At 38.0% G+C, this 72089-nt stretch overlaps 1 long non-coding RNA gene across 1 annotated transcript; it reads right to left on the minus strand.

The window, feature by feature from the left end:
* Window positions 1-25635: 25635 nt before the first annotated feature.
* Window positions 25636-47714, minus strand: LOC143661747 (uncharacterized). The gene is made up of 3 exons (XR_013164798.1): window positions 47618-47714; window positions 33726-33907; window positions 25636-25731 (listed from the first exon to the last, which is right to left on the minus strand). It is a non-coding gene; the product is annotated as an uncharacterized LOC143661747 (long non-coding RNA).
* Window positions 47715-72089: the final 24375 nt, after the last annotated feature.

Genomic DNA, 72089 nt, shown 5'->3' on the forward strand with positions numbered 1-72089 from the left:
TAACTAGCATGTAGCATTATCATGAGATTTAAATGAGATGATGAGCTAAAATATCTGGCCCATAGTAAGTTCTCAATGAATATTAGCTATTGTTATTATTATCATTTTGTCTGTACCACACTTCTTGGTGTGATTGTGTCTAGAAAAATACTTGGGAAATTAATAAATAAATGTACCCTTTTGGTCTTGAAAAATTCTTCAATACATTTTCTCCTCCTATGCATAGGAAATGCATTGTTTATGGAGGCATGGTATTAATGGTTTTAATGGTTAGACAGTGAGTGGACTGTTAACTCAGACAAACTGGTTTCATGTTTGGTTCTATCATTTTTTTTTATCTATGGGGCTTAGGCAAGTCATTTAGCCTCTTGGTGTCTCAGTTTCCTCAGCTGTCCCTGATGACAATGAAAGTACTTAGCTTTTAGGGTTGTTGAGAATTTTAAATAAGATGATTCAATAAATTAATTGCATAAGACAATAAACCTCTCCCTTCTCCTCTCTGTTGTGGCTTGCCTACCACACTGCTTGGCATAGGAATCATTGAGTAAATGGTGATAGTAATATATTTTTTTAATTTGTGTTATTCTTTAGCCCTTAAAAATAACAGGCAAAAAAATGCAAATGAAATAAAATCACTAACACAAGCTCCGTTTGTCTATGTGTAGATGCCTGATGCCTAAACTGTTTTTCTTGGTTTACATAAAATGGAACACAGAGTAACAGAACTGCCTTGAACGGTCACTGAAAAGATCAGGTAGCTTTCAGAGATGTTAAAAGTCACTGACTATCAGCTTCTCACTGAAAGGCTTTCAGAGAAGCTACATTAACTCTACTTTGCTGCTTTTCGGCAACACGGATCACAGCAGAGCATTTCAAATCTCTGACAATTCCCTCCTCCACCCCTGCAAGTGCTTCACCTGTATTTAGTTATGCAACAATCACCTACATTCAGTAGTCCTGTTTCACCAGTAGCATCAGAAGGTTAGGCTGAATGAAGCCTATCCATTCTAATGTGCAGGCAGAATCATCTGAATTTATCTGTCGAGGAAGGACAAATACTCAATATAGTCCATAGTTAATTAAGCATATAGCTTCTGTGGAAACCCATTGCAGGTGTTAGGGCTGAGAAATGCTGGAGAAAAACAACTCCATACCTTTATTACAAGGTTTGCACCACGTGCATAGTTTTCAAAGGAATTGCAACTGAATAACCAAGATGATCGTACCTCATGAGATATGACTGGTCCCTAGCAACTTCTATTTGTATGACACAACACTTTTTGTATTTTCAAACCTGAAGGGACATTGAAAGCGGATGAACTCCATAAGCAAATAATCCGTGAAATCTTTGTGACCAATGCCTAGCGCAACTTTCAGCTCAATGAATATTCATCAGCGGTGGTGACGATGTCAAGGGGTGTATTAATTCGTTTTCCTCAAGAAGCGCAGGGTTCTCAAGGATATTGGATGAGGACAGTTCAGTTTTCATGTCTAACCCAATATAGCCAAATTAAACAACAAACACACCCTGGAGATTTAGTAAATCAAAATACAATTGTGGGAAATAAAAATAAAGCACATTTCACTTTTTTTTAAGTTTAAATTTATTCATAGAAGTTTGCAAAGTTGTCATGGTGGGAAATTTAATGGAGTGATGTCTTTTGAAGTCAAATTGCTTGGATTTGAAATTCAACTTCACCTCTTTCTAGCTGTATGGTTTACTTATTGTACCCTAGCTCAGTTTCTTATTCTGTAAAATGTGGATATTAATATCTCTTACATAACAATGTTGTGAATATTAAACTTATTTAAGGCACCACGTAAAATACCTGACACATAGTAAGAGTTCAATAAATGTTAGCCATTGTCATTTTGAAATAAAGATTCTATAATATTGCCCGATAATTATGGAAAACCAGGTTATTCTACATATATTCTTGAGGTGAGGAACCTCTCATGGAGAATCAGGTAAGGATGTCACACACTGCCCATGTGATGTGAACACGAGATTGTAGACTTCATAGGTCCACCTCACAGAATTCCTTTATAAGGAATTAACAAATACATGGGGACATTATGTACGCTCCATTTATGAAATCATTACACATGTCAATCAAGAGAAAACTCCATTCCCCTTATGGCTTCCCATTAGCCAATATTTCTTTATCCTCAGTGAAAGTAGTGAGAAAAGAGAATTGCTGGCAACTTTTCAAACATATCTTTTATTTAGTAAAATACATTGAATTCAGAACATTCTGGAAAAAAATCCCATGCATTCAATTCTGTTTGGGTTCCGTATAAAAGCTCATAACAGCTTTTCTCTGTGTCTGCCTACTTTATGCATCTTTCCATTGTCATCCTGTCTTGCCTGTTGGCATCAACACAAAATGATGGGTCTCTCTCAACTCACTACACTAAACTTCAAAGCTCATTACTATGTATGAGGTCTGATTTCACTCCATTTTAACATTAATAGTCTAATTTGTAGACTCCCTAACTGAATAGCAACATGTTGAATGGCCATTTTGTTTGCTTATGTGCCATTCCTTCCATTTTGAAGTTTAGGCCGACATCAGCTACCAGCTGGTAACAAAGAGACCGGTGGCTTTATTTGCATCACGAAAGAAGTCCTAATAGCCTTTCTCTGCCATGGCCAAGGCTGGAGCAATACACCCTTAGAAATCCATGTTAAATCATATTTTACTGCCCTCTGAGCCCAGAGTTCTTTAGGCTACTAGGAAACAGTAGATAATAGGGTTGTGAGTAACCTCAAAAGTTACCAGATTCTGTTAAATTGTTGCCAATATCTTCTTTTACTTTTGAGAAAGGAGTCCTGTTATCTAGTTGGAAAACACAAGAGATGAGGTGCAGCTTAATCATTGTATAAAAGCTTGTCAATGGGAATGCACAATTTCTGTCTTCAGATATGTTTTTACAGCCAGTTAGGGATTTGCGGAAAGAATAAAGGGGATTTCATGTAGTATGGCTTTCAGCATTACTTTATTTTTGCCATTCAGGGTAGAAGAGCTTCCAGACTCAATGTCTGCCATCATTCATTTTTTTGTGTGTGTTAGTAAGGAAATGTCCCATAGAAGAAAAGAAAAAAAAATTTTTAATCAAAATTAAGGAGATAAAAGCAACTAAACGCTATTAGGAGGCAAAGTGATTTCAGAAGAATTCCAGTTTGCAGGTTTAAAGTTGAGAATAGTTGTCACAGTAGATGGGACAGATATACAGATTCTTTTTATTGTGTATTTTAATTGAACAGTTAAAAACAACTAAATGTCAAAAAATAAATATAAAAGTAAAAGCAAAACCAAATTGAAGTGCCTTGAAGTTCCTTGACAAAGTTTCTGGTTCTGAGGTTAGAGTAACTTTTAGAGTTACCCTTCTCTGAAGACCTTTCCTTTCATCAAAAGAGAAAAGAAAAAAAAACTGAGAAATAGAGGAGAGAGAGATGAATAAAGAGCATCTAGGGTCCCAAAGCAAACTTCTCTGCCATTAAATCTACTTCGCCAACTCTCTGGCTTGCTGAATCTCCTTCTTTGGAGTCAGCAGCATTATCCATTGACTCCTTTCTATTGCATGAACAAGGGACTTTATCCACATTCTCATCTATCATTGAAACAAAGACTTTAATTCCCATTTTCTCAACAACAGCAAATCTGCTTTCAGGTTAGCTGAAGACAAAAAAAGATGACATCTACTTTTGGAATTTCATACATGGTGAAAGAGAGTTTATCTAAGCTTCTGAATGAGATTTCAGAAGAAAGAAGAGCTTTTTTCTTGTCAGAAGAAAGGCAAAAAAAGGAGATGCAAAGTTTGAGGTGGGGTCAAAAGTTGTCCTTGGGCTACAGCTGCTTCCCACAGCACAGTAACATACAGGCATGGCTGGTAACCTGTGCTGAACAGTTGCTCTTAGAGGCCTGTGGAAAAGAAGCATTTCACATGATCTTTACATGACAAGCAACGTGGAGTAGCAAAAACAAATAGGAAATAGACTTTATTGCAGGCATTTGTAATATTATTAATCTTCGGCATCAGAGACGGATTAGGAACCTGCTGTAGTCTGATAAGATTCTGGCACAGTTAATGCCTCCTGATTAGGTGAGGCTTTCATTGACTAAAATGCTACCTAAAAGAAAGAAGCAGGAGACCAATTCTAGGCAGCTTGAAGCACTCCTCAAGGAATGATTTGACTAGTCAGGACATGACCCAGCTTGTTACAAAATGAAATTGGAGGAGAAGGGAAATGCCAAGGAGAAAACAAAAACAACGAATCCCCAGATGCCCACCTGGCCATCACCTCTTCCTGCACCAAGTTCACAGCCACTTAGCCTGCACTAGGGGGCAAAAGTCACTGTCCCATTGGAGGAGCCTTGGAGTCCTTTCTTTTCTTGATATTTCAGAAAGATATGTTTTTAACAAAAGGCCTATACTTTTCCCTCTTGTCTTCTCATTTCTAGTTCAATTTTCCTATTAAGCAGCCTTTCAAAACTGGAGATTGGCAATAATTCTGGGCACTTTTAGATATACTAAAAGTGTATCCAGGGATGTGAGGGTAGTTCATGGTAGAATTCTCATCTTTCATGCAGGAGACCCGGGTTCAATTCCCAGCCCATATACTTCCAAAAACAAAGAAACCAACAAAGACAAACAAAATTCAACAAATGGTGCTGCAATAATACTATACTCACACGGAAAAAGAATGAAATGTGACCCCGTCATACAGCATACAAAAAAAAAAAGTGTATCTGGCTTAACATGGTAGTTGCTAAAGTGTTTAACTACTTTTTGTTTCCTTTTTTTGGAAAAATCTCATCTTGACTCAGTGACAGTGGTTTTTCCATGCAGGAAAGAGAGTGAGGTTTTTAAAGATTTGGTCATTTTCCTTGGCAAGACACTGTTCTGCATCGAGGAATTTAAAGCCACCATATCCACAGGGTTTATTGCTATTCTCTAAAAACCAAAAAAGCTAATAGAAAAAATTTTCACCGCAGCATAACAGGCTCTTTCAGTCATCCTATATTACAGCCTCTTGTGCCAATCTGCTTGCAAGCAGAACTGTGTGGATGGCATAGAAAAAGAGATTTCCACTAGCAAAATGTTGGCGTTTCCAAGTTAATATCAAGATTTCAGGAGATTTTATTAACTCTAGAAAGCCAGAGTGACCTCTGACTCACAGGCAAGAAAGCTTTCTCTTCTCACTATTTTCTCTCTTCTCCCACTCTCTTTTTTTTTCTCCCTAATCTCTCTTCCTCTCTCACTCAGTGGAGTAAGGACAGGTGGGGGCCTAGTCTAAAAGCTATCTTCAAATTGCAAAGTCTGTGGGAGCTTAATTATCTTACCTGCAGTGACTTTAAAAAAATCACAAAACAGCTTTAAATTAACAAAACTTAGAGAAGGAAGAGTAAATCTTTATTTGTCCTCTAGACTGGGCTAAAAGTAGGCTGGTGTAGCCCACCTCCTGTGCCTCATCTCTTGTCCTACCTCTACAGTGATCAGGTTTAAGCTTCCTGTCCTCTGAGCATCAGTAGAAACCTCCTGCAGACTGCAGCTTGCATTGTAACTGAGTGTTGTTGACTTACCACATCACATGGTGGTTTTTACAATTTTTTTTGTTTTTATCATTCAGAGGGTAAGAGATAACTTCAACACTTGACACATGGTTTGGCTGCTTTAGACACAGTTTTGTAGGATAGAGTGGTTTTCTTGCACTTCCAAGTTAGGCAGCCATCATCACTCAAAGAGTGTGGCAGGAGGAGGGTTCAACCACAAAGGTCCACTTGTGATGGACCAAATATTTTGCTCCAAATGCATAGGAAATTCAGGTTTAGTTGTTAAAATACGCCATCCCTTGCACATCAAGTTTGGGTGTAGACAAGGCAGTACTGATATAGCATCGATAAGGCATTCTCCTTGAGTTGTATTTCTGGTGATGGAAATGAGTTCATACTTCACTGCCCATCTTTTCTTCTTCTTTCAAATTATGGGTTGTTGAGAAGCTCTTGTTACTGCTCCACAGTTCACATCTGATATAGGTATGTGTTATGTTTGCCTTCCCCTCTCAGAGCAAAACATATGGGTCTTCCTTATCCTAAGCACCCACTCTTGACAACCAGGCAAGGGATTGAGTGGTGCTACGTCTTGACTGGAAGGTTCTCATTGGGTAAAAGACTGCTGCTTCAAGAAGTCAAAGTTGGGAGAGTGAAGAATAAAATAGAAGCGGTAAGATGACAGGCAAGTTTGTTTACCAATCAGAGCCTTTTACCATCTGTTAGAGTTAGCTCACTCAAGTCTAGCCGTAGCCAGAAGCACTGTGGACCATTCTCAGCGTAACCTGGAATAGAGGTAGAGCCCTAGACAAGAACCTAGGAATGGTGGAGAGCTCAGGAGAGGCAGGAGATGGAGACTCAGCAAGGAGACAAGGAGTGAGCAGTTCTTACTATTCTCTAATTTAGCCCAGAATTCTGCATTTTCATAGAGTGGTTGTGAGCTCCAAAATCCGCCATTAAAACAAACACAGATCAGGAAATCGGTTTCCTGGGCTATATTGCACACTTCTTATCAGATCAGTTATTTGCTATTCCTGATGTCCCTTGTCCCTCCCTTCCCCCACCCTCTGCATTAAAATGTGCTCTGTTATCCACTTTTGTGCCTACCAACTATAGATCTAATATCTAGGTTATAAGGCTAATGTAGGTCCTTTGCACCCAAGACTGCAGTGGTGAACCAGAGATTTAGATTCTATGAGGCTAGCAGTATGAGCATATATGAATAACAGCATTTTTGCAGTTTTGTCAACTGCTGAGTCCGATGGTGGTGGTGATGGTGAAGAAATACGCGTGCGTGCATGTGTGTAGATGAATGGAGGGTAAATTGTAGGTGTATGGATTGCCTTCCACTTCAGTTCTCTATATTTTTTTCAAAATAGGGCTTTAAAGAGCTTTTGGAGTGGCTTACATCAAAAAGCATACCAACAATAAGCTCTTGAACCCATAGATTAAAGTAACAAGGCAGTTAAAGCTTTAGCTACTGATGGTCATTGGAGTCCTTGACTGTCAATGTTTTCTTTTTCAACCTTAAACAAGATTGGGGTATAATGAAGTTGTCTATGATCACCCCAAGTCCCTCTTTGCCCTTTGGGTGTGAGAGCTCCCAGTCCTCAATGGTCACCAATAAGCTCATGTTTCTCCTGAACCTTCTCCAGTAAAAGCTCCTCTCATGAAAGTTAACTTCCTTTAGTGTAAGTTACAAATGACTGATATGATTCAAGTATCTCCCTTTCAAAAGCTTAATGATTTCATCCCACAGAATGAACTGCTAATGTAAAATCATATTCCATGATGTAAAAATATATACCATTTCAGGGTTATTATTATTTAGTGATTATTTTGGGGTGAAAGGGATATCATACAGTTAATCACCTCAAAGAAGTGGACATCCTCTGTCCACTCAACCACAAGGTGGACCTTGCTATTTAAGTATTGGTACCAGAATTAAATGACTCCAGCATGTTATCCTTTGACAGGATGCAGACTATTGTTCTCTAATGAATGGATCAAATTCAGTTTAATTTTAGGAGAAAGTAAGGTATATGGAGTAACCCTGAGGCAGAGTCCATACCCATTCAGAAATGATTGTCTTATTCAGGACATCTTTGCAGTGACTATTGGGGAAATATAAAATCCTTTTTATCATTTTGAGAGAAGACATCCAAACAATTATTTCAGGTTTTTCAATGCATGAACTTTGTAGCAATAATTACAAACAGCTCTTTAAAAAAAGAAGCATGTCAGATTCATTAAAGTTAAATCTGGATAAAGGTACAAACATCAGGTAAGATGCACTATTTGCAGAATATGTAATGATCATATTACTCAACAAAATAAACAATTCAACAATATGGGAACACTGATGGCAACACAATGCAAAAAATAATCATGTAATGATTTAATACCATTGTACTAATATCATTTGGAAGCGTATATGGCTATTTAGATTTCATGGTAAGTTGGGTCTCAAGATGAAAGGTGATCCTGAAACACCAACTTGCATTATTACAAGCATTCATTATCATTAAGAGCTAGTGTTGGAGAAAATTTCATTGTGCGCATCTGTGTACATGGTTATTAACAAGAAACTGTAAGGCTGCATGCCATTTGTCACATTTAAACCTAATCCTAGCTGCTCAGTCCACTACATTTGGTAATATCAAGAGGGTAATAATTGCCTTTTGCTTTATGCTATATAGAAATAAGAAACCTAATCTTCGATTGAGTGCAAAACTTCACATCAAAATCTGTCACAGCAGATTAAATATGTAGGAATTAAAAATTTCATGTATAATAATACACCTAAAGAAATGGATTATTTTCTATTGGTTTATTTTATTCATATATGGAAGGAAGAAAACGCTATAGAGCTATTTCTGTCACCAGAAAATTGATATAGGTTAGAAATTCCTTTTAAGAGCCCCCTGTTCCTACTTTCTTTTTCTTCTTCTTAAAAGTCTGAGGAATAACTACCACTCAAGGAGCATCAGCAGATTCCTTGATATCACTGGTCAATAGCCACTACTCAGCACTTCATTTTTTCCCAAGTGCTTATTGAGATCCTATGTTCCTCCTATCAGGTAGAGAGAGCAAGCCGATAAGCCCAGGTGCCTGTGGGCTAATAAGCAACTAGAAATCACAGGGAGGGCTCCGACCTGACAGTGAGTTAGAATGGGGGCCTCCCTTTCTCTTTTATGGGTGGGCGTAGTGCAACTTCAGGCTCACCCTACCTCGTAGCCTCATGGTTTTCTTGGACATTCATGGGAGATTTAATTTCAATCCCTTCCAAGGACATTCATCCAAACACTGGTTTACTTCATTCCCTGTGGCTCAATAAGGCAGCTTCCAACTTGGCCATTTAGGGGTTATTATAAAGCCGATGGTTCAGTCATCCCAATCCACGGAAGTCTATTGCTGTTATTGGGACAACAGTAATCATTTCCCATATACGTTCATGGTTCTCTGCGTTTCCCAGAATATTTTCTGAGGACTGTATGATGGTTTATGAGAAAAAGAAGTGTGCCATTATCAGATGAGTTTGGGAAGCAGGGCCGATTCTACCTCACCCTTTCAGCCATATCATGCAGGTAGGATGTTAAAGACTCTGAGAACTGCAGAAAATAAATGAGTTTAACTCAGCATTTCCCAAATACAGATGACAACATAAAACCTTTCTTCATGTAACACTAGCCACACCACCTTAGACTGCGGAACTCTGGGGGGGGAAATGTATGTCATAGCTGCAAAGTTTGCACTAAATGTTCAGGAGTCCTCAACTTACCAACCCCCTAACTCCCAATTTCCTAAATTTGCTGCTAAGCCAAGTAAAGGAGAGCTTTAACACCTGTGTTGAAGTGGTAGGTGGGCACATTTGCTGGGTATTCATCTTTATTTTGAAAAATTCTGGCTAAAAGCACACAAAACAGTGTTCTGGGATTAGAAATGTCATATCCAGGGTGTGTGGCCCCTCAGCCATGGAATTCTAATGCTCTCATATGAAACTGATGTCCTTGCAATATCCCATCCTCTTCTTGGACACCCACGTGGAAAGATAGATGCTATGACCCCAGGGTTACACTGAAGACCAGGGCCTGGTCCCTGGAAGCCTCACCCCACGCAAGGTTCAACGCTGACTGCTGCTACCTCTTCCAAATTATACCTAAGCCATAGAAAGCAATGAGAGTTGGGGGGCTTTATCGCAATTTCCCAAAGTCAAAGAAGTGGGGAAATGTCTTTCAGGTGTTTTCAAAAACAGTGTTTTAAGGCTATATAGTTTGGTTACACTCTGTAAAAGAAAAGAGGCAACTGTGAACTGAGCCTCACTCGTTTGTATTGCAAGGTCGGTTCAGACCGGTGCTGATTTCACACCTCCTAAAGAGTGACTCTTGACCCAAACACAGTCTAATTGCAGCCACTGGCTTCCTGTGGAGCAGAGTTCCCAGGGGGTGCCCCATTCATCATGGCCAGGGACAAAGACAGGGTTTCTTTTGAGGTAACGAAAGTCACCTACCGGATATTAAATATTTTCTATTTGACGAAGCCTGTTCAGTTGCTCCAGCTGAGTGAGGAGATTTTGCATAAGTCTGAAGACTTTTGGCAGCCAGTTTTGTATGAAGTGCAGAGAGCTTTAGTAATTGTAAGAGGTTCCATTCCCCGTGCCAAGCCACCTGATCATTTCGCCTGAGAAGCAGAGTTAAGGGGCCAACTTCTTTGAAATCGGATGTTTGTGTATGGTGCGGAGGGGTGCTTGTGCAAGATTTCAGCTCAAGCAACTTGCTTTTTAAATGAAGTGTGATTTGAGACTTCAGCCTCAGAAATGACACAGGCAATCTGATATGGAAAAACAGAAAGTCACCTGGCTCCTTGGGTTCTCCTTTGAGAAAACTTAACTTTCTGAAATGGAGGCGAACAGCTAAACTCTAAATTTGATCTACTTCCCTTTTCTTGTGCAGGTTTGGTTTCATGCATAACAAGCCTCAATTTGGATTGGCATCCACACAAAAGAGTAAATGGCCTGGCAAAATTAATAATTCATTTCTATACTTTCTCTTTATATTTCTGAAGAATTTGGCAGTCAGCTTTTTTAGTTGGTCCTAAAGGAAGCTCTCTGAGGCAGTGGAGATAGTATTTATAGCCAATATGTATAAAGCATGTATGCTTTTTCAAGTGTTCCAATCCCTTTGGATGGTTTACCTCATTTACTATTTTCCTCAGCCCTATGGAGTAGATACCACAGAGAAATTCAAGTTGAGAGAGGTTCTGTGAGTTACCAAAGATGAACATGTATCCATTAGCTATAGCTGTCTCATAAGTGATCAGCTTGGAGGTTGTACTTGTCTTGGCTGGGCTCACTCATGAGTCTGTGGTCAGCTGTGGGTCAGGTAGGCAGCTTTGCTGAACTTGGCTAGGTTCTCTCACATGTTTGAGAATTGGTTGACTCTTGAATGGCCTGGATTGCAATGATTGGATTTTCCTCCACGTGTACAGTTATTCTCAAGCCAGTTGGCCTTGTGTTATTCAGATGAAGAATGCAAGTGAAGAGCAAACCATCATTTGAGGTTAGGTTTGAAATTAGAAAACCTTTGTTTTTGCCATATTCTTTTGGCTAAGGAATATTATAAAGCCAGGATAGATTTAAGGGTGTGGAAATAGAATGTACTTCTTGATAGGAGGATATGATAAGTTATAGCAGATTATTATGAAAATTTTAAGGATATAGATATGTTGATATAATATTGCAGTGAATATCCATACACACATCATGTAGTTTCTACAATTAATGTATTTTACTGTATTTGCTTTACCCCATATCTGTCCACCTACTTCCATATAGCTCTCCCTCTTTTTTTGTGTGTAAATATATATATATATATATGTTTATATATTTTTTGGCATGGGCAGGCACTGGGAATCGAACCTGGGTCTTTGGCATGGCAGGCAAGAACTCTGCCTACTGAGCCACTGTGGCCCGCCCTGTAAATATATTTTTGAAGTAAGTTGTAAACATAAATACGTCTCCCTGCAAATATTTCTCTGACTAGAGTTCAATATTTTATTTTGGTCCTTTATATTCTGTTGAGGTAAGATCTATAATGGAATGCACAAATCATAAGTGTGCTAAATAATGAGTTTTAACAAACACACGCACCATGTAACCCAAACTCTTTCCAGATACCAGAAATGCCCTCACGCCTCTCCCATTAATATCCTTCTCTTTCAATAAAAAAGACAACCACTGTCCTGATTTTTTAACCATAGATTAGTTTTGCCTGTTTTAATGAATGAAATCATATGGTATAATCATACAGTACTGTTTCAGTTTGCTAAAGCTGCTGGAATGCAATATAACAGAAATGGATTGGCCTTTACCAAGGTGATTTATTAGATTGCAAATTTATAGTTCTAAGGGCATAAAAATGTCCAAACTGAGGCAACAGCAAGGGGATACCTTCATTGAAGAAAGGATGATAGCATCCAAGGTTCCTCTGTCACATGAAAAGGCACATAGTGACATGTGCTGGCCCTTTACTTCTGGGTTGGTTTCAAAATGGCTCTCCCAGCTACTGTGGGTCCTTCTGGCTTCTCCTGGGGTGTTTTCATTCGGAGCATTCTGTCTCCATGGGCTCTCTTAAAGGACTCCAGCAAAGGACTAAGACTCACATCTCCATGGAAACACCCTAATCAGAAAGTTTCCACCCACAATGGCTCTGCACCCACAAGAATGGATTAAAAGGCGATGGCTTGTCTGGGATGCATAACATTTTCAATCCAGCACAAGTATGAAAACTCTTTTGTAAAAAGCTTCTGCCCCTCAACATAATGTTTTTGAGATCCACTTACATTGTTTTGCGTGTCATCAGTTTGCTCATTTTTATTATTGAGTAGTATTCCGTTGCACGTATACTCCCAACGTTATACAGTCTCTTGTTGACAGAAACATGAACTGCTTGTAAGCTTGGCCTATTAAAAATAAAGCTACTATGCAATTCTAATAAATACCTAGACACTGGTATTCTGCAGTTGTTGGGTATTATGTTACATAAATATCAATTAGATAAAAGTATTGATGCTGGCATTTAGATCATCTAAGGTTTTGCTGACAGTTTTAATATAGTTTTCTATGAATTTCAGAGCGTTGCAAAAATCTCCAACAGTTATTATATAGTTACCTATATCTTTATATAAATTTGTCCATTGTTATTTTGAAAGAATATCAGATGCATACACTACTTTTAAATATTGTTTTGATATATTCACCCGTTCATCATTATGAAACGCCCCTTTTTCTGGTAGTACTTTCTATCTTTATGCTTACTTTATATGACATTTATACAGCTACTCAAGCCACATTCTACAAATTGTTTGCATAGTATGTCTTTTTCCATTCATTTACTTTCAATATGCATTTCCTTTTATTTATATGAGTTTTTTATAGAAAGCATATAACTAGGTTTTTCAATTAGACTGTTTAGTCTATTACTATTTAATGTAATTACTGAAATGGCTGGATTTATATTTACATTTGAATTCTTTATTTTCCGGTTGCCATCTTTTTTTATGTTACTCTTACATCTTTTTTATCTTTTATACCAACTGAATAATTTTTAATTACATTTTAATATAGCTATTGGATTTCTAGACATACCATTTTGCATTTTATATTAGTGGTTACTCTAACGATTGTCACATTCATTCTTAACGTTTTGTAGTGTACTTAGAAGTAACATTGTACCACTTTATATAAAATGTAAAATCTTGCAATTATCAAGGTCCATTTAGCCAGATTGTGTCCTCTATGCAATTACTATAATTTCTATTACATCTACATAAATTATATATCATATAATACAATGTAATAATTTCATTTTAAACATTCATATAATTTGTAATAAAGGGGTTAAGAGAAAAATAGCATTTCATCTTTGTCATGTTTAATTATCTTATTTATTCTTCAAGATCCAAGTTTCCATATGGTTTCTATTCTCTTTACCTTGATAACACTTTTCATTAATTGAAACGCAAATTCTCCCACCGTAAATTTTCAGTTTTCTTTGTCTAAAAATATATTGATTTCACTTTCATTATTGTAGAAGATTTTTGCAGTATATAAAATTTTGGATTGACAGTCTTTGTTCTTTTCCTCTCATTATTTTAAAGTACCCTTCTGCTGTCTCTTGGTTTGTGCAGCCCAGTTAAACATGTATGCATTAATATCATCTGTTTCCTGGGGCTTCTTTCAGTTCTTTCCCCTTATCTTTGTTTAGCAGCAGTTTGACTACAATGTGCCTTAGTGTGGTTTTCTTTGTATTTGGTTTGTGTGGCATTTGAAACAGCATTTTGAATGTGTAAATTTATGTCATTCTCTAAATTTGTGACATTTTCAGCCAGATGACCCTCTGGATCTTCCCAGAATTGTTCTCCATTGATTGTGTTTCCTCTTGGGCGTGGGTCTTAGTTTCCTGCCTCTTCTGATACAGAGTTATTTTGAATTGTATCCTTGACATCATGACCTATATGTAGTAAAATCTCTAGATTCTGTATTTTTTCTTCTGAAACATACATATATATTCATATATATACATATATTCATAGACATGTATCATATATATATATATATATATATGCTTATAGACATATATATATATATATTTTTTTTTTTTGGCATGGGCAGGCACCAGGAATCAAACCCAGGTCTCCAGCATGGCAGGTAAGAACTCTGCCTGCTGAACCACCATGGCTCATCCCTGAAACATATTTTTTAATTTATGTTTTAGGCAAGAAAGTAGCTTGTTGGAGCTCAAACTGAAAACTTCAACAGCACTCTGGTAGAGGGCAGTTCCACTCTCCTCAATTGTTTCAGAATTATATCCATTGTTTTGAATATTCACTGTGTATAAGTATTTCACAGGACAATTAGAAAAATTCTGCAGAGTTTATTTGAATTGGGTTCTCCCTCTTTGGTTCTCTCCTCCTTTTTGTTGTTTTCTTTTTCTTTGACTTTCTAGCAATTGCATTTGCAATAATCCTATCGATTCCTCAAGCCAGGAATTTTTCTGTGTGAGTTTTAGTCCCTCATTCTGGCAGCTGGGATTGCCCTCAGTCTAAAATTCCTAAAAACTGGAAACGCATTTAGTGTCATTAGTGTCTTCCAAGTGTTAACTCCTCTCCTGTGTCTCGCCTGCCTGTATTCTTTTTCATTCTCCAGTGCCCTCCAGTTTTTATTTTAATATTTTTCCAGATCTCATACTTGACTGTCTGTTTGCTAATATTACTTGCCATCCCAGCATGGAATTTTGCCTGCTATTTTTTCAAATTGAACATTGAATGCTGTGCATGAAAAATGGTATGGACATTAGAGGATGTCATCTTCCTCCAGAGAGAATGCAACCTCTTTTCTGCTGGGCAGATGTCATAGGTGAATTTCATTTTAATCAAGGACTGAACTGAGTTGAGCTCTGGGGTGCAATTTTGGCAAAGCTCTGTCTACCTAGTTGGCTGCTTGTCCCTATGGTATAACCCTCTAGAAGTTGTAGATAACATATTCAGTAGCTCTCTTCCTCTGAGTGTCCCAGATGCTAATTCTTGTCTCCTACACACAGTGAGACTGCTAAAATTTCCCCTCTGCTCTTCAGTGCTTTTTAGACACTCTGCTTAATTTCTCAATCTCCTGCCCTATACAACTTCAGAATTCAACAAATGCTTTGAGAAACTAACACGTGCCAGGCTAGTTCTCTACCCTTCCTTGCTCAATAGGAACTTGGTCAGTCGATTCTCAATTATTTTTTCATTTCAGCTCCCCAACTGCCAAAGCCATGCTGATTTATCTGCCCCATCCCCTCCAAAAGTAGTGCCTCTTTATCTAGGCAAAGCTTGAAATGTCAGCATTTTGACCCATTCTCAAAATCAAGAAATGTTCCCACAGAAAGAGTAGCTATAAAATGTGAGCTGCTCTCTCCATGATTCTGATTCTGCCTATCAGCAACTGTGATTCGTGTAGTCTTAGGTGCTCCTGCAGCTTCCCAAAGTCTTTAGGCAGATTTTTAAAAATTATCAGCTTCCTGTTTGTTTTTAGTGGAACTGTTAGTCCATTGAAAGCTACTACAGAAGAAAACAGCAGATCCAGGAGTGATATTTAAGAGTTGATAGAGAATAGATATAATAATGGATTCGAAATAGAGTAAAAAACTTGTTTTCTACTCTTCATATCTTTTCTTTGTGCAACCTTGATCTAACCAAATAAAATTTTTTTCCATATTTTCTGTCATTTTATGTTTCTGTGCCTTTTCCATGTAGCTCCTTTTCCCAGAAAAATACACAGTAATTATAATAATAAGAGCAACACAAGCTAATTTATTGACTGGTTATTATATGTTATACACTCTTTTAAGAGCTTCACATTTATTAAATTATTTAATCTTCAGAAGAACCACTGGATGTAGTAACATTATTATTTCCATTTGACAGCTTAGAACACTAAGGCATAGAGAATTTGAGGAACTTGCCCACATTTGTGAAGTTTGTGATGGATTTGAAATTTGAACCTGTGTAACCCAGCTTCAGTGTATGTGTTCCTATTAGAATCTTTATCTCCTGAGCAATTCTCTAAACTCTATCCACTATTAAAGACTGGTGGGAATAATTCCTCTTCCATTTGTATCCCATCATGTTTATTTGTACTTCTTTCTTTGCTTTAGACTTTCTATTAATTTTTGTTTTAATTTTTATACTAGTAAGTTAACATGTGTGCCAGTTCGAGAGGATTTATGTACTCTAGAAAAGCCATGATTTAATCTGAAACAATCTTGTGAGAGTGACCATTTCTCTTAATCCCTATTCAGTACTATAGGTTAGAAACTTGATTGGGTTGGTGCCATGGAAGTGTGACTCAATCAATGTGGTTATTAAGCTTGATTAGATAAAGATTTGTCTCCACTCATTTGGGTGGGTTTTGATTAGTTCACTGGAATCCTATAAAAGAGGAAACATTTGGGGAAAATGGGAGATTCAGAGAGAGCAGAGAATGCTGCAGCACCTTGAAGCAGAGAGTCCACCTGCCAGCAACCTTCGGAGATGAAGAAGGAAAACGCCTCCCAGGGAACTTCATGAAACTGGAAGCCAGGAGAGAAAGCTGGCAGATGATGCTGTGTTCGCCATGTGCCCTTCCAGCTGAGAGAGGAACCCTGACTGTGTTTGCCATGTGCCTTTCCACTTGAGAGAGAAACCCTGAACTTCATCAACCTTCGTGAATCAAGGTATCTTTTCCTGGATGGACATTTCTTAATCTTGGACACTTCCATAGACTTGTTTTAATTGGAACATTTTTCTCAGCCTTAGAACTGTAAACTAGCAGCTTATTAAATTCCCCTTTTAAAAAGCCCTTCTGTTTCTGGTATATTGCATTCCAACTGCTAGCAAACTAGAACAACATGCTTTTTTCAGATCACTAGAGGGCAAGACCCTATACAACTTCATTTTTTAAAAATTTAAATATTAGCATATCTTTCTTATTATTGGTACTATTACCAGACAAAGGTGGTGGATTCTTTGCCTGATGTGCTCAATGACCAATTCCTGAGAACACTGGAATTTCAGAGAGAGAGTTCATTGCTAGATGTGAAGCAGGAGAGTAGACGGCCTATTGGTCCAGAAATCTCTCTCTCCCAACTGCAGTATTCTGATAGTTGCATTGTATCAAAAGATGGGCAGGCTTTAGGATAATGAGCACAATGGCCCCAGATGATGTAATTAGAGGTGATCTAATTATCGCGCATGGGCAGATTGATTATATGCTTAGTCACAGTAAGAGAATGATGGCCTTAAAGTGACGGGTATGATTTGAGTACTATAATGAGGGCTAAGTGACTTATAGATTAAAGTCTAAGCTGCTGTGCATGCCAGGTAAGCATATTTTGGTTAAATTGACTTTGGACTTGGGGTGGGTTAGTTCTCGGCAGACCCAAGGTTCTTCATTAATAGATATTAGAGTCTGTCTTTAGTGATTACAAGACTTCAAAGTCGAAAAACAGAAAAAGGATTCAAGTGAGGGTCAGTCCCAAGGTTTTTACAATCACAATGGAATAGGATAAAGGCTATACAATCATTATCAGAGATCGGGGCAGCTGGATTACAGTTCAGAGATATCAAGTATTTCCCTGTTTCTACTCCAAAACACCGAATAGTAAAAAGAAATATCAATAAAATGATTCAATAAACATAATCATCCCTTAAATCTTAACTTCTTGGTTGCAATACTTGATAAATACTTATTGAAAGAGGGAAGAGAGTGAAGAATAAAAAAATACTACTTTTTACCATAATAGTTTCCAACTTAAATATTATGTTTCCATCAGTTGTAAGTCATGTGAAAATGCATTTAAATATTTCCATGAGGGAATTCTTTTCTGGCATTTCTTGGAAACTATACATATTCTTGAGAATCCTAATTTCTGTGAAAAATCATTCAATAAATCAGGAAAATGGGAAAAAGAAAGTTTTTGTTTTTTTTGCATGGGCAGGCACTGGGAATTGAACCTGGGTCCCTGGCATGGCAGGTGAGAATTCTGCCACTGAGCCATCATCACACCGCCCAGGAAAAAGTGTTATAATTGCCATCTGAGAAAGTTAAGCAAGCAATATCAAGACATTACTGGTTCAAAGGAATCTATTGATAACAAGTCCAAAGCAAGAACTGGAAAAGTTGATGACAAGCAAAATTAAGGTTGACATTTACATGAAGCGGGACAAGAACACGTAGGAGAGAAGTTGTCACGTTCTAAGCCGTCTTGCTTGTAGCTGTGGCTATATTAAGTGTGTTCCTGCTCTGTGTGAGAACAGTGAGCCCATTCTCATAAATAAAATAAATATTAATAAGTGCAGGTACAGAATATACTTTTTTTTTAGTTTTTAGTTTTAGTAATCCTCTGGTGAACAGAGTATATTTTTATGGAAATCCTATGAGTGGTGTTCGAATATATAACATGCTTTCCCAGCAAAAAGGATCAGAAACTGTTGTAAAATCTAAATTAGAAAAAGCAATAGTGATTTCGAACAAACAAAAAAACGGTATTAGAGCAAGCCAACAAAGTATTTCATGAAACATCATGAACCTTCTGAAAGAAGAGATGCTCTGGAGCTCACTTGCAAATGGAATCAACTTCAATGAAAAATGAAGACATTTTCCTACAGCTGGAATATCTATCATAAAATACAGATCAAGCTTACTGTCTAGGGCCATCAATTCCTTTGTGTTTGCTATCCTTTGTGATTTTGAAAATTTTAAGAATCATAACTTTTTTTTGAAACATTTATAGTATTATCTTTCAATTTTTAGAGATTTCCTTTGGTATTCATTTTCCCTTTTAATTGTTTTATTGTCAAATATCTTTACCAGGTAGAGATTATTTTATGTTTTAAAAATATTAAAATATATTGGTTAATAGTAAGGAAATGTACATATAAATAAATATGTGTATATGCATATAAGTATAAATATATAGTTAAAGAAAACCACCAGTCCTTGTATAAAATTCTACCACAGCAATAAGATTCACTATTTGTACTATAGTCATTCACTGTTATTTTAAAAATAAATAATGTGTTGTAAAAGTGAAGAATAACTTTTCATATCAAGAATCCCCAAGAATCATTGGAAGTTGTTAATTTTTATTTACCGAATCCCCCAAATCAACATTTGTTGGGAATTTAAAAACACTAAGTATAAGACTGAACCTATTGTTTTCCCTTTAGAAATTACTTAATTGTAAGTTCCTCTAATACAAGAGGGTCTTAAACATATTTTCAGTCCTTAGCTTTGGGTCCAATCAATGAAAGAAGTAATGATTATACTTTGCTATATATTTGTATTGAGATATTTATCCAATTGCTTGGATCTAATCAAGTCAATAATGCATGATAAGATTTTGAAGGCATTGAAGAATCCTCAATTATACTGTATGGTATTGGATGCTTCATAGTTTAGAACAAAAATATGTTTCCATTCCAAGACCAGTTCTGAAAAATATGGGTAAATTGACTGTTACATGATTTTAGGAAGACTTGTATCTGTTTATTAGTTTTTTTATATCGGAATATTTACTAGATTATTGTCCTGGTGCAGTTATGGAGTTACCGTGGCTGTGCTCTTTTTTTTACTCAAATGGACAAAATACTTACAAGACTATAGTTTCAGAACATGAACAAATGAGACCTGAGATCATCGGAGTTTGTGAACTAGATTGACAACTGCTGTATCTAACCATTGTCTCCAAAGAAATGTATTTGTCTTCTATGCAGTTTCATTTTATATGCAGATACAACAATTTGTCCAAATTATTAATGAGACAAATTATAATGAGAAAATCTAAATATTTTAAGTGCATTCTGTCATAAGGAAGGCTTACTAAAGCATGAAATAGAGTCTAGGGAAGTAGGATATAAGGCAGAGAGAGATGTGAAGCTTTGAGCAAAGCAAGGCGGACAGAACTTGCAAACTCTGAGTCCACAATAGAGGAAAGAACAGACTTCATGTAAGGCAAAGTGGTTAACAATGTCGACTCTCCACAGAAGTCACTGAAATGAAGACTGAAATATAGCTATTGGATTAATCAAATAATGGGTCACTTGGAAACAAAAAAAAAATCTCACTGGAGGCAGAAAAAAAGACTTCCCATAAGTTGATGAGTGACAATAAAAAATGGGGGGGAAGCAGATGTTGTACGTACAACATTGAATTCTGTTATGGATTATATGGCATCTCTCAAAAAGATACACTCAAATCCTAATCTCAGTCTTGTGAATTACTGGCTTGTTATTAGTTTGTTGGACCTTTAAATTTCTTCTGTGAAATGTAAATTTATACCATTTGCCTGTTTTTGTCCATTGGGCTATTTTTATTTTACTTATTATTTTCAAAGCTTTCTATATTTTTTGTTTGTATGTATTTTTTGCCTGTGATGTGTCTCTCCTGTGCACCCTGAATCACACTATTTTTAGCATGCTTTTACTTTTTCTTCCGACTTTACCATCTTCTGTGTTTTCTGAAAATCAAATGGAACTTCAGCTCGAGGCAATAATTATTTTTACATTTGCCTCTAGTCCTTAGAAATCATTTCTTAGCAACTGTCTTAAGTACTAAAATCAAATTACCAGCCATTTTTATAGCCTGTACAAGTGGTCTGAATTTTATTAGTCTACTCTGCAACCCTGTTGGTCCTCTCATTCCAAAGATAAAATGATTTCCTCTGTTCTATGAGTATTTAATTTTTAATTTCTAAAATGATTTCGTCCTTCACATGCCTTTTTTTCACTTTTTCTAGATTCCATTAAGTGGACCTTGGATCTTCTAGATTTATCTTCTGCGTTTCAATATTTTTCTTCTGATATCCATCATTTGTTTCCTTGGTATAAGTTTTCACCTTACAAATTAAATTTTTACAAAATTTCTTAATTATATCACCCTAATCTTTAATCTTTTGTTTCCACAATAATATTTTAGAGCTCAAAGAATTCTGAGAAGTCTTTTTCTTTCCTATTAATTACTTCCTTTCCATCTATTTCTTCTTTTCCTTCTCTCTTCCCTTTACCTTTTTGTTCTTCTTTTCTTCCTCCTCCTCTTTTTCTTCTTCTTTAAAGGGTTAGGTTTTATCTTAATTCTTAATGAGGACTGATTAGTTCAAAGTTTTCCTTTTCCACACTATTAAATTTTTTTCCATGGAGTTTGATCTGCTCTTGATTACCTTTAGGGGTCTTTCTCAGACTTCTGTTCCTGTTTTCCTATACATACTTTAATGTCATCTAAACTGAACATATTAATGGCTGGAGTCTATTTTCTCATCCACAATGTGGGTGCCTGTTTACCTGGCAAGAAATGAAGGTCTACCTTATAGAATATTGATTGCATTTGGTGATTTTAGGAGACCAGTGGGATGCTGAGTAGGCTGGACTTTACATATAATTTACCTTCTAGGTTTGGAGTTTGCCCTATATTATCTAGAACTATTCCTCCAGACTGAGAGCTCTAGTGTCAGAGATCCTACTCCAGAAGGTTGCATTCTTTGCTACATTCTGGTGGCAAACACTGATTTTAACCCTAAAAGAGTGTATGAATATTATTGTTGGTAGTTGTGAGGATGAGAACAGGTTGAGCTGCTCTCCCAGTGTAGCTACTGACAAGTAAAAAAGGAATAAATATGAGTAACTGGATTGCGGAGTTAAATGATGATATTCATTTTGAATATGAAAGGTCAAGCCTATTGGACATCCATGTGATAAGCCCAACCAGACTATTAAAGTGTGAATCTGTAGCCCAGGCAGGAATTTGTGCCTGGAAAGATGGACCAGAAGTCATCAGCATGGAAGGGATGGATGACTTCTTGAGAGAGAAAGTGCCATTCAAAAAGGAAACATTTAAGGGGAACAGAAACTGGTAAAATGCATCCTTTTGGAAGATAGAGAAGACAGGAAAAAAGTGGCAAGCAGTGTGGAAAAAAAACAATTATAATGGAAGTTAAAAGGCAAGGGGAGTACCAATTTAAAGGGAATACTTTTGTAAAAAGTGACAACTCCAGCATAGTGACAATTTACCTTCAAAATATTAGGCAAATAATAAAAACCTGAAATTATGATTTAGTAATCTTTGACTCTCCTCTTCCAAGATCTGGACATTCCATCTTACATTCTATTTTTCCTTTCTCTAAAGGAGATATTTTCCCTACATTTTGACTTAATGTAACATTTTCTATATGAAGAATGATCCCCATAGGATGAATGAAACCTGTGGATAGGAATTTCCCCTAAAGTGTGCTGTAAAATAAATTAAACACAGGGAATAGACAAATATATATCATTTGAGTATTTAGTAGATATTATGCATATAAAAAAATTATCCAATTGCCTGTGTCAAAGAGCAAAACAAGCAAAAACATAATAAAACTATCATTTGTTGTCCCTGTTGTGGGCAGAGAGTTTAACTTAGAGTAAGTATAATAACTTAATTTAGAGTCAGAGGTTTGGAATAAAAATAGAATGCAGAAAAGGGAGTGAAAGTTGGAAATACTAAGTCATGGAAAGCAAGAGGGATGGAAAGTGAAATCAAGGTAAGTACTGAAGGAGGTGGAAAAATGAAAGAGCTATAGATGATGGTGAAGGAGTCAACGTGCTCGAGGTAAAAGAGAAGTATAAAATATATGGAAAAGCCCCATAAATGAACTAAACAATCCAAGTTTTTTTTCCCTTAGAATCTAGATATATTTCTTTATTATGAGGTATGGAACATTTGATTTGCTCGACAAAATTTTATCTGCTGCTCTCTCTTTCTCTTGCTCAAGACTTCTTCCCAAACCTCCAAAAATTTCATAACGATTTGAAAAGCAAAACAAAATAAATGATGAAAAATGTTATTCTTCTCTTTCTTGTGAAGATTTCCAAGTGATCCAAGTCTATCATATTCAAACTTAACTTTTTTTCATGGCAGCTTCATTTCAAAGCATTGGAAAATACAGCTGAAAGTTTCATGGAGTAGCAAATGATATTTTTTTCTCCTGTGCTTTTTCTCTGAAATCCCCGGGGTGCTCCAGATTTGGACCCAGCTTTCCTGGTAGGTGGCTGTTTTATTAGGCCTTTCCTTTTGCATACAAACCTTAAGGCAGGAGACAGCCAGGGTGGACACTGCCAGCAGGCAGCAAAACTGAGGCATGGATGACTCAGAATCTACCCTTTCCCAGAGATTTAGTATGAGCTTGGAAGAAATTCTCACCAAAACAAAACTATTCCTTACTAAGATTTTACCTGGTAGGAGGTTAAGGTGTTAAGTCTTCCAGGAGGTGCTTCAAAGACAAAGGAGATGGATTAGTTGACACTGACATCCATACTCAGGGAAACTGTGTTGGCAGAAACTCACCCAAAAATCCCTCAACCTCAGCTGATAAACAGCCGCCTCCTTTAGCCAAGAACAAGGCTTATACTTTTAGAGCCACTGTAACACTGAAAACTTTGACTTTTTGGGTAACTCTACAAGACTGGAAACAAGAACTTAGCTCAAACATTTAAAACTCAGCACATTAAAATGCCTCCTAAAATGAATTGAATTTGTCTTCTTTCTACTCACATTTGGTATCAATTCAGTTGGATTTCCATTGTCTTCTGAACATTTCACATTAATTTCTGGGATCCTCTGTCCCCTCTCTGTGGTCTGTGGTTTGTTCTGGCCTAGCCCTGATTCTCAGATGGGATGATGCTGAATGGTAGAATTTTTCCAGCATTCCCCTATGGGATATATTTGTTTTCAAACAGAATGTGTCACCTGAAGTACTATTATTTTCAGTTACTCAGTTTTCTATCGGAGTCACTTTTCTGCTCATCCACATGGCATCTCCACCTGGATGTTGGGTCACATCACCCCTCAAAAGGTTTCTCCATACTAGCTGTCTCCACCTGGCTCCTCCCACTGCCTCTCGAGTCCTGATCTGCCAGGCATTGCCCCCAACACACCACTAAAACAACTGTCATCAAGTTCACTGTCTCCCCCATGGCAAAGCCAACGGTTAAATTTCAGGGATTATTTCGTTTGTTCTAAGCTGCACATATCACAGACGACCCCTCCTTCCTTGTTGAAATACTTTCTCCTTTTGACCCCACACGCTCACGTTTCTTACTCTTCCTCCTTTGAGGCTTCTTCTCAGTCCTCATTATTGGTTCCTCCTCACCCCCCCCACCCCCGCCTTCTAAGTTCCGTGTCCCTGTCCTCTTCCTTTATTGAATGATACTCTCCTAAGATGATTTCATTCAGTTCCACATCTATACATAACTTTATGTACCAGCAACTCCCAAGTTCATACCCACAGCCTAGAACTGTCCCCTGAAGTCTGGACCAAGCCCCTGAAATTATATTGCCAGAGGCCTACCTGCCATCTCCACTTTGACTTCTGATAAGCACCTCTAAACGTGGCCAAAATTGAACTTCTAATATTTGACCCACTCTACAACCCCCACCAAAATATACCCATAGTGATCTGACCTACCTCAAGAAATGGACACTCCCACATCACTCCAAATCAGTAAAGTGGAACCAATCAAGCTGCCTCATCTTGAGTGTAGCTTTTGCTCTTATAACAGCCCATTTTGCTACTTTCCAACCTTTGTTCTTAACCCTAAAGATAGAGGGCTTCTGAAATGCTTTCTGTTGGGATTTTTTTGGGGATTTTTCTTTAAATTCAAAAGTAATTTAAAGGATTATTATAAGCATCTCTAAATTTAAAATTCCAGGACTAATCCTAAGATGATTTCCTTGGTCTTCTTCCACCTTCCATCCTGCTTAACACACCACACACACACACACACAGTCACACCGCCTGCTTTGCCCATGCAGAGCCTCCTTGCCTACAACTTGGACAGTGCCCTGGATTGGCTCTGGTGCATTATACAGCTCTGTCTTTTGCTGCTGCAAACATTATATTAGATGCTGGTAGCCAAATAAAGTCTATAGAGGGAAAACTATCTCTATCTTTTTTTGTCTCTCAATTTCATTTGTGTCTGCTGGCCGATGGCATACATAGTTGATTATATCTATAGTTCTTCTAGTGCAGGAAGGTATAAAATGGCAGGTGGTGTTATCGTTGATGTGGAAAGTGTTTCATGATTGGTTATAGTACTAGCTCTTCCATTCTTAATAGAAAGATATTTCCTGCTTTGGCTTGACCCATCTCCAGTTTTACCTGCCATCAATTTAATCTAAAAAAGATAGCTAATGAATCCAGAATTAAAAGTTTCCATAAACATTCTCATAAAAGGGATTTTATCACAGTTTTCATTTTGATATATTTATTAAATATTCTATTACATCACTATAAGAAAAATATAATCTTGTCAAAGCTCAGAGCTGTGCATTATTGGGGAAAATCCTAATAAGTATTCACTTCTTGCAGGTACCAGCCTTCCTATAAAGTGCCACAAGACCGAGCCTCACTCTCCTAAAGAGACAGAAAATAACACTCAGTGGGCAACAATTCCATTTCTGGAATCCCTATAGGTGTCATAAGTTATTACCTTTCACACAAAAACAACATAGAGGGAAGAAGTTTCCAATTAAACTTACCAGGGAAGGTTTCTGCTGGAAAGGATTCCAGGAGTATCATCCAATCCCTTTCTATGTCTTCAAGAATGGTTCCATACAAACTATTCCCTGCAGAAGAGAACATTTTCTATTGTAAACATCTATAAAGAGCAGACAGGTCCACATTTTCCCAGTACAATCAGAAAAGTATATTCACGATTTTTCTGTATTACTACAGGACAAAAATCTAGATAGATTAAATTATAACATATTATAAGATTTTCATGGATGGTATTTTCTTATCCCATAAAAAGGAAATCTATTTTGTCTCTCCATTAATAGGTAAAATTAAAGGTAATGAAATGTATGTGACCAACAGCCAAAACTATACATGAGTTAACCCAAATATATCATTGCTTTAGAGCCACATTTCTATGCCATATACTGTATTTGGCTTGGTTGGGTACAGAAAATAGAAAAATTCAATAGCAGTGTAGATAAATGGTTATTTCCCTTTGTGATTTTGGAGACTGTTTCACCCCCAGATCTCCTTCTTTTTGCCTCGTGGGCTGAGCTGCCACCCATATCTTAATTTCAACCCATTTCTTGCATAAAACTAAAGGCTGCCTGGAGGAATCTTATTAAGAAGTTATGGGCCAGGAGTAGAGGCCATTTATTAATGTTATAAAGAACAGCTTCACTCAGCTCATGCCACCTCTCCCTTAAAAAATTTTGTTCACCAGAGTTTTGACAAGTATCGAGTCTGTGTTCTGAAGTATTTTCAAAAGTGAGATAAGGGCAAAACTCAGGTTTGCAATATTTGGACTAGCAAACAGAGCCTGCCACATAGTAGATAGTAAGTGTTAGCTAGTAAATAAATCATTAAAGGAATGAATACATGCATGATGATTGGAGAGTTGTACTCTTTTATCCTTAAACACTAGTTTTTCCAGTGTTCTGGGTGATTAACTATTTTGGCTGCCATTTGCTTATGGCCTCAGACTGGGTGAGAAAGTCAGACCCTTTGATTGCACCTTATTTGAGGAATGAAATGAATTACAGGTAGTTCTTCTTTGCAAAGTTCAAGCCGGCTGCTTTTGCAGAATTTGGATGTGGGTAATATAAATTGATTCTGACTGACTGATCTGGTTTCATTAAGACTGTAGTTTTACACCAGCTTTAAATATGCTAAAAGAGAGACACGTGGGACATAATGGTTGAGCCATGGCTAAAACATGCCTAAGAAACTAAACCATTTTCCCTTGAAAGAAAGACCTGGCAATGTCTATTTCAAAGACAAAGATTTTTAGAGTGGATTTGACAAATTCATTTTTGTTTACAAGAAACATAAATGTTCTACATTAAAACCCAGAAAAGGCATACCATGTAAACACTAACCCAAAGAAACTGGAACAGCTACATTAATATCTGAACAGATAGACTTAAGGAAACATTAATATTGATAAAGTGGGTTATCATATAATGGTAAAATTTCCATTCAGCAGAAAGATACAATAATTTTACACCTATGAGAGAGAGCTTCGAAATATACAAAGACAAAAACAGATCTACAAAGAGAGATGGACAAAGTCACAAATCATTGTGGGAGATTTTTACACACATTTCTGAGTAATTGAACAATTAAGCAAAGTAAGCAGCAAGAATATAAATGAGTCACAAAGCAAATTATAAAAATATAGGTGTGTAGATATGCACCCACATACATACGCTTATATAGAATACTGAATACTTCTATCTACTTATCTCTCTACCTGTATAGAAAAAGACTAATAAATTCATAAAAAATGAATGTGAATGAATTCAATAAATAAAAAGATTAATACATTCAACCATATTTTTATATGTGGGTTTATAATATTATTCTCAAGTAAACAGGAAACATTTACAATTAGCCTTAACAAATTTTAAAATATTACTACCATACAAAATGATTCTCCGAATATGTTTTAACTAATGTAAAATATAATACTGTAAACATAAGCTAGTAAATCTCTACATTATGTGGAGATTGTAAGGAATCACAAAATTTGGAAAAAAATATTTTTTTTTTTTTTTTTTTTTAAAGGAAAGACAGAGAGAAGGAAGGAAGGATAGAAGGAAGGAAGGAAGGAAGAAAGGGAAACAACTTTAAACATTTTCTTGTATTTTGTTTTTCCGTTTTTTGTTACATGGGCTGGGGCCGGGAATCGAACCGAGGTCCTCCGGCATAGCAGGCAAGCACTTTGCCCGCTGAGCCACCGCGGCCCGCCCGGAAAAAAATATTTTTAAACAGTTATGACATTTACATGAGAATAACTTGGTGGATGTGGGAAAATAGCATTTAAAGAGAAGTCTTTCTTGTTGGCCACTCCTTACCCGCTGTTGATTTTCTCTGTTCTCAGCTACCTCTTATATGTGCCCAGGTCTCTAGGCGCAATGAGTAACTTAGTATTTATCAAATGTATAATACTTTGTTTCCTCTATTCCTTTCCCTTTTTCCTTACACAGAGAACTCTTCTTCCAGGAAGCCTTCTTTGACCATTTCTAGCTGAGTATTTGAAACCTTTGTGCTCCTAAGACCACTTTTGCATTATCTGTCCTCTTCTATAGGAAGGTAAGTTCCTCGGGGTTAGGTGTCACGAGTTTTCTCTGTTATCCCAAGCATCTAGCCCAGTGCTCCTACACAGTGCCTGATGTAAAAGGACCACCACGTGTGAATGAAGGAAGAGAGTCACCTATAATCATAAGTATTAATATTTCTTCTTGTTTCCTTTTCAGCTCAAGTGTGAATGGCCAGGTTCCACAAATAGCATGCTGCAGTAGGATATCTAGAGAGTCAGGGTCTGGGACAAGGAAAAAGGAAGGGAACTTCTGAACAGATGCCAGATGGTCAAAGGAAACAGACCACACTTCAGCTAAGCATGGTTTAAAACTAGAGGTTCTCTCTGTCTTGGGGATATTGAAGACATCCAAGGATGCCCCTTTTTATTTTCAGGATAGATACATGTTTAACAATTGGCTCTCTGAAGAAAGGAAGAGTCCTGCTATGTAGCATTTGCTCATGTTGTAAATACTTCCACCGTGGCTCATTTTAAGCTAACAATGTGATGTCAACTAGCTTGTGAAATTCCTAAGAATCTGAAAATTAGCCGTTGCCAGCTGGTACAAACTGGCTCCAGCCCACGACTGGACATAAATAATGTATGGATGAAAGTCAACTTACTTGTCTGATGTTTGTATAATGCCTTTCAACTCACAGTATTTTGTACAGATTTTCTGATAGGGCATTATTGTTTGCGCTTCAAAATAAGGAAGTGAAGACTCAGAGAGATTAGTGGCTTAGGATACCAGAAGGATGGTTTTTTGGCTGCCCGTTATTAAAAAAAAAAAAACAAAAAACAAAAAAAAACCTTGCTTAAACCGATTTTAAAGCAAGGAATTGACTATCTTCCATAACAGGAAGATTGGAGAAGGGCAGGTTCCAGAAGTATTGATGTGACTTCAGCATCCTGCTCTTTCCCTCTCTCGCCTCTGATATCCCCGCTACTGACCGGATTTGCAGCCTGAATTTTCAGGTGGGTCCATGCAGCCCGGCAAGACTTGACAATACTGAGTGTGAGAGACAGTTTGCTGCTGGACCCATGATTTAGGGTCAAGGGACCTTCCCCAGCTACTCTCCCTATGGATTGCCCTCGTTTCTCACTGGTTCAACTGTATTCCACGCCCCTGGCCAGAAGGAACACCGTGAGCAGGAGGGTGGGGCCTCTTGCCTCGCCTTGACTGAATGGGATATAAGCCCAGTACTGAACGTTGGCCACCATCCTCTGAGATCCCTGGGGGTAAAAGAGAGATCCAAACCCATGTGGGGCTCTCTTAGGAGGGAAAAGGCGGCAAATGCATTCTGGATAAGCAAGGGACAGTGTCACTACACTTGTCAAAGTTACAGTCCTGTTGGTGGTAAAATATGGAATCAAACTTGATAAGATAAAAATCATGATTTCCCACTTTGAATTTCTGTAACATTTTTTGAATGCGATTATCCATGCCCATTTACTAGCAGCATTGTGTGAATTTCCTACTACATTTCAAGTCCTAGGTAGAAGTGTGTGTGTATGTGTTTGTGTGTGCAGGCATGTGTATTTCTTGTACAAGCATATATCTACATCTATATTTATATATTCTGCATTATTGGGAGACAACATCATTCCTTTTACCTTTTACCCTCCCACATGCTTTACATGGAAAAGGAATATATGCCCAATATATATATTTTTCATTGATTAAAAAAGAAAACTAATTTTTCTAGACTTCCATTTCACCACGGCTCAACTATATATCTGAAGAGTTTCTAACATTATTCCCCATTCAACAGAGACACACTTTAAAAGTTGGAGTCCTAAATGAGATTTTTTTTCTGAAAATTATTGTAAGCAATGGAAAATAAGAAGTTACAGCCCCAAATATCTTGCAACTGTAACTACAGTGTTCAGTGGTTACTATAATGTACAGTGGGGAAGACTTATAGTTGCCATGGGAACCATAAATTTGATTTTCTGTGGGTTTGTGCATGCAAAGTCTCAACTATAGTACTGCCTCCACATATTGTCTTTTTCATTTGTTATATATGTTAAGTTGGGTTCAAAGGAAAAGGGCAGAAGTGTTGGCTGTGCTCTTCGTAGATGTCCTGAATATCTCAGCAGTATCTGAGTTAATTTAGAAAGCACATAGACAGCTTACTTTTGATCTTACTTTGATGTAACAGATTGAGGTAAGCTTACCCTAGTCACAAAATAAAAAAAAAATGTTCTCTCCATATATATTCACCTTTTGATCTGCTCACTTTGAAGCTGTTCCTGTGAGATGGTGATGTTCCATGTCGATGGAAGGCGATGCCGTCTTACCAGTGCTTTGCTAGTTCTCTTTTGTTTTCTAATAATTCCTTTATACACTCTTTCTGGGTAAACTCTCTGGTGGCTGCAGTCTTTTAATAGAACGAAACTTTTTTTATTTCCTAAAATAGAATGCTTTAACTAATACCCAAGGGGCAGACACCATAGTTCTCTCAACTAAACTTAGTCTTCCATTGTTCATTTTGCTTTCTATGTGCTATTTAGAATGTTGCGGACTCATATCTATGTGATTTTAATGAAGAGAAAGGTTGAATTCCTATGGCTATAAGGTCCTGATAAACTCCAGATTTAGTCTTTGCTCTCTATTATATTGAGTTTAACTTGCGTAGCAGGGAATGTTAGCCTTCCCATTAACTATACAGGCATACAAAATGCCCCAAATGTATTTGGTGACAGAGGATCAGAGAATTACTTTCATCTGTCGTTCTCTTGTGTGGTCACAAGCATTTCCCACGCCAGTGCTTTGGAAGTTAACAGCCACAGTCAATAGTTAGCTGCTGCTTCCACATCTTATGCTATATGTGAGGAATGTTCACAATCGTTAGCCTGATGAATTTGGACAACATGCCATGTTTCCCTGAAGGCTTCACTTTGCCACAATTTTCCACTTCCTTAATGTAGAGAGAAAAAAATCTAAATTTTCCCACTCTTAACAGAGCTCCAAAATTGTAAATTAAAAATCTTTGCTAGACTCAAGGTAATTTTTAATGAATTGTCATTATGAACTTAGAAAAGGATATGGTAGTTACAACGAGGCCAATTTCAATCAGGAATTGTCATGCAGTGTGATGAACTGCACTATAACTGAATCAAACTTCATGGATGGGATGGCGTATTTAACAAACTTTCATTGTGCAACAAATGCTGAGATGACTCACCACCCTGAAACCTATAAGCGACAAGGGTGATATTCATTGAATCAACATGACTACAGGAAGAATTGGTAATGTCAATTGTTTCCAAGCTGCATGTGTCATATAATTTATGAAAGCCTAGTACTCGTGTCAAGTTTAAATTACTCAGTGTAATACAAAGAACTGAGGAAAGAAGATAGGATAAATTTTTAAAAATCTATTACTGTATTTATTAACTAGATTACTCAGTAAACATTTATTGATTAACCTTTAGAAAGCTAGTTCCCATAGGAGTAGCAAATATCTTGAATGTTTAATTTAGGGTATATCTGTCAGTGCAATAGTAAATTATAGTGGCACATGAGTACTGACCTTGAGGGGCAGCCTTGCTTAAGTTTATGCATCAAAAGATGACATGTAAAAAAAGGTTACGTAGTAGACTGAATTGATGTGGATGGGACCATGTCCCACTAGCAAACAGATACAAATCCCGGATAAAATATAATAATAATAATGGTGATAAAAAGGCAAAATTTACTACATGCCAACAATTCTTTAATCCTCATAGAATTCTATGATGAAAACAACAAGGAGATATCACTGCACCCTGATTAGAATGCCTAAAATCCAAAAGCCAGCAAAACACCAACTGCCTATGAGAATGCAGAGCAACAGAAATTCTCATTTGTTGCTGGTGGGAATGCAAAATGGTACAAATATTTTGGAAGACAGCTTGGCAGTTTCTTACAAAGCTAAACATAACCCAACAGTGTGATCCAGTGGTCATGCTCCTGGGTATTGACCCAACTGATCTGAAAACTTGTCCACACAAAAACCCACATGTGAAAATTTATACCAGCTTTATTCATAATTATCCAAAATTTGTAGTAACAAAGATGTCTTTCAGCAAGTGAATGATAGACAAAAACTGTCACACATCCATAAAATAGAAAACTATTTAGCAATAAGGAATGAGGTATCAAGCCATGAAAAGATACAGATATATTTTAAATGCATACTGCCAAGTAAAAGAAACCAGTTTGAAAACATTACAGACTATCTGACTCCAATGACACGATAATCAAGGAAAAACAAAACTACTGAGAGGAAAAAGCACACTAGCGGTTGTCATGGATTTGGGGAAGAAAGTAGGTTGAAGAGATAAAACACAGGATTTTTTTTTTCATTATTTTATTTTATTGTTTTGTATTTCAACATATTGGATTTTTTAAAAACAGTTTTAGGTTTGCAGAATTTTGTGATGTTAGTATAGAGTATTTCCACTCACTTTCCTCTATTATAAATATTTTGCATTAGAATGGTATATTTGTCACACCTCATGGACTAATATTGATACATTATGATGAATGAAATCCGTAGTTTATTTGAATTTCCGTACTTTTTACTTAACAGCTATCTCCTGGTCCAGGACCTCATCCAGGATTCCACATTACACTGAGCCAGCCCGTCTCCTTAGGCTCCACTGGATGGACAGTTTTTCTGAGATTCGTTTTTGATGACCTTGATAGGTTTGTGGAGTGCTTAGGTATTTCAGGAAATCCAAATAAAACAATGGATGTAAGTTAATAAAACATATCCATATTGGTTCACTAGTTGTAACAATTTCACCATACCAATGTAAGATGTTAACATTAGGGGAAACTGGGGGCAAGGTATATGGAAACTCTATACAATTACTGTAACTTTTCTATATATTTAAAACAGTTCTTGAAAGTTTATTTTTAAAAAATCTACAATGAAAATTTTTAAGCATGGAAATATTACATAATTCATTCAGGATATCACAGCAAGTAAATAGCAAGGACAGAATTTGAGCTTAAGAATAAATATTCAACATCTCTGGTTTAACCACACTCTGTGTAATAATTTCCATGCTAAAAAGAAAGAGAAATTATCGGTTGCTGGGAACAAAGGACACTAAAGCCAATAGAGAAGATAAGTGGACTTGACCCCTCATTGTCCCTCTGATGTTTCAGTCCTAAAGGCTTTGGGCTGGAGTTCAGTGAAGAGACATGACGTGACCTTGTGTGAGTCTGGCAGAAAGGCAGAGATCCCCACCCAAAGTCCCAAGATTTGAGGAGCTGCCTTGTCTACGAAAGGGGAATTAGAAAAACCCAGACTTCCTGTCTAGGGATGCTATGCAAAGCTTGACCTTGGCTTGGGGAAGTATCTCACTGATGTAAGAATTCCATCAGAGTATTAGGTGACACGCCTCTCTGACTGAGATCCTGGGTTGCCCAAAGACCTTGCCATGCAGGAAACCCTGGTTCGATTCCAGACCATGCACACCCATCCCCCAACATAAGGTGTGCAGTTGCTTCAGTGGTAGAATACTCACCTGAGCTGCCCAGAGTTTCCAAATTTTAGTTCCAATCCATGAGTTTCTGCTAATTCAGTAGTTCTCTCATAAGAAAAGCAAAATGCCACCGTTCTTCTCTTGTAAGATGGATCCTATGAGAATGGCCCTGAAGGCATAGTCGCCTGCCTTGGAAGGCTGGTCCACTTACATCTGAGGGAGGGCTGCACATCGAGACAGACACAGAGTGATGTGGTGATAGGAAGGCATTTTCACTGCTTCTTCAGCCAGCGAAACTCTCCTGCGGAGTTCGTTGAGACCCTTCATCAGAATTGCCAGCTTCACAGCCTGCCCTATGGGTTTTGGATTCTTGCATTCCCACGGCTGTGTAAGCCACATTTACAAATCTCATATTTACAGTTACCTCCTGTTGGTTCTGTTTCTCTAGAGAACCCTGACTAATACAGTCAACTAGAGAGATTTTTTACATCTTTTCTTACCTGGCCCCACTCTCAGGTTATTCTCTCTGCATTGGTTTGCAGACAAGGTTTGGGGGATGAAAAGTTTTACCTCCTCAATTTAAATGTAAAGATACTCAGAGCCAGAGAACCAGATGATCAGTTTAATGTTGCACAGTTTCTGAGCGGTAGGCTCTGCAAGAAAATGGCAAGCCCCTGATTTATTAAGGGTTAATGACTGTACACTTAATGCTTTCTAGCTCACAATATATCTTTTTAAAGGCCCAGGTGCATTCTGGAAGGGGAAGACATTTTCAACCCAGCCACCATCCACACTATGCCATTGGAATAAAGACATAAAGATCAAGGTCTCTGAGCGAAATGTTTCTCAGGAGAAGAGGGATGCACAGTTCTCCAACAGCTGTCTTCAAAGAAGTCCTCTTCTTTTCAACCTCAAATGAGGCATCCTTGGCAATGTAGATTGGATTGAGGATCTCAAACCCAGCTTTTGGTCACCTCCTTTACAAGACTGCCCCCCACCCTTTAGACTATGGTAGTATGGGCATAAGCTTGTGTACCTGGATTTCAAGGCTTCAGAAAGACTCCCATTGTAACATCGTGTTCACACTCGTGACCTACATGACACCTTAACGAGAATTTATAATAAGAGAAGTTTTGTTTTTTTTGTTTTGTTTTGTTTTGTTTTATATATTTTTTTGTATTTTTTTATTTTTATTTTTTTCTCTATATTATCATTTTATTTCTTTTTCTGTTGTCTTGCTATTTCTTTTTCTAAATCGATGCAAATGTACTAAGAAATGATGATCATACATCTATGTGATGATATTAAGAATTACTGATTGCATATGTAGAATGGAATGATTTCTAAATGTTGTGTTAGTTAATTTTTTTTAATTAATAAAAAGAAAAGTACAAATCAGTTTGCCTTTAGGAAGGAAAGTTTGCCTTTAGAAATCCTGTCACCTCTTGGGCTGGTTTGAAAGGATTTATGTACCCTAGAAAAACCATGTTTCAATCCTCATCAATCTTGTGAAAGCAATAGTTTCTTCTAATCCCTGTTCAGCACTGTAGGTTGGAAACTCAATTAGATTATCTGCACAGAGATGTGACTCAATCAATTGTGGGTATAAAACTTGATTAGATGCAGATGTGACTCCGCCCATTCTACGTGGGTCTTGACTAGTTTACTGGAATCTATAAAAGAGGAGACAGTTTGGAGAGGGTTTCTTTTTGAGAATGAGGAGGATGCCGCAGAACACAACAGAATGACAAGAGACCACCGAGTCCACCAGTGACCTTTGGAGATGAAGAAAGAAAATGCCTCCCGGGGAGCTTCATGAAACAAGAGGCCTGGAGAGAAAGCTAGCAGATGTCGCCATGTTCACCATGTACCTTTCCATTTGAGAGAAAAACCCTGAATATAATCGGCCTTCTGGAAACAAGGTATCTTTCCCTAGATGCCTTAGATTGGACATTTCTGTAGACTTGTTTTAATTTGGACAATTTCACAGCCTTAGAACTATAAACTAACAATTTATTAAATTCCCCTTTTTAAAAGTCATTCCGTTTCTGGTGCATTGCATTCTGGCAGCTAGAATGCAAATTAGAACACCTCCTTTCACAGCTAAATTTCTTGGAAGTTGCCTAAGATTTCTGGGTTTGCAATAACAAAGTACTACATATTAAGCAGCTTAAAACAGCAGAAATTTATTGTCAAGGAGACCAGAAGTCCAAATCAGAGTGTAGGCAGAGCCACACTTCCTCTGAAGTCAGTAGGCTCTGGCGGCAAGTTTCTGGCTGTTCATGGCCCACATCCATCCCTGCCTCTCTGTGTCCAAACTTTCTCTGCTTCTAAAGAAGGAGTTGTACTGGATTAGGGCCTATCCCATTCCATAGCCTCATCTTAGCTCATAATGACTTCAGAGATGGTATGTCCAAACAGGATCACATGCATGCAATCAAGGTTGGAACTGAGCCTATCTTTTTGGAAGACAGAATTCAATGTGTCCTTTACTCACTCATCAATTTATGGCAGTCTTTTCTCCACCTGCAGTGGACGTTTTGTTTCCCATTCAGCATTAGTCCCTCACACCTACAGGACTACTCTGGTGCTCACCCTCCTGCCATGTAAAACCACAAACCCAGGCTCATGTGGTATGCATTTTGTTCATATTTTCTTCTGATTTTTTTTCTAGTTTCTAGCTCTAATTTTCTCTTTAAATTTGAGCCGTTTACTCCTCTAGTCTTAGGATCACCTCCCAAAATCTCCTCTTTTATTTCACACCCTCTTCCTACTCACAAATGGAAGGAAAATAACAGCCACATCACAACTAGCTTCGATAATGCAGTTAAGTCCCTTTTGTTGTCACTCTGCTTCAATGTTTACTTACTGCCCTCCTTTCCCAAAGTTAACGCTTAACAGAAGCACCACGTTCACTTACTCCTTTCTCTATTGCAGTGGTTTTCAAACCCGAGGACAATGGAATTTCAGGAAGAGTCTAATCCACCCACTGTCAGGCTGTGCCCCGACCCACTGGCTCGGACTCTGGTGGGGAGATAAGGTGCCACAGGGGGACGGGCTCTGTGGGTGATGGTGAGGGGGCCTGCCTGGAGAAGCATTACTCTATTGCAAGCTGTCCATCTCCTTCTTTTAAATCTTGTGCCAACTTTTCTTACAGACCTGTACCTCACCTCAATATTCACCTCTGCATCTAATTTTTCTCAACAGTCAAAGAGTCAATATACAAGATTTTAGTTGACACAGTTTTCCAAATCGTGATACAGTTTCATGAATCATGCTTGCCACTTATTCACCTAAGAGAGGAATTGTGAAGCATGCTATGTTAATATTTATAAAGCATTTGGAGTCTTGAATACAAAAAGTACATTATGAAATATTGATGACCCATCTGTTCCACAACCCACTGTTTAGTCTAGAAATTTTCCTCTTCTGTGATCTAAGACAGTATTATTTCTGAAGAGATGAGCTTTCCTTATAATATAAATATATATTTTACATGTGTTTATGTAATATATAAATAAATATATATGCTAGAATTTTTATGTCAATTTCCTTATACATTTCCCTAGCCTGTTACCATAAAACATAGAATTTGAGATACTCTCGGTGTGAAAACTAACCCAACTAACTAGAACAGACAGAACTATTCCAAACTCATTCCAGAAAGAGATTAGCTATCTTTTTAAAGCAGCATTTTGTTACAATAAGAAAACATTTCTTCCCATGCATTAAAAATGTCCTAAAGTGCCCCATTAGGCAGAGATGCCACTTTGTAGTAGACAGGCTGAGTTTTTCAGGTAATGGGCATAGAGGAAGTAATTTATGAAAGAAGGCAAAACATTATGTCGGTGTTTCCAAAATAAACACTGGTGTTACAGGTTATAGAAAAGTATTAAACATTAAACATAGAAGCACCACATTCATTTACTCCTTTCTCTATTGCAGCAGTTTGCAAACCCATAGACAATGGAAAATCACAGGAAGAGTCTGTTTAATCCACACAGTGTCAGGCTGTGCCTTGACCCCCCGGCTCCGACTCTGGTGGAGAGATGAGGTGCCATAGAGGGACAGACTCCGTGGGTGATGGTGAGTGTGAGTGTGCTCTCAAAAGTGCAGCCAGAAAAATGTTAATGTTTCACTAATTGTTAATGAGGGTAATGAGGAAGAGGGATTCCATAAGTAAGTAAATTGTGGGAAAGAGGAGATTAAACAGAAGAAAAACAAGTTTGGAAAGCAGAAGACTAATTACAATGAAATGATATTCTTTGCAGCACCTATAATAAAGGATCACATGCATTGTAAACCCCTAAAAGGAGGTAAAATATGTAGCATCAACTGCCCATGTTGCCTCAATTTAAAGCTGCATAGTCACTTAAATTTACATGGGAATAATAGAAAATTTGAGAGCAGCAATAGATGAGAGAGAATTGAGAAGAATTGCTGGTAGTGTACTTGTAGTATCATGGGGCTATCATCTGCCTATTATTCTGTTTCTATTTAATATCTGACCAACTACCAAAGAGTAAATGATACCCATGATCAAACAATGAAGGGGATACTCACATATGCTCTGAAATGTATTATTGCACCTGTGCCAGACTGAAGCTGTTTTGTACCCCAGAAAAGCCGTATCCATTTTCCTGATCCAATTATGTGGGGACAGGCATTTTTCTTTTAATCCTGATTCAGTACTGTGGAGCAAAAACTTTGGTTGGATTGTTTCCATGCAGATGTGACACACCCAGTTGCGGGTGTGTGATCTTTTCATTAGATGGAGATGTGACTCCACCCATTCCATTTGGGTCTTGATTAGTTTACTAGAATCCTTTAAAAGAGGAAACATTTTGGAGAAAGCTCACAGCTGACAGCAATGCAGACATTTGAAGATGCTCAGAGTGCCTACAGAGAAAGTAGGTGCCTAGACACAGATGTTTGGAGATGCAAAGGGCCCAGCAGACATCGCCATGCCTCCCCATGAGATGCACAGCAAGCCAGAGCCCCAGGCTGTGTCTTACAGGAGCTAAGTGAAGGCCCACAGATGCTTAAAGAGGAAACCACTGGCATCAGAAGCTCAAAGCAATGGAACCAAGAACAAGGATCAGCAAATGCCAACCAGGTGCCTTCCCATGTGACACTCATCAGCCTTTCTTAAGTCAAGGTATATCTCTCTGGACTTCTTAGTTTGGATGTTGTTATGGCCTAAGAACTGTAAAACTGAAACTTAATAAATTTCCTTCTTAAAAGCCATACCATTTCTGACATAGTGCATTCTGATTGCATTAACAAATTAAAACAGCACCCTTCCCCCAAATTGTTGTCTCAGAGCACATCTCCCACAAGATGTGCCTTGGATAAAGGAAGTTTGGAAAACCCTGCTTGCGGCCCTACCACTAGCTGATACAAAGACTTTGTTTAGAAAAATATTTTGTTCAGAGTTTAGAAAAATGCTTCTTCTTCCTCAGGACATTTTACTGCCATCTGCCAGAAAAAGAAAAAAGAAAGCTGCAATGACCACACTCTTCAATGACTATGACATGAGTGGTACTCCTGGAGTTGCTCAAAGCAACCTTTCCAGCCAGAAAATGCAGCCCCAACTGCATCTGAAAACTGGGCCATTCAGTTGGTTTTTCACAGGAAAGAATGATGTCACAAAGTCTAAAGCCTATCAAGAGAAGATCAAGAGTTCAAATATTTGAAGAGGCCATGAATGACGAGGACTGAACACTCTCAATCCCTTCAACCTCACAGAGGTCAATTGGGGCCTTTGTGATGAGAGTTCCTACAGTAATGGTGAACAGACACCAAATTTCAATGGTTTGAGGAATGAATGACAACTGGGATGTCAGAGTCAGCCAGTATAAATGGAGTGGATTCTCCTGGGTCTAAGAAATCCTTCTATAAAGACACCCATTTCCTTCTGTTTAATCTCCTCTTTCCCACAATTTATTTACTTATGAAATTCCTCTTCCTTATTACCTTCATTAACAATTAGTGAAACATTAACATTTTTCTGGCTGTACTTTCAAAAACACACTCATTCAGAGATCAGACTTCTGAGAATTTAAAGCACTGGCAAAGTAACACACTTAGAAGATTAGTTGAAACTCTTCAACTCTGAGTATTATTAAAACATAGTGGATGAGCAAAGATAGTACATTATGTGGTATAAATGTTAGCTTAACCAAGTTAAGAGAGAAGGGATCTCACTGGCTAAAAAGGAATATAGAAGTAATTCTCCTTTCGGGGAAGGCTGAGACAGGCAGGGAAAATGGTAGGGATAAGAAAGGCAAATGTAAAGAAATAACAGAAGGGAATTTGGGGAGAAGTGGTAAGGGGAAGAAGATGGAAAGGCAAAACAAAGAGCAAAGATTGTGGGCTATAGAAGTGACAGTGATTAGAAGAGGAAAAGGGATGTTAAGCTGTTGCCAGTAGTGGCAAGAAATGGCAGGAGAGGAAGAGAATACTATCTATAAAATAAAAATGCAAACAAACTAATGAAAGCAATCCACGATCACAACTCTATCAGAGCTGCAAATAGCACTACTGAACCCAGTCTTCCCCATGAGCTTCCCTGCACTGCATTGGGTTTATGTGGGCATGACCTTGACCAAATCCTGGTTTGCCATTGAGTGTCCTGGCTTTACCAATGGGAGTCCTGCCTCCTGGAAAAGCACACAATACCAGGCAAACCAAGATGGTTTGGTTACCTGGGTTAATACTTCTGCAAAATAGCAGTACAGTCTGCAGATACTCTATAAAGCATCCTCTTGGTGGTGCTGGGTTTATCAGTTTCACACCAAACACCTGCCTACTACTTAAGGCATTCCACAACCTACATTTACAGCAAGTGAAAGTTCTTCCTTTTCAGCAGCCTGTGAAGGAGTTACCATTGCATTTGAACTTATGTCCATTGAAAGGTTAAGTTTGTTTCTGTGCACCATTGAACTGGGTAATGTGTTTTGGGGAAAAGTAAATAAAAATGGTTAAATCAAAAGTTTCTATGATCATAAAATCTTTACCTTCAATTATCCATATGAAAGAGTAACTTTCCTGATGATGTTGCATAAAAAGAACAATTCCATGAATACATAATGCACAAAAGTATTGAAGCACTTTCTAGCTCATCTTTCTACTTATGTTTTAAGACTAAATATGAGCATTGAATCACATTCTGTGATAACTGAGTAATTCAAACTTTGGGGAGATGGCCCATAAATATGCTAAGTCAAAGGAAGAAGTTAGGCTCCGCTGACAACATGCCACAGGTAACCTATTACAGGGAATCCACTTCTCTGTGTCCTAGACCAAAAAACAAATTTGTGTGTGCAATCTGAGTGTGTTCTGCCATGCTTAAAAGCAGTGAGGAGAAAAGCGCACCTTGGGTAGGAGTTCTCTGATTCGTTTCTTGGTTCACTGGTCACAAAGCACAAAAACTATGGTCTCTCTCTCTCTCTAAGGAATGACACTGACAGATTGCCTCATTGCTGATATCCAATCTTGTGTTACAAGTTAACGGAGAAACCTCAGTCTGGGAAACAACCAGTGGCTACAAATTCCTACTTTTTTGCCTCATCATCAAACACTGATAGGGAAAGCCCAGTGGTAGGTGAACAATAGCCATAGAATAGCAGCTGAGCCATTCTCAGTTTCCAGAAGTTAAGTTTGGGACATTTCTGCACAGAAAGAGCATGGTGCATGTGAGAAAGCAACAAAACCCATTGGGACCTCATGAATCCTTGTATTTCCCAGCCAGCCACTCATTTACCACTACTTTCTGTTCTACTTTTGTCTTTCTTGGGCATTCTCCCAGTGACTTACCTGGAGGGAAAATTCTAAGACAATGGGAAAAATATTATCTATTTGGGTAGTTCTACTACTTAGATATCAACTTTCAGTGAAACCCTAGGTAACACACTCCTGACTTTTCACGTAAAAAAAAAAATGTGCCATTTAATGTTTTTTTATGGAGATGAAATGTGATGGCACTTAGTACATTCACAATATTGTGCAACCACGAACTCAATTTCCAAAACATTCTCATTCCCCCCACATGAGACCCACTACCCATTAGGCATTTGCTCCCCAAGACTCTCTCTCCTTAACCCCTGGCAACCAGCAATCAGCATTCACTCTGTGGGTGTACTTATTCTGGACATTTCATGGGATACATAACCTTTTCTGTCTGACCTCCTTCACTTAGCATGATGTTTTCAAAGTTCAACCACATTGTAGCATTTATCACTACTTCATTCTGTTTTATGGCTGCTTAATATTCTATTGTATTTGTATATCACATTTTATTTACCTATTCATCCATTCATTGGTGAACATTTGGGCTGTTTCCATCTTTTGGCTGCTGCCAATAGTGCTGTTATAAACACTCATGTTTTGCTGGGTCATATGGTGAATCTACGTTTAACTTATGGAGGAATCACCAAGCTTTTTTTTAATAGTTTTTAATTTAAAGTATATTATAAAATATACTATGAATAATATTTTATTATTAATTATAAAATAGCTCATTCCAAAAAAAATTAGAAAATTAGATAATCTCCAAAATAATAAAGATAAAAGTATAAACCATCCACAACCCAACCACACATAAATAACCACAGCTTCCTATAACACAGGCTCAGTAATCTTCTTTTACATACATTGTGTCTTTTCCAGATTAGGCAATTGCTACAGCTTTATATAACATTTAGAGAAATGAGCAAAATAATAAAGAGAAAATAAAATCGCCACAACCCTATCACCCAGAGATAATAATTCTTAGCAATTTGTTTATATTATCCTAGTCCTACTCACTCTTTAATTCTATAAAATTAAAATTTTATTACTCAGTTTTTTGTTATCATCTCCTTTTGTTTATCAAAACATTAGATAGTTTAGTCTTCTTTAGGATATTTGGCTATATTCAAGACTATAATAGGCATTGTCTATATTATTACCTTTGTGAAATAGTCTCAATTTATTCCAGGTTGCCAAAAAATATTGCCAGCACTAGTGCAAATAGTGGTTTTCAATATTGCTCATAATTTTTAGTATTCTATCTTTCCATTAGCATTTCTTGATAGCATATTTAGACTGTAATCCAGGAGGGAGCACCATGAGAGGCTAACGGGAGTGTTAAGAACTGGGGAAAGGAGTGGGTGGCATGGAAGGACGTGGACAGCCTGGGTGAAAAGGGAATGCTGAGAGTAGGTCCTGGGGAGAGAGGAATCTAATGCCAATGGCCGAAACCAGATCTTCCATTAAAAATGTTAGCTATGTTTTAAAGGCAGAAAAGAGGATTATTTTTCATTTCTCTTATCCTTCTCAAAACAATTTCTTCTTAGCACATTCCTTAACATCTTGCACAAGGACAGGTGCCAGCTGTTGCTTCTGGTCTTCTCAAAAGACATCTAGCAGAGGGGACGGTGTGATCAGATATGTGTTTTGGAAAGAACCCTCTGTCAGAAGTGTGGCAAATGGTAACGCAGAATACTAAGACTTTGGATTGGTTAGGTAATAGTAGGTACGGAATCAACTAGGCAGAGAAAATGAAGATGCAGAATGGCTTGAGTGACATTTAAGAAGTTGAAAGTTGGTAACTGGAGACTAACTAGATGTGCATAAAGAGGGATAGAGTGAAGGATACCAACAGGTTTATGGCTTCAGGTGCTAGAGGGATGGTTGTATTGTTAATCAACATGAGAAGAAAAATATTTTTGTTCTAGGGGATAGAGGTGGTGAGATATCCTGGATTTAATTTTAGATCAGATGGCTTCGGAAATATTTATTTGGCCCAAAGAAGGAGGTTAGAAGTAGTTAAAGTTGTGGGAATCGCTAGTATATAAATGGCAATTGAAACCATATGGTAGATGAGCTAACTAGGGAGTTACAGAAAAGGGCTGAGGATAGAATCCTGGGGATGATGCATAGAAAGATCCAAGAAGATCACGGGGACTTGGAGAAGGATGGGAAAGAATGATGTCACAAAGTCTAAAGCCTATCAAGAGAAGATCAAGAGTGCAAATATTTAAAGAGGCCATGAATGATGAGGACTGAACACTCTCAATCCCTTCAACCTCACAGAGGTCAGTTGGGACCTTTGTGATGAGAGTTCCTACAGTAATGGTGAACAGACACCAAATTTCAAAGGTTTGAGGAATGAGTGACAATTGGGATGTGAGAGTCAGCCAATATAAAACTCCTTTTTAAGAATTTTAGCTGTTAAAAGAAGAGAGCCAGGGTTTCAGCTTAAAAGGATTTTATGAATGATGACATATATTTTTCAAGTTGTGAGACATGTTTATAGGCTAAAGAGAAGAAGCCAGAGGCAATGGAGAATAGAGATACCAGAAGTACAATGCATAATTGATGGGCCAAACAAGGACTGAAAGGAGATAGAATAAAGCAATGTTTTCCAGAGCATGATTAGATATTGCAGTTCATCTTGGGCAGGTGGAAAAAAAATTCTCTGAGATAAGACAGAAGGTGGTGAGAATGGATCAAATAAATCTATTTGGAAGTGAGAATACAGGGATATGGCAAATTGAGGGAATTCATAGCCTCCATTTTCTCTGTAAGATATTAGCTGAGGATAGAGTATTTAAGTGAAGATTGAGTAACACACTCGTATAAGAGATGGGAAAGGTCTTGGTTGATATTAATAATAATAAATACTGTACATGGCTAGAGATTAACCATTTTAATTTGAAAAGAAATCTAAGAAGGATTCTAAGAGAAGATAAAGTGACAATTGTTTTCAGTTTTAGCATGTCTCATTGACTTACATTTGATATTTTCTCATGCTTTTAGAAAGGAAATTCAACACATACAATACATATAATATAGTAACAGTGGCTGGAGATGCACATTTATCTTTTCAAGCATAACTTTCATGGAGATTCCACAAAATCATTAGTTTAATAAATACCATTTCTATAGGTATATTCTCCTTTCCCAACATTCCTGGTGATAGTTGCGGGACATTCAAATCTCTGATAGAAATAACTGCAAGCTGTGAAATTAAGGTTCATCACAGCAGCCAGTCCCTTCACTTATCCTTTTGACACAGTGTGAATCCCACCTTCATCTCCAATGAGGGCATACGTTTCTCTGCCAATGTGACTGAGGTTGCGGTGAAGCCCTGGCATGATGTAATGTTTACGTTCCTACACAGAGGCTTCACTTGAGATTTAGAGTGTCAGCATACACTATTGGAAGGAACATGGGGCCAGGTTTATCATGTAGTGGTTTTCATGATAATGGAGCAGCTACTCCACATTCTGGTATGAGAATGACCTGGGATAGGAATATACTTTAGTCAGGAAAAGGGTATTTTTAATAACAGGGGCTCAAAAATACAGATGATGCTGGTCACAGGATCTCAAAATTCAAGTGAGAAGAATGTGTCTTCCAAGCAATGGATCCATGTTCTAGAAACACTTAGGATTAAGGCAAAAAATTAGCAGTGGTTGATGCACAGCACCAGCTCTATAGAGACCCCAGAGCAGCAAGTTGGAGTAGGTCATATTTGTCCTTAGTTTCCACAATTGCATAAATGCTTTGTGCCCCGCATGGAGGCAGGTGGCTATTGCCCTCAGATCCATTGTGACATTCAACACTTACACTGTTGGTAAGCTCAGAGTGGTGGTGCCTCCTGAGGCCTCATCTGATCTCTTCTACCAGCAAGAAGAAATGGTTTCCTTGGGCTGGACATGGCATTCAATGGTCCTAGAACTTGCACAATATCTCACCTTGCTGTGAAATCATTGAGTCCTCCTTTACCAACTCTGTAATCACAAAGCTAAGTGTGTGCAGGTTGCTGAAATTGAGTTCTGGCTACATATAACATCCATGAGGAAGCTAGAATGGTGAAAATGTGGTAGGTGTATCCCAAAGAAGACATTCAGAGTTACACAAAGGTCTTTCACTTCAGAGAAATGGAAGTAACATCCATGTTCTGTCCCTAACACATACTGACCCTATGTAGAGTTTGGCAGAGTCAAATTATGCCACTTGAATTATGTAGCAAGGATTATAAATGTCGTGTGCTACATGTGGCTCCTGTCCTTGGAGCTGGTAGTATGCCATGTAGGCTACATTCTGGTGAGTGGGGCTGCCAGACTACTGTTTGGGAGTAGCTACTATCAATCAGCTTCCTGGGAAACTCTGGATGAGTGCATGTATTAGTTAGGGTTCTCTAGAGAAACAGAATCAACAGGGAACACTTGCAAATATAAAATTTATAAAAGTGTCTCACGTGACCACGGGAACGCAGAGTCCAAAATCTGCAGGGCTGGCTGTGAAGCCGACGACTCTGATGGAGGGTCTGGATGAACTCCACAGGAGAGGCTCGCCAGTCGAAGCAGGAATAGAGCCTGTCTCTTCTGAATCCTCCTTAAAAGGCTTCCCATGATTAGGTTAAGCATCATTCAAATCAGAAGACACTCCCCTCTGGCTGATTACAAATGGAATCAGCTGTGGATGCAGCTGACGTGATCATGGTCTAGTTCTATGAAACATCCTCATTGCAACAGGCACGCCAGCGCTTGCCCAACCAGAGAAACAGGTACCACAACTTGGCCAAGTCGACACATGTCCCTGACCATGACAGTGCACTAGTAACTTGGGTTTCTCCTGGCCATCACCACTTCTTTTCCCAGCAACACGTTTCCCTGGAGGTGGCTTCTATGCCATCCTGATTATGTGAGCAGGAGATGGTAGAGAAAACCCACAAACGTGAGCCTCAGGTATAACAGTAATTCTCCTTATCTGTGGGGAAAACGGGGGCTTGGGAAACGCTTGGAGGAGATGTCTTGAACCTAAAGTTGTGGGTGCCAGTTTCTCTCTCTCAGGTGGAAGTGTTTCTTCTCTTCCCATCTACCTCCCCTTCTGGCATTGTCTTCCCTGCCTGTCCCCCCTCCAACCCTCTGCCCTGGAGAACCGCAGCAGAGCCTGGTAGGACTTGAGGGTTATGATCCATAGCCAAGACCTGCAGCCTCTAAGGAACTCCAGAGAGTGAAACCTGCGCTGCTCCCCTCTCATCAACGGAGAACTTCTGTTCCACAGCTTCTGCACCCCAGTAGCATTCCCCAGGCTTGCATCCACCACTCCTGCATGCTGGAAGGAGTCCCATGTCCCCAGTTCCTGGACTGTGCAGACTCCATGCTGACTCTAAGCATCATTTCCTCACAAATTGGTGCTAAGCCAAGCTGCCCTTTTGCAGGCTACATTTGGACTCTTTCAGGTTAAAATCTTCCCTGGGGAAGGGTAAGTGTCTTGATTTAAATGATCTCCTGCTGGGTCACAGGCCAAATAGCAGTGAGTAAAAGTAAGTAAGAGCTGGTGATTAGTGTTAAAAAGACTTTTCTACTACTCCGCTCCATCGGGTTTGAAAGGATTTGACAGCTCTCTCCCTACAATAATCTGCAACACATGTGAATCAGCCATGAGTGGTCAGTCACAGACAGGGTTGATTTTGTTTCACTGAATCAAATGTCCCCTCCAAGAGTAAGGGCCTTGAAAATGCAGAAAAGTAAACATCTAAAAAGTAACTGTTTCGGTCCATGATTCTTCCGCATATACTCAAATAGAGTAGTTGGGTCTGAACAGCCTCCCGCAAGGTGAAGGAAAGTCATTTAAGATTCCCAGTGGAAACATGGACACATGAAAAACAAACAAAACAAGCAAAACCTTCTCAGCTCCTAGAAGGCAGGGGCAAGATCGAAATTAAGAAAGAAGAACATAATGACTTGGCATTTCAGATCCCAAGTCCTAGAACAGGGACGCACGCATAACTTCTCTCTCGCAGAATGCAAGGCTGACAGCTGTCTGTGCTCTTTTCCTCAGAGGGGCTGTGGGCTTATTTAAAACAGGCAGATTGTATCTCACTCTTAAGAAACACATCGTACTAAAAGCGTTCACAAATTTCAGGGGTTACTCACCCTTCTATTTACCAGGTATTTCTTCCTCAAAGCTTCTAAGTCAACTTGATTCCCAATTAAAGCCTGGTCTGAGGTTGGTCTGGAGGACAGACTTCCTGGAGAACGGCCAGAAAACATGAGTTGCCTTACTTGGAAACAGTGTGTCTTTGGGAACTTCTACAAAAATGGAAAAACTGAGTAAAGCCAGGGTATTCATTATAAATAAAATGGAGAGTGATATAAGTGCAATCCTGCGTTTTACTTTACCCACAAAGTAGATGCTTTAATAAACAAAAAGGTATTAGTCAGCTTTTACTAAGGCCAGCTACCGCTGAGGTTTCATAATTCTCTTCATGTCTTTAGAGAGATAAATTGGAAAAAAAAATTTGCTAAAGAGACCACCGTGACTTTTTAAAAATGTTACTTCAACACACTAATTTCTAAGCTTTTAAAAGCTATTGACACAACTAATAAAAAGTCCCACGGATATTATACCTTCTAAGATTTTCAGATAGATTCCTCAGACAAATGTCTCCTAAAGTATTAAAAACCACCCAAGGTGGAATGTTTCTAGTCCTACATAAAGGCTGGCACATTTCTAGAAGGTTTCTGTCATAAAGCATAGCATACTCCTAGGAGAGGTTATTTAAAGAGTTCTACAGCACTGGGTCTTAATTAGATAAATAATAACATGAGTTTTCTAACACAGGACATACTCAAGGCCAAGTACTTGCTATTATAAGTTTTAAAAACTTTTCTATTTATACAGTCCTAAAGCATGAGACCAAATAACTGATCCTTTAGAATATTTATGTCAGTTAACCCTTAGTTAGCTGAGTTCCTCTTATCTCTGGACATGAGAGCTAAGATAATTCTGTTGGTACTGCTAATGCAAGGAGCTCTGATTAGTTCCATGGACATGTAGATTTACTTCTCTACAAAAATTCTACTTTAGCAAAAGTCTTGCTCGAGGCAAAAGTAGGGAAGAGAAAGGGGCAGATTGTTACTTGAAATGAGGTCAGAAGTGATGTAAGCGAAATGAACTCTAGGTAAAGTGTATGTTTCTGGCTCTCCCCACTTTCTCTCCCTGGATGATGTGATTTGGGAATGCCGAGTCCCCAGCCACAGTTCCTGCATTTAAAGTCTTAGCGGTGTCCCAAATGCTGAAAGGAAAAAGCAACACACACTAATAGGTACGTTTTCCCAGAATAGACCTTCTGGTGCTTTTCTTTAGTTAGTAGATGCTAAGCCAGGGTGAGGTGCTGCTAATAATTCAGCATATGTGCTCTTAATAGAGAAAGAGTGTTTTTCTGTATTAAGTTTGAGTGATCTCACTGCATAGTGCCTGGGCTGTCCTTGGACTTTGCACCTGCACACAGTATTCAAAGCTGAGCATTTCTGCCCCAGGCACACACAGTGTTTCCATGTGTTAAAATTGCCTCCAGTGGCTCAAAATAAATATAGTCCCTAAAACACAAAAAGGAAATAAGGGTGTGTGAGGCAGTTTGCCCTTGAATAGTTTGTGAAAGGACTTTAAGGAATACGAGAGATTGATTTTTAAGATGGCAGATACTTACTCACGTGACGATGGGGTCCCAAGCCCAAAGTTAGCAAGTAGAAAGGGGGGTGAGGGGACTAAACCTTACAAGCATCACATCAAATGATAAGCAATTGCCATTTTTGCAGGTTAAAACCAGTAGGATATTGGCAATTTCATGAGATTCAAACCATTATAAAATTACATGGGTTACATACTATAGTTTTCCAGATTAGACCTAAGTTGGGAAAATCTCAAGAAACCCCAGTGATGAAGTCAGGAGAGGTGATCAGATGGTTGGCAGTGGCACTTGAGGGTAGAGGACCTCAAGCAAGTTCAATAAGGTTTCTGCTCCATGAATGGTGGGAGAGAAGAAATAAAAATGCCACTAAAGCCCTTGAGATATTGTTGTCCAGGAATTCTCTTTACCACAGTTGTGTGAAGGCATTGGGAGCATCACTATTTGAAGAGGAAAGAATTTGGAATTAAGAGGCATGCCGAACAGTTTTGGAAGTGATCAGGGACGGTTCCCATTTAAGCATCTAAGTCTCAAAGTCGCAGCGCTGGGGAGCGTGGCATGGCTGCCTGCGTCTCTGGGAAAGCTGGGGTGGGGGTGGGGGGGCTTGGTTCCTCCTGGTGAGGCACTCTGCGCTTTCCTGGCACAGACACTTCTTCAAGGCAGCAAATAAGAAGATAATCAGATCAGCTTCTCGAAGGTACACCAGGCTGCTGTGTACTCAGAATACCCATTAAACAAGCTTCCACCCTAGATTCCATTTTATTCATTATAAATTCATAAAACGTGGGACTCACAGTACTTTCATGCTGACTCCAGCTTTATATTTGTCAGAGCTTTTTAACTCTGCTACATTACCTCAGCGCCACATTCTGCCGCAGCCTGACTACATTTCACTGCCTGTTCTGACAGCTCCTTTAGAAAGCAGAAAGCAGCCTCGATATCCACAAAATAAGATTTTAGACCAGCCTATCCTTGAATATGTGATGGGTTATAAGTCAAAATGTCTTGGGTTTTTTTTCTCATGAACTGGTAATCGACTTTAAAAAACTTGGAAAATATTTACTGATTAATTGTCAGTATAAACAAAATAATAACTGTTTTGAAGTGTTCTTTTGGAATTCCCCACTTTTTGGAATGAGGGAAAGTGGTGACAAACATCCACTTTAAAAGCAGATAGTGGGGGCGGAGGGTGTGCGAGGGTAGTTCAGTGGTAGAATTCTTGCCTGCCATGCCACAGACCTGGGTTTGATTCCCAGCCCATTCACTTCCCAAAAACAACAAACAAAGAAACCAACAAAAACAAACAAACAAATTCAACAAATGGTGCTGCAATAATGGGATACCCACATGGAAAAAGAATGAAATGTGACCCCGCCATACAGCAATCAGAAAATAAAAATAATCAGATATTCACAGTCCAAACCTTGAATGTACATGGGACAACTGCAGACTGGTGGTGCATTTCAGTGCTCTAAGCCTCAGTTTTCTAATAGGTAAAATGGGAACAATAGGTACGTACATCAAAGAAGTGTTGCAAGGATTAAATGATAGAATCCAATAATCAGCACTCAATACAGGCAACCATTATTGTTACTAAGATCACCATTACAATTATTGACTCCAAAAGCTCTTCCATATGAGCCCATTTTATATATTTCTCTGAGACCACCACTAAGTGGATTCCTGTTCTCACTAATAATACCTTTCAGAGCTAGGTGACTAATTGTTATAATGTTTTATATCCACTGGGGTTTGTTAAGTGGGGAAGAATCAGAACATGGAGGATCTCACTTTATCTAGTAAAAACCTAAAGACTAAAATCTTAAAACTATGGATTGTTCATTCCTATCTCTTTCTTCACAAAGCAGTATATATACTCTGACTTTTATCTCTGATAATACTAATTTTTAATGATAAGGAATTCTGATAAGAATGTGAATTAGTTAACTTAAAACTTTTTTAGTTTATTTTATTTGGATATAGTTTCCTCATTAGAACTTATAACAATGAAAACCTCTAACTTTCTGTATTAACTAGGGTTCTTTAGAGGAACAGAATCAGCAGGAGATATCTGTAGATATAAAATCTATAAAAGTGCCAGGTGGGCCATGGTGGCTCAGCAAGTAAGAATGCTTGCCTGTCATGCCCGAGGACCTGGGTTCGGTTCCCGGTGCCTGCCCATGTAAAAAAAAAAAAAAAAGAAAAAAAATCTATAAAAGTGTCACATGTAACTGTAGGATGTACAGTCCAAGGTCTGTAGGGCAGGCCACAAGCTGGTAACTCTGACAAAGTTCCTCAATGAACTCTCTGGAGAGGCTGGCTGGACAACTGTGGGAATGGAAGAGTCCAAAATCTGTAGGGCAGGCTGTGAAGCTGGTGACTCTGATGAAAGGTCTGGATGAACACCACAAGAGAGGCTGGCTGGCTGAAGCAGGAAGAGTGACTGTCTCTTCTGAATCCTCCTTAAAAGCCTCCCAGTGGTTAGAGTAAATGCCACTCATTGCAGAAGACACTCCCCTTAGCTGATTACAATCTGCTGTGGATGCAGCCAATGTAATCATGACATAAATCCATGAAATGTCCTCACAGCAACAGACAGGCCAGCACTTGCCCAACCAGACAACCGGGCAGCACCACCTGGCCAAGCTGACGAATGGACTTAACCATGACACCTTTCAAGAGAAGAAATAGGGACAAAGAGAGAGGATTTCCTTATTTGGCTCTTTACAAGGATGGCAGGAACACCAGTCACTTTTCCAAAAGCTAGTAATGGCTCTCAGGGTCTATCAGAGGGAAGGATAGAGGGAAAGAAGACAATTTTCTGTGTCTGAACATTCCCTTGTGTTAGAGAATGGAATATAATGAATAGACCACAGAGTCTGATGTCAGTAAACTCTTCCTCTGCTATTAACATTTAATGGCAATCAAACACCACCTACGATTAAGCTCTAAAATAATACAGAATAATACATGTTCTTCAATTCAGCACTTTAAAAAAATAGATACTGACAGAAAATGATGGATTTTGCAATACTGTTTGACATTGAAGAAAGGATTAATTTTGCCCACCTGTTCTATAATTTAGCTTACAAAACCAGCTCACAAGCATTTTTTCACAGGACCAGGAACATTATTCTCCCTCTGTAGGTAAAGAACCCAAGACTCCAGGAGACTACATGAAGACCGAAATTCACAAAACTAGTAAGTCTTACTCCTAGTCTAGTTGAGTTTTTTCTTCTGTATAGTCCAGTCTCTATGAGCTAGGAATGTATTCTCCCTTTTTAATTTTATTTTGCTTCCTGATACACTGACCTATTATCCTTTTCCTCTCCCTCATCTCTGATCACCTCTGGGCCTGTTTTCAGAACAGCTGAGCTCAGGTTTCTATGTCTCAATGAGATAATGAAATCTACTAGCATCTACAAAATAAATTGCATTTTGTCTTTGCTAGCCATGTCTCATCTGCTTAACTGAGTTTGAATTATTGTAACAGAATCCCCTTCTTCATTTTCTCCACTCAGGAAAAAGGCACTGAAATTTCATCCCTTCACATTTTGAGCCCAATTTCTGGTATACATTTTATGAACATTAAAATGCCTATATCATCCACTGATTTTTTTAAATTTAATTTATTTTTGTATTATCAAACCTAAATAGCATACAAATATGAACATTCTTAATGTACAAGCATTCCATACATGGTGTACAATCAGAGGCTCACAATATCATCACATAGTAGTTTATTCATCACCATGATCATTTCTTAGAACATTTGCATCACTCCAGAAAAAAAAAAAGAAAAACTCACAAACCCCTTACACTCCTTCTCATTGACCACTAGTATTTCCATCTACTAAATAGATTTTAACCTCTGGTCCCCCTATTTTTTCTAAACCCCTTACCACTCCCTTTCATTGCTCACTAGTATTTCAATCTACTCAATTCATTTTAACATTTGTTCCCCCATTATTTATTTTTAATCCATATTTTTTACTCATCTGTCAACATCATAGATAAAAGGAGCATCAGACACAAGGTTTTCACAATCACATAGTCACATTGAGAATGCGTTATCATTATACATTCATCTTCAAGAAACATGGCTACTGGAACACAGCTCTACAATTACAGGCACTTCCCTCTAATCTCTCTAATACACCTTAAACTAAAAAGGGGATATCAATAAAATGTGTAAGAACAACCTCCAGGATTACCTCTCAACTCTGATACCTCTCAGCCACTGACATTTTGTTTTGTCTCATTTCTCTCTTCCCCCTTTTGGTCAAAAAGATTTTTTATATCCCCAGATGTTAAGTCCCAGCTCATTCTAGGATTTCTGTCCCACATTGCCAGGGAGGTTTACACCCCTGGGAGTTATGTCCCACATAGAGAGGGGGAGGGCGTTGAGTTTACTTGCCATGTTGGCTGAAAGAGAGATAGGCCACATCTGAGCAACAAAAGAGGTTCTCTGGTGGTGAATCTTAGACCTAATTTTAAGTAGGCTTAGTCTGTCCTTTGTGGGATAAGTTTCATATGAAGAAACCCCAAGATTGAGGGCTCAGCTTATTGATTTGGTTGTCCCTACTGCTTGTGAGAATGTCAGGAATACTCCAAATGCCGAAGCTGGATTTTCCCTCTTTCTTGCCATTCCCCCAAGGGAACTTGGCAAATACTTTTTTATTCACAGTTCAAATCACTCTGGGATTTATCATGACATCTCTTTGGACAACCTAGAAAATCTTATGCCCTATTCAAGGTTCCATGTACTTATGGTGTTCAATTAAACTGTCCATATAAGTTATATTAGGAAATTCATTAGTCAAAATATAAATTTTGTACCAAATACACATTTTTATTTAGTCTCACACATAAGTTAAAGTTTTAAAATATGAATTACCATCTATTTTCAACACCCTGAAATATTGACATTCCTTTGTTCTTCACCATGCAAAAAAACATTTTTAATGTGTACATTTAGTCACTATGATTATATACTCTAGGCATTCCTAGATTATACCATCTCAGTCTATTGTCTATTTTTCCATCTTGTTTCATTTGTGCCTCAGCCCTCCTCCCTCTATCATTCTCACATTTAGCTTCATTCAGTGTACTAACATTATTGTGCTACAATTAGGTAGCATTGTACTATTCAATTCTGAATTTTTACAATCAGTCCTGTTGCAATCTGTATCCCTTCAGCTCTAGTTACCCAAAATCTACTCTATTTCTATCTCTTGATGGCCTCCATTCTTAACTGAAATTCTCCAAGTTCATTCATTAATGTTAGTTGATATCAGTGAGACCATACAGTATTTATCCTTTTGTTTCTGGCTAATCTCACTCAGCATAATGTCCTTAAAGTCCATCCATGCTATTATATGCTTTATGACTTTATTCTCTCTTATAGCTGTATAATATTCCATCATATTATAGACCACAGCTTGTTTAGCCACTCATCTGTTGATGGGCATTTGGGTTGTTTCCATCTCTTGGCATTTGTAAATAATGCTACTATAAACATGGGTGTGCAAATGTTCATTAGTGTTCTTGCCCTCATGTCCTCTGAATAGATACCTAGCAATGGTATTGCCATATTATATGGTGATTCTATACTTAGCTTCCTGAGGAACTGCCAAACTGCCGTCCACAGTGGTTGCACCATTTTACATTCTCATCCACCAATGAGGCACAGTGGATAAATGTGCCTCATTCTCCACATCCTCTCCAGCACTTGTCATTTTCTATTTTATTGATAATGGCCATTCTGGTGGATGTGAAATGATATCTCACTGTGGTTCTGATTTGCAGTTCCCTAATAGCCAGGGAAGTTGAGCATCTTTTCATATGCGTTTTAGCCATTAGTATTTCCTCCTCTGAAAATGCTTGTTCATGTGTTTTGCCCATTTTGTAATTGGGTTGTTTGTCTTTTTTTGTTGAGTTGAACAATCTCTTTACATATTCTACATACTAGATTCTTATCTGATATATAGTTTTCAAATATTGTCTTCTATTGTATAGGCTGTCCTTTTACTTTCTTGGCAAAGTTCTTTGATGTGCAAAAGTGTTTAATTTTGAGGAGTTCCCATTTATCTATTTCTTTCTTCAGTGCTCGTGCTTTGGGTGTAAGATCTAGGAAACCACCTCCTATTAAAAGATTTACAAGATATTTCCTTACATTTTATTCTAACATTTTTATGGTTTTAGATCTAATGTTTAGGTCTTTGATTCATTTTGAGTTAATTTTTGTATAGGGTGTGAGATATGGAAACTCTTTCATTCTTTTGCATATGGATATCCAGTTCTCCTGGCACCATTTATTGAAGAGACTGTTCAATGCCAGGTGAGTTGGCTTGACTGCCTTATCAAAGATCAATTGTCCATAGATGAGAACATTCTATTTGATTCCATTGGTCAGTATATCTATCTTTATCCCAGTACCATGCTGTTTTGACCACTGTAGCTTTATCATATACCTTAAAGTCAGGTAGTGTGAGACCTCCAACTTAATTTTCCTTTCTCAGGATATTTTTAGCTATTTGGGGCACCCTGCCTGTGCTTGCTTGAATCTATGGTGAACCCCAGAAAAGCCACGTCCTTTAATCTTCATTCAATATTGCTGGGTGGGAGCATTTTGATTTTTCCCATGGAAATGTGACCCACCCAATTGTTGGTGGTAACTTTTGATTAGATGATTTCCATGGAGGTGTATCTCCACCCAATGATGGTGGAGTTGCTTGCTGGAATTCTTTAAAAGAGGAAACATTTTGGAGAGAGTCCCTTTTTGTAGAGCCACGAGAAAGTCAGCAGACACTACCATGTTCACCATGTGCCCTTCCAGCTGAGAGAGAAACATTGAACTTCATCAGCTTTCTTGAACAAGTATCTTTCTCTGGATGTCTTAAATTGGACATTTCTATAGACTTGTTTTAATTGGATTTTTTCTTGGCCTTAGAACTGTAAAGTAGCAACTTATTAAATTCCCCTTTTTAAAAGTCATTCTGTTTCTGGCATATTGCATACCGACAGCTAGCAAACTAGAGCACTGCCCTTCCAGATAAGTTTGATTATTGGTTTTTCTATTTCTGAAAAGTAAGCTTTCAGGATTTTAATTGGTTTTGAATTGAATCTATAAATCAATTTAGGTAGAATTGACATCTTAACTATATTTAGTCTTCCAATCCATGGACATGGTATGCCCTTCCATTTATGTAGGTCTTCTATGATTTCTTTTAGCAATTTCTTATAGTTTTTTTTTGGGGGGGGGGAGATAGGTCTTTTGTATCCTTAGTTAAACTTATTTCTAAATATTTAGTTCTATTGGTTGCAATTGTAAATAGAATTTTTTTCCTTGATTTCCCCCTCAGATTGCTCATTACTAGTGTATAGAAACACTACAGATTTTTGACTATTGACCTTATAATCTGCCACATTGGTGTACTCATTTATGAGCCCTAGTAGTTTTCATGTGGATTTTTCAGGGTTTTTGACATATAGAATCATATCATCTGCAAACAGTGAGAGTTTTACTTCTTCCTTTCCAATTTTGATGCTTTGTATTTCTTTTTCTTGTCTAATTTCTCTGGCTAGAACTTCCAACACAGTGTTGAATAACAATGGTGAAAGTGAACATCCTTGTCTTGTTCCTGATCTTAGGGGGAAAGTTTTCAGTTTTTTCCCCATTGAGGATGATGTTAGCTGTGAGTTTTTCATATATATCCTTTATCATGTTGAGGAAGTTCCCTTCTATTCCTATCCTTTGAAGTGTTTTCAACAAGAAAGGATGTTGAAGTTTGTCAAATGCCTTTTCTACATCATTTGAGATAACCATGTGGTTTTCCACTTTGATTTCTTTATATAGTGTATTTCATTAATTGATTTTCTTATGTTGAACCATCCTTGTATACCTGGGATGAATCCTAGTTGGTCATGGTGTATAATTCTTTCAGTGTGCTGGATTCAGTTTTACAAGAATTTTGTTAAGTATTTTTGCATCTATATTCATTAGAGAGATTGGTCTTTAATTTTCTTTTCTTGTAGTATCTTTGTCTGGCTTTGGCATGAGGGTGATGTTGGCTTCATATAATGAGTTAGGTAGCCTTCCCTCCTCTTCAATTTCTATGAAGAGTTTGAGCAGGATTGGTACTAATTTTTCTTGAATGTTTGGTAAAATTCACATGTGAAGCCATCTGGTCCTGGACTTTTCTTTTAGGGAAGCTTCTTAATAACTACTTCAATTTCTTTACTTCTGATTGGTTTGTTGAGGTCATCTATTTCTTCTTGAATCAATGTTGGTTGTTCATGCCTTTCTAGGAAGTTGTCCATTTTATCTGTGTTGTCTAGTATATCAGTATAAAGTTCTTCATAGTATCCTTTCTTTACCTCCTTTAATTCTGTGGGGTCAGTAGTTATGTCTCCTCTTCCATTTTTTATTTTATTTATTTGCATTTTCTCTCTTCTTCATTTTGTCAACCTTGCTAAGGGTCCATCAATCTTATGGATTTTCTCATAGAACCAGCTTCTGGTTTTATTGATTTCCTCAATTGTTTTCACATTTTCAATTTCATTTATTTCTGCTCTAATCTTCATTATTTCTTTCCTTTTGCTTGGTTTGGGGTTAGTTTGCTGTTCTTTACTTCTTCCAAGTAAACAGTTAATTCCTTGATTTTTGCTCTTTCTTCTTTTTTGATATAGGCCTTTAGGGCAATAAGTTTCCCTCTTAGCATTGCCTTTGCTGCAACCCATAAATTTTGATATGCTATATTTTCATTTTTATTTGACTTGAGATATTTACTGATTTCTCTTGCAATTTCTTCCCTGATCCACTGGTGATTTAAGAGTGTGTTGTTGAGCCTCCATATATTTGTGAATTTTATGGCCCTCTGCCTGTTAATGATTTCCAACTTCATTCCTTTATGATCTGAGAAAGGGTTATGTATGATTTCAACCTTTTTAAATTTATTGAGATTTGCTTTGTGACCCAGCATATGGTCCAGCTTGTCCAGACTGGTGTAATCTGTGTGTCCAGTCACTGATATGGCCCCAGCAACTGTTCTGTACTGTTCCTGGCTATTTACTAGCCACGCTGGGGGACAAACTAAATTCCACACATCACTAAGCCACCATCTTGGACCCTCTGACCCATCCAAAATGGTTCAAAAATGGTGACTTTTGAACCATTCTCAATGGAGAGAAGCATGTCCCAGTTTTAGAAACTCCTGGAGCAAAAGCTGTTTCCAGAACCTTTTTGAGATTCTGGGACTTTTTCCTGAAGGAAATAATTAATTTCTTCTCTAGCCTGAGCATGAGGACTTCTTGCAAATTCAGGGCTTCTCCTGGATATCTGAAATACACTAATTCATTGAACAAATATTTATTGAGTGACCACACAAAATATTTTAGTACTGGAAATCAACTTCAGCCTGTTTCCTTTTTCTATCCAAATCAATATCTGACTTAAGACCGCCAAATTTAGCAAATAAAAATACAGAACTCACAGTTTAATTTTTTTATAGTTTAATTTTAATTCCAAAGAAAAGTATAAGTATGCTCCATGAAATATTTGGAAAGTACTTGTACAAAAAATTATCTAAAATTCAAATATAACATATTGTCCTGTATATTATCAGGCAACCCTAACTTTAATATAGTAGATTGTATCATGTACCCCAACAAAAGATGTGTTCTTAATCTTAATTTGTTTTTCTGTAGGTGTGAAACCATTTGCAAGTAGGGCCCTTGGAAGACGTATTTTCAGTTAAGGGGTAAACTCATTTGTGAGTAGGATCTTTAAAAATCCATTTAGATATGGTCACACTAATGCAGGCTCCTGTTTATGGGTCTTAATCCATATTTTTGGAGGCCTGTTAAGGAAAGCAATTGGGAGGCAGTTGGTCAGTAGAAACCAGAAACCAGAAGATGTAGAAGCCAGAAGTCAGAGAAAGCCTCAGGAGGAGACAGAGGATATCACAGAGACAGAGATGTAAGTGAAAGAAGAACCCAAGGATTTCAGTCCCTAGAACACTGGACTTCAAGAGGAAGCCTGGCCTTGTCAGTGCCTTGATTTGGGATGTCTGGCCTCTAAACATGAGCCAATAAACTCTTGCTTAAGCCAATCCACCGTGTGGCATTTGTCATAGCAGCTCTGGCTAACTAAGACACCTTCCAATGCTAATATTTTGCCAATTAAACCCTAATCCACATTTCAATCAGAGCAGTTTTTGTTTGGAACCCTTTCAGCTTCCCTCTAAACCAGATTTAAAATAGTTTCTCTGGGTTTCCAATTATCTCACATCTGGAAAGTAAATGTTCCAGATATCTTTTTCTCATGAATTTTACTAAGAATGTGAGTCAGTATAGAAATGACAAATTCATCCTGCTCACTTAAAATATGCTCAGTCCTTGAGTACCTGCTTTCAATTCTTCTTTGTTTCTGACATGACCTTTCTCTAGTGTTATGTGTTAACAGCAAAAGTATGCAATGGTGAAAGGTAATTAGGGGAAATATTAGGCTGGATGTAAGGCAGATTTGTGTGGTGCTTTCATCCATCTATCACTGTTGTTCCATGAGCTTTGCTAATGGTCTGATTATAGTGTACCGAAGTCCAGGGTGAGTTATGGGGCATCACTGGAAAAATGAACAGAGACAAGCTCATTTAAGCACTTCAAATATACCAAATGGACTAATAAAATAAACTGTAAACCATGATAGTAAGCTTTTCCCCCTTGATTTATAATACTTAGTAGACAAGGGATGGAATTCTCATTCACATGCAGTTCAGGTCATGTGCCGCAATATTTTCCTACAGTGTATGATAAGCATAATTAATATTTAATCAAAAGCAGCCTCCTTTTTAAGAAGCCAGTCTTAAAAATAAACTTGACATGCTTAGGAATAATGAAATAAAAATTCTTTTCAGAGATTTAGTGTGAATTCAGTGAAGAAACTATCATATCAGGGACATTCAAGAGTTGTTTCTTTATTTATTTGAAGGCACATATATGAACAAACGTAAAGGGTCAGGCATTATAAGTCAGTTATCCTTTTGCAGAGGGCAATGACCAAACCATTGAGTTCTCATCTTCCAAGTTTCCTCTTGACTTTTTGTGACTTCATTGAAGGCTAACCTTCTCTCTAATCTATAAGAGTTTTGTAAGAAATAAACAGCTTTGGAATAGAAAACGTTGTTAAGGGTCAAGGAAAGACCGAATGTTCTCCTTAGCAAGAAGCCAGGGAAATACAGAATGACTTTATCAGGAGGCACCTTGACTGCTAAGCAGGGAATTAGGTAGGAACAGTATATTGTATTATTTCCCAGAAAAAAAATAGTTTTCTAGTACTTAGTTTGGTCTCTTAATTAACCAGGGGGATGTACTAGGTAGGAGCAACATGTTTAATTTTTTCTTCAAACCATGTTAACACTAAAGCCACTTCTAAGAAGGCTCTTTGTGTGGACAAGGGCAACTGACCTTCAAAGGAATAAGATGATTCAACATCTTGGACATGGAGCTTTTTGAAGGGTGAGTAGGTGTAGGAAGAAATTATTAGAAAATTGCTCCTTTCACTCTTACGTTAAGCAATTAACCTATTGGGTGCATTACTAAGATAACAGCATTATTCAATATATTTAACAACATAGAGAAAATTTTCCATGTAAAAAAGTAACTCTATTACTAAGGACTGAGGATTCTAGCTTCTGAAAAAAAATGTAGTTCTGCTACTGCAAGGACAGTAACAAATGAGAAAGAGGTGGATAATAAACTCTACTTCAGATAAAAAGTCTATTGCAAGCATATCTACATTTTCTTTCAATATCACTGCACAATACCAGGCCTAAATCACCTCAGAAGAAGGAGATGGAGTCTTTGAGGGGAATGGATTGTGTGAGCAGATTTTAATATTTGTCCCAATGTTGAGCAGTTTTTACTAGAAATGTCTCAAATCTAAGATATACACTGCATGCTTTCATTTACCCCAATTCAGCCCACTACAAGAATTGCATGCTTGCTAGCTGGCCAGCACTATTCCAGGTGCAGAGGGGAAATAAGGAGCTTGCAATAGAGCTGAGATGACAGTACATACTTAGAAAAAGACGTGAAAAGATCATTTAAATGAACATCATTAAATTACAGCATGCTTTAGGGCAGAGGGAAGAAGGATCGGGTTATTTCCCAGATGCTTTTATTATATAATATTTTTTGGAGTGGGCAGAGATCACTAGTCAGAGGCAGAGGGGTGTGTTCCAGGAAGGACAACCAGGCAGTAGGTCCATGGAAAAAGTGGTCACCACCCTCTATTGTTGGATGAGGGACAAATTGCCATATCGAAGTCTTTAAAGTCAGGGACCATAGCTTATCCTTCTTTAGCCTCGTTTAGAGAGCTGCCCAATATATAGTTTTTCATTAGGAATGTGATTTGAAGCCCCCATCCTTACCAAGACAAATGAAATTATATATCAAAAATACCCTCATTTCTTTGGGTCAAAGCATCCAGGTGTCAATCTTCTCGTTTAAAATGAAGAAAGGCCATCATTTTGATCCCTATCCACTATTCTTGCTTGATTGGGGATTAATCTGCTTGCAATTCACTTTAGTAGCCTACAGCAAGAAAGGAGCAATCTTGTGATCTACTGATTTGCTATAATATTCTCTTATCTTTTACAAGAGAGGCGTTGCATCTCCATTTTACAAATCAGGAATCAGTACCTCAGATTTGTTAAATAAATTGCCCACAACCATGGAGCTAATACACAGTAAATCCAGGTAGGATTAAGCCTGTTTGGATAGTTTTCACACTTCACTGCTCCATGCTGCCTAACAAAAAGCTGGCCCCGGGAAAGTTCTGGGTATATGATGATCCTGGCCACCTGTTGCATGGAGCTGTTGAGGAGAACAGCCCAAAACAGAACAGCAAAGGATCTAACCCAATGTCCGGCATATTGGTAGGCTCTCCACACCCAATTTTGGTTGAATTAGTGACCTGACAAGGCAGAGAAGGTTTGAAAAACAAGCTCAACCTTCCTCTTCTTTTTGCCTGAGGTTGGTGGTACTAGGTCTCCAAGGCAGATAAGGACAACAAATAAATTTCAACAAGAAGGAACAAATTCCATGGATTCTTTGGGCCCCAATATGTTTCTGATGAGGTGCTGATTTGACACCTGCTCTCTCTTACCTACACAATATACTTCAATTTTAAACCTTCTTTTCCCTCATTTGTTAAATGGCATATAAAACCATTGTGATTATTGTTAGAATCCACTGCAGTAATGGATATGATACTGCTTTGTATTGTAAAGTGCTTCTGAAATGTAAGGTGCTACTAATTATAACAAGAAATGTATTTGAACTAAATGACATCAAAATAGAATGCGTGTCACCATAATTGGTGATTTTCTTCCAAAAGAGAAAGAACAGCTTCACGTGTCCTCTACATGGTCAATGTAGTTTGAAAATGAAGGCAAATTTTTCGTGCAGAAACTTTCCACATGGAGGGACTGACAATACATATTCAGAATACCAAAGGTGAAAATTGTATTCAAGCCTTTCCTTTTTATAGATCCAACAACTACCAAGCCGTGAGAACACCACTGGCTTAAAAAAACATTTCACCAAGCTGCAAGAATCTTACTATCTTTGCTTAGGGTCACTTTTTCATCTGTACCTCAGAAATCTCTAGTCCCATTTCTTCTCAAGACTCTCAAATGCACCCTGTAGCAGTCATATGCCCACTTTCAAAGCTGTGCTGGTTTGAAAGGATGTATGCACATAGAAAAACCATGTTTTAATCAAAATTCCATTTCATAAAGGTAGAATAATCCCTATTCAACACTATGTGTTTGAAACTGTAATCAATCATCTCCCTGCAGATATGATTTAATCAAGAGTGGTTGTTAAACTGGATTAGGTGACAACATGTTTCCACCCATCTGGGTGGATCTTGTTAAGTTTCTGGAATCCTATGAAAGAGGAAACATTTTGGAGAATGAAGGAGATTCAGAGAGAGCAGAGAATGCTGTAGCACCATGAAGCAGAGAGTCCATCGGCAAGTGCTTTGAAGATGAAGAAGGAAAACACCTCCCGGGGAGCTTCATGAAACAAGAAGCCAGGAGAGAAAGCTAGCAGATGACGCCGTGTTCACCATGTACCCTTCCAGCTGAGAGAGAGAAACTGTGACTGCATTCACCATGTGCCTTTTTGGATGACAGAGACTCTGAACTTCATTGGCTTTCTTGAAACAAGTTATCCTTCCCTGGATTCCTTAGATTGGACATTTCTATAGACTCGTTTTAATGGGGACATTTTCTCGGCCTTAGAACTGTAAAATAGCAACTCATTAAATTCCCTTTTTTAAAAGCCATTCCATTTCTGGTATATTGCATTCCAGCAGATAGCAAACTAGAACAAAAGCCTTTGTTTATTACCTGGGATTTTAACATGATTAGAATTCATGATCCTTCTGTCATTGAGGATCTCCTGAGGAGTCAATGCAAAATGCATTTAGATAATGCTGGTGCTGTTCTGATGTTAGTTAGTTATTCAAATGAGATGCAATTATGGTGTTTACTTCTTCATGCGATGAGAACCATTAAGGCAGAATCAAATTACAAAGAAGGGATATTATGAAAATTTCGAGGTGATTTTGCTGCTGTTTTTCAGGCAGGCTTTGCACAGTTATGGAACAGCAGAACCCATACTATTGATCCTTCTTCTAGGAGGACTTAGCATAAGAAAGTTTCAGTTTCTTTTTGTCAATATGTTTCTCTATATTAAAACTTTTGTGGAACATAATCTTCCAATAAAATTCCCACCCCTCTCTGGAAAGCCTGCTTTAAATTGGTTGATATATTAAATTCTTCTCAGGGCAATAGACACTGTTAGCAAAATGAAACTTGGCCATCAAATACCTAGTCAAAGCAGATGAGGGAGAAAATTGTAACACACTTTAGGTGGGTCATTTCATTTTTTCTGTAGCTTTTGTAATGACATAGTTTCTGACATTCTGTTTGCCAGATCAGGAGCCCATGGAGAAAAATTATTAATTTCTCTGCTTGCACAATGAGAGACCTTGAATACATCTCTCTAAATATACTCTTTCATATATTTCCTTTGTGGTTACCATAGGGTTTAGACTTAATACCCTAAATCTGTAACAGGTTTGGTTTGAGACTAACTTAACTTCAATAGTATACACAGACACTGTTCCTATACCTCTCTGTCCCCCACCTTCGGGTGTACTTGTTACAGATTCTATCCTTATACACGATTTATCCAAAGCCATAGATTTATCATTACATTTTATTCATTTGAATTTCAGAGCCTATAAGAAGTAAAAGTGAAATTACATGAGAAAAAATGCTATAAAATTATAATGACATTTATAATTACCCATATGGTTACTTTTACTGAAGTCTTTATGTTTTTTTTTGTGTTGCTTAGATCCACTGTCTAGTGTCCTTTCCTTTCAGTCTGAAAAACTCCCCTTAGCATTGCCTGTAGGGCAGTTCTAGTAGTGATGAAATCAGCTTCTGTTTATCTCGGAATGTTTTAATCTTAACCTTATTTTTCAAAGACATTATCATGGTATGTGCCATTCCTGGTTGGCAATTGTTTTATTTCAGCACTTTAAATATTTCACCCCTCTCTCTTGGTGCCTCCATGGTTTTTTGATGAGAAATCAAAACCTTACATCTTTTTGGGACTCCTTTGTATATAATGTGTTGCTTTTCTTTGGCAGCTTTCAGGAACTCTCTCCTTGTCCTTTGCATTAGACAATTTTATTTCTATATGTGTCTGAGTGTGATTCTCTTTGCATTTATCCTGTTTGGGATTCATTGGGATTCTTGAATGTGCATACTCATGTCTCTCATTAAAGTTTGGGGACTTTTCTGACATTATTTCTTTGAATATTCCTTCTGCCTCTTTTTCTCTTTCTTCTTCTGGACTCCCATAATATGTATATTGGTATGCCTGATGGTCTGTTAGGCTATGTTTATTTGTTTTTATTCTTTTATCTTTCCACATCCTAGCCTGAATCATTCCGGTTGTCTTGTGTTTTGGTCTGCCAAAGCTGCCAGAATGCAACACACCAGAGATGGATTGGCCTTTAATAAGGGGATTTATTTAGTTAAAAACTTATAGTTCTTCAGAGGAAAGGCAGATAACTTCCATCTGATGTTCTCTCTTACACAGGAAGGCACAGGACAATGTTGACTGGCCTTCTCTTCCAGCTTCTGGGTTTCAACAGCTTTCCCTGGGATGATTCCTTTCTGCATCTCTTAATGTCTGGGCTGAGCCCAAGTGCTGAGATGAGATATGCTGAGCTGCTGAGCTCTTTTCTGACCTCTCTCTTTTAGGTCTCCAACTAATTAAATTAAATATCACTCAATGTGGAGGGCACTCCCCTTAGCTGACTGCAAATGCAATCGGCTATGGATGAATTTCACATAGGGATGATTTATGTCCACAGCAGCAGAGCGGTTGGGCACCATCACTTGGCCAAGTTGACATCTGAACCTAACTACCACATGTCCACCCTTTGTCAACTTGGCAACTATACACATCACCTTTAACCATACTTAAAAGGCAAAAATTCTCTTCTGGCTCCAGACCTGTGAAACTCAAAACAAGTTGTCTGCTGCCAATATGCAAAGGAAGACAGTCATGGGATACATGTTCTCAATTCCATAGTGAGAAAATTCGAAGGAACAGAGGGGTCACCAGACCCAAAAACAATTCTGAAAACCTGCAGGGCAAACTTCACTGGATTTCAAAGTCTGAGAGGCATTTGTCCTTGGGGTCTTGGAAAGCGGCAGTCCCACCCTTTCCAAGACTCTAAGCAGCAAGTCCTGCTCTTTCCAAACACTGGAGTGGTTGCAGTCTTGGAGAATGTTGGAGAGACCACCCTTTTCTCAGCTCCACCCTCTTCAAGCTTCAGGAAGCACCCAGGATCTCTGCCATTTCCAGGGCACATGCTCAACCCCTCCAGAGCAACGGGATGGCAGCCAGGGTCCCCCCACAAATACCCACTTTATGTTACACCTTCTCCAATGCCTGAGGTGGTACAACTTTTCCTGAGCAAAGTAGGAGGCTTGCCCTCTGCTCCTGGGGCAAACCCACCCTCTCCAAAAAGTGGGTGGGTCCGCTCTCTTGGCCTGAGGTTTCTTGGCTTCAGACCCTAGATTCCAAGCTTCTCACTCTGTAAACTCTAATTTGTCCCTTTACTATCCCCCTTTGTCCAGACTGGCAGTGGTACTGTTTACACCAACAGTCTCTCCAAAGCAGTCCAGCACTTCTCCATCAAGCGCCTCTAAGGCCCCACAAAATCTTCCTTATCCATCCAAAAAACACCATTCCAACATGTCTGGTATTTGCAAACGGCAGTAGCACCCCACTTCTCTGGTACCAAAATGTTTTAGTCTGCCAAAGCCACCAGAATGCAACACACCAGAGATGGGTTGCCTTTTAAAAAAATTTTTTTTTAATACCAAAAAACACCAAACAAACACAAACATTCATAATTTTTTATCATTCTGTTCTACATACATAATCAGTAATCCAAAATATCATCACATAGTTGCATATTCATCATCATGATCATTTCTTGGAACATTTGCATCTATTCAGAAAAATAAATAAAAAGAAAATAGAAAAAAATTCATACATACCATACCCCCCACCCCTCCCCCTCACTGATCGCCAACATTTCACTCTAAATTTATTTTAACATTTGTTCCCCCTATTGTTCATCTTTATTCCATACGTTTTACTCATCTGTTGATAAGGTAGATAAAAGGAGCATCAGACACAAGGTTTTCACAATCACACAGTCACATTGTGAAAGCTATATCATTATGCAATCATCTTCAAGAAACATGGCTATTGGAACACAGCTTCACATTTTCAGGCAGTTCCCTCTAGCGTCTCCACTACATCTTGACTAACAAGGTAATATCTATTTAATGCATAAGAATAACCTCCAGGATAACCCCTCAACTCTGTTTGGAATCTCTCAGCCATTGACACTTATTTTGTCTCATTTCACTCTTCCCCCTTTTGGTCGATAAGGTTTTCTCAATCCCTTGATGCTGAATCTCAGCTCATTCTAGGGGTTTTCTCAATCCCTTGATGCTGAATCTCAGCTCATTCTAGGGGTTTTCTCAATCCCTTGATGCTGAGTCTCAGCTCATTCCAGGATTTCTATCCCACATGCCAGGAAGGTCCGCACCCTTGGGAGTCACGTCCCACATAGACAGGGGGAGGGTGGTGAGTTTGCTTATTGTGTTGGCTGGAGAGAGAGGCCACATCTGAGCAACAAAAGAGGTTCTCTTGGGGGTAACTCTTAGGCCTAATTTTAAGTAAGCTTGACCTATCCTTTGTGGGGTTAAGTTTCATATGAACAAATCCCAAGATTGGGGGCTCAGCCTATAGCTTTGATTGTCCACACTGCTTGTGAGAATATCAAGAACTCAGCTTGGGGAAGTTGAATTTTCCCTCTTTCTTACCATTCCCCAAAGGGGACTTTGCAAATACTTTTTTATTCACTGTTCAAATCACTCTGGGATTTATCAGGGCAGATGGATTGGCTTTTAATAAAAGGGGATTTATTTAGTTAAAAACTTATAGTTCTTCAGAGGAAAGGTAGCTAACTTTCATTTGAGGTTCTCTCTTACACGGGAAGGCACAGGGTGATCTCTGCTGGCCTTTTCTCCAGGCTTCTAGGTTCCAACAACTTTCTCTGGGGTGATTCCTTTCTGCATCTCCAAATATCTGGGCTGAGCAACAAGTGCTAAGATGAGTTATGCTGTGCTGCTTGGACTGTGCTGCATTGAGCTCGCTTCTGACCTCTCTTTTAAACCTCCAGCTAATGAAATTAAACTTCACTCATCAAGGAAGGCACTCCCCTTAGCTGACTGCAGATGCAGTCAGCCATAGATGAATTTCACATACTGATGATTTAAACCAACAAAAACAGAACTAGGCACCATCACCTGGCCAAGTTGACATCTGAACCTAACTATACATTTTGCTTTCACATTCACTGATTCTTTCTTCTGTCAGCTCCAATCTGAAGTTGAAACCCTTTAGGGAACTTTTCATTTGGGTTATTATGGTCTTCAATTCCAGTATCTCTGCATCGTTCCTTTAAAACATTTCTGACTCTTCACTGATATTCTCATATCGTTCAATCATTGTTTTCCTGATATTCTTTAGTTCTTGCTCTGATTTTCCTTTATCTCTTTGAGCATATGGAGGATCTTTTTTTTTTCAAGTCTCTGTCCATTATGTCCAAATTCTGGTCATCTTCTTTGATGATTTTGTATCTTCTTCCTTTGGATGGATCATCATTTCCTGTTTCATTGTTTGTCTTGTTAACTTTGTTGCCCACTGTGTATCTTAACATTTTTAGGGGTTAACTCTGAGATTTAGTCCCTGAGCTGTCTGTTGCTTAAGTGTGTATCCAGATAGTGATATATGACAGAGATTTCCTTGAGTGCCGGAAGCTAATAAAAACAAACAAACCAGTGCAAAAAACAAAACCTTTCACAGTCTTTGAAAATTTGGTTCTGCATTGGCTGGTATGCTACTTCAGAGTCTAGTCCTTCTATCAAGAAGATCAGCTCAAGGTGAATGTGATGTACAGGGTCCTCTCCATCTTTTCTCAGCCTGCATCTTGTCCTGGGTTTGTGTTAGCTTATGGCCTTAGGAATGCCCCCCTCTAATCCCTATGGAATAGACTTTCTCCCCATCCAGGTTCACTGGTGCATGACTAAAAGCAGATAATCTTTTGCCCTAGGTTGCTTTGACTTAACTGTTTCTTACACTGCTTTGGCCATCAGTAAGTTGCTTTTATCTGCAGGACAAGTTAAGGGAAGTTGAGCCAGAGATGACTTTCCTGGTTCCGTTGTGCTCCATAGCAATTAGTGTCTCTCTCCTCAGCATTTTCCCAGAATTTCAACAAGTAATTTGCCAGGTTAAATTGTTACACTTACATTTACAGGGCTGGCTTTCTCCACTAAGTTGCAAACTTCTCAAGGGAAGTGACCTTACTAAATGCATTTACTATCCCCAGCATCCATCACATAGTAGGCACTCATTAAATGTTTGTAGAATAAACTAACAGTCTTCTATAGATGTATCACATTACTGTGCTCTAAGTTTCTTAACTTTATTTCGACATCTCACTTCATTTGCATCCACTTCCTTATTAAACTAGAACTTTTCAGATGCAGTGCTTTAGAAATTTTTTGTGTTTCTTCATTGCCATCAAATTAAGATCCAAATTTCTTAGCATGGCACAGAGTACATACCATAAGCTTCTACCTACTTCATGATCATATCTCCCACTTTTTCCTAGCCTTTAATTCAACAAAACAAAACTGCCCTAATATTTTCTCCCCATTTTTATCTCTGGATGATACCCACTTGTAAATATAGCTTCAGCCTGAACACAGCTGAACTCCACCTTAATACTTGTACTCCTCCAAAGCCAGGGTTAATGTCATCTCCACCGAGCAACCTTTTCTCATGACTCTTGAAAGAATACATGGCTTCCTCCTGCATCCCCCATAGCATATTATACACATTTTGCTATAATATTTATATTACTATTTGTTATAATGTGTTTCCAGTCATGTTTTTTTATGTGTTTATAATAGAACTCTGCCTTAATCACCGGCCAATGAGTTCAGTGAAGTCAGTAAGGAAATAGGTCCTATTTCTCTTTGATCCTTGATACAATGTATATTTGCTGACAAAAAAAGTATCTAGTTAGTATATGTATATCAATTAAATCGAATAGCATGTAATTACAATTTTACATAGGATGATAAAGCTGTGAATCATTATTTCACAAAATAAAAGCACTGTTTTATTAAAAAAAAAAAGACATCCGAAATATTCTAGCAGATCCTTTGCTTTATGATTGAATGTGTACTTTTCCTCCTTCTTCAGATGAAAGAAAAATAAAAACCAAGGAAAAGTAGTCACAGCCCACCTGTGTTGGCAAGCTGTCAAATCTCAGCCCCTGACACTAATTGGATCATCCACTGAATGGGAGAACTGAGGGCAAATGTAATGAGAGAAGATGACAGGGGGAGAATAAATGCCATCCTGCTTATCAACAATGATGAAAGTGACACCTGACAAGCTATCTTTTATCCCATAAAAACAGATGGCTTCAAACAACACACTCTACACACAGCCTGATTTCTGATGCTCACCTCTAAGCACTTAGGCTTGCTTGAAAAACCAAAATTAAAATCTAAACAACAAAGAGACTTCCCTGGGAGTGGGGGAGGGGTGGGGCATCACTACCCTGAAAGCAATTATCAACTGATTTAAGTGACTGCCTGCTGTTTTCTTAAATGACCTGCTCCAGGCAGGAGATTTTATGATGAGAGAGAATAGCCAAACATTAAAAAAAAACTGCTGCTGATTTCTGCATTCTCTGGTTATAAAGAAGTAAGAAAAGAAAAATAAATAATAAAGCAAGTAAAAAGCCACATTCATTGATTGTAGTCACTCTGCCACTGTGAGAAAATGAATATTCAAAGAAATTTCTGTTCATATTTTTGCAGTCATTTAAAAAAATATGTAACTGACAATTTGCACGAAAGTGTATAAGAGTAATAATGTAGAATGAGGAGCACTGGCCACTAAATAATAATAATAATAAAATACGCTCCCAATTTTGCAAAACAATCAGAGTCAACATATTTTATTTATAGCTTTCCCCTCTCCTATTTGAAGTTTTAGACAGTCTCATCTTTGGAAAATCATATTGTATTCAACCAAGCAGGCACTCATCTTAATTTTCCAATGCTTAATGAATGTGTGAATGCAACACATGTATTCATTGGTGTGTTCTCCTCACCCACATAATAGAAAGTTGTTAGCTTGGTTCCCAGATTCCACATAATTAAGAATCAGAAGAGGATGGAAGAAAAGGATTTGGATGGAAGATATTAAAAAGGCAAAACTGTTTTATATGGAAAAGACCTGAAGGGGGAAGGCAGAGGGAATATCAGAAAAAATGGACAGAAAGAAATAATGTGTTGGGTATGTGGAGTGGGAGCATTTGGGAAAGAGAGATCTGAGATTTGAGATTTGAGAAATGTTGCACAATTACAGATCAAATCCTTTGCTCTTTTCTCCAAGAGAAGTCAGTGTAAGACACCATTTTATGGCTTTTGTGTTTCTGTATAATGCTTCTTTTATGCAACTTCTCGTGAAGACTGAGTCACATAGAATTTGAGCATTTACTAGGATTGCAACTTATGGGGTACGATGTTATTTCTCTAGATTTTTGGTAGGGAGATGACATAAATATTGACATAGATACAGATAACAGTAGCCACAAAAGTCATTTCATCTGTGCACCATTTTCATAGTAGCAAAGGGAGATAGTTGACTTCTGCTTAGACAATAGTTTGGGAGAGGATTTTCCAAAACAGTCCTGCTTCCTACAGCCGCTTAATCCTATATTGTTACTCTAATAAACACATTAAGTATTTATTTTAGACCGTCACTATTTCAGATGCAGCCATAAACAATGAATGCAGCATTGGTACTGATCTCCAGGAATTCACAGTCTAATGGGAAAGATTCAAGCAGGAAAACTGTGTTGATAAATAAAGTAGAATGTGAGTATAGATGAGGGAGTGATGAAATCTTACAAGGGACTGGTGAAGAGCCAAAAAAAGACTTTGCAGGGGAGACAGCCTTTCACGTGGGAGAATAAGTTGGCAGAGAAATAAAGGACAGATCATTGAAAGAGAACAGTTTCTAGAGAGACATGGTAAGGTTAAAGAGAGCTACACTCAGCACTAGAGCAGAGCATCACGAGTGAGCACAGAGAGTACAGTAGGTGGAGTAATGATGCTGGGAAAAAGAGATTGGAAAAATTGTGAGGTGCTTTGATGCCATTCTAAGGATTGATTTTA

This window comes from Tamandua tetradactyla, chromosome 17, assembly GCF_023851605.1.
Source record: "Tamandua tetradactyla isolate mTamTet1 chromosome 17, mTamTet1.pri, whole genome shotgun sequence".
In the NCBI taxonomy this organism is placed as follows: Eukaryota; Metazoa; Chordata; class Mammalia; order Pilosa; family Myrmecophagidae; genus Tamandua; species Tamandua tetradactyla.